Consider the following 72089-nt stretch of genomic DNA (forward strand, 5'->3'; position numbering starts at 1 on the left):
TACCCAGCACATCCAACAGATGTCACGTAGTGGTAACGGCAGTCGAAGCAGCGATGAAGACGGACAAAAGGTTCTTTTAAAGGAAAACTGTTTATTGGGCTGACTTGCACCCAAAATGGACTGAATCACTCGGCGGCGGTGAAGCGACAAGCGTGATCGGTGGTCGTCGAACAGAATGCCCGCCGCGGTCGGCCGTGCTCAATTTAAAGCTGATAGCGAACTTTCGAAATAAAGCGTGCAAAGTTACTAGAACATTCCGAAACAACGTAGAATCAACTCTGCCTGGCTGCGATCAATCCAGATAAATCTAGTCGTGCCTTGTGTCGCAAACAAAGCGATAAAGTGGTTTGGCAGCCGATTTGAAAAACGGACAAACAATGCAAATATTCGCGGCTATATTAAGCTTTGCATTTCAAGAATAAAAAAAAATTTTAAAAGCGCGTGAATTCCCATTAATTTCCGCTATTTGACCTCTCATCTTTTGCCGGGGGCATTTGGTTTAGTGATCACTGATATTGTCTTTACACTCCTGCAATGACATGTGCGCAATTCCCCCTTGAACCCTTCAATGTTTGAGGAGGAAGACGAAGACACCGAGCTGTGTGGACGTATTCTACATGGGCTCTCGCTTCACAGCCAACTTTTGGCGGAAATACTGCATTCTCTGAGCTGCAGTTTTTGGAAATCTTCGGAGCATTGCCCCGTATCCACGAACAGCAGTTCTGGCAAGTCAACGCCCTTTTCTGTGTGCCTCACGTAATTCTCTACACGCTGCCGTGCCCTCAGGGCCCTGGGCCCTGCGCTCGCTTGTTCGAGCCAGCCGGCCACTCACACGACCTCAACTATGAACTACACCGTCGTGAGGGATGACATTTCGCCCGCGGAGCTGGCGTCCGGCGAATGGGAAACCGTTCTTCGCCTACAAGACCGCGCCCGGCGCCTGCAGCAAGACGCCGCCAACGATGACTCCGGCGTTCCTGCCAAGAAGAAACGGAAGCCGCCCGCTATCAAAAGGCGAGTGCCGCTACCGCAACTCCCAAAGAGCGACTACAAAATAGTCAGCCGTCCGCGAGGCTGGAACTTAAACGACTTTCCGCCACGCCAACTCGCAATCGCCATGTGCGCGGCAGCCAAGGTTCCTCTTCAGGCCGCACTAACTGAAGACACCATGCGTGTTAATTCTAATAACAACACGCTCACTCTAAGCACCCCGGCACGCCAGCGAGCTCCAGTGTACTCCGAAGTCAAAGCGTTCCAGCTTGGAGATCACACCTATGAAGTGGCGACGTATGTAGCAGCGCCAGACGACTCAGTCAGAGGTGTCATTTATCAGGCCTACGACGGAAGCTCGCCGGAGGAAGTCCGACAAGGCTTCATTACTCGCAACCCGGGTGTCGTGATCCTCGACGCTCGTCAGCTGGGTCATTCAAAAACGATCCAGATAACATTCCAAGGGAACAAAGTTCCGAGCCAGATCTACTATTGGGGATCCGTATTCCATGTGTACCCTTACCGGGAACCAGTCGAAACCTGCTACAACTGCAGGAGAGTCGGACATAGAGCCGACGTCTGCTACAGACCCAAAGCCAACCTGTGCCACCGATGTGGCGAGAACCATCCTGCACCTCCTGATGGGGAGCCACTCACATGTAATCCCGACTGCATCGTGTGCCATGGGGCATACCACACCGGGAGCCGGAATTGCAAGCACGGCCTCGTGGTCCGGAGACCACAGCCCGATAGGCTTAACGAGGGTGCGGCCCAGCATCACGTGGAAGGTGCGGCCAAACATCACGTGGAGCATCACCCGAGATAAGGCACCGATCTTCGAGCCGGGCGAGGAACCAAACATGGAACCAGGGCAGAGATAGATCCAGTTCCTTCCCGCCGCTAAGTGGGGCGGCTGATGGAGAGAAGAGCACAAGTCCAGACCGAGGCAGAAGCAGCAGACGAACCAACAAAAAGGTGAGCTGGCCAAATCCGACCTCCCAACAGATGAGCGCTCGGGAGAAGGAACTTATAGAACAATTCCACAAAGAGCTTAAGGCGCGTGACGAGTAAAACGCCAGACTAAGAAAGAAATGGCGGAGCTTCGTCGACTTGTCATGGCCTCGAGAGAGCAAAGAGCACAGTCACAGCAAACACCTGTGCAAGCCCCTCTTAAAGCACCCATTCCCGCATGCGAGGCTCTGGAAACAGACAAACGCACCGCAGTTAAAAGACCCCCTCCCCCCGCGGAGAATACCCAAAACAAACGAGCTGCCGAAGCCTCTGCAGGCGATGTACCGCAGCCGGCTACGCCCGCTCCATTAAGAGCTGACCCTAATGCAATCACTACAAGAGTGGAGAGCATTTAGAACAAGGTAGGCAGCCTAGAGGTTAGAGTAGGACACTTAGAGGCTAAAGTAGATGCCTTAGCAGTGGAATTCAGACCGTTCCAATCTAAGTAATGCCTATGTTCCAACAAGTGATGGAGAAGCTGACCGCATTGGAGAACAGCTTAACATCATTACAGCAAAGAGTGGATCACCAATATGGCCCCGTCGCAACAATTTGAGGTATGGCAGTGGAATTGCAGAGGCTTCCGGCGCAAACGGGGGAATCTGCAGTTTCACATTCAAGCACAACAACGTCCACCAGACATTATTGCTCTACAAGAAGCTAGTGGCGCGGTCAAAATACCGGGCTATAAGGCGTTTCTTCCGCCAGGATATGATGCCGGCTCAATTACGGGCGTGTCCACCGCCGTATTATTGCAACGCAATATTACTGCTATACAGCACTCCATAGTAAGTTCAAAGGAAGACTGCGTCCTCCTTGAGATTTTACCCAAGAAACGAGGAGATACAAATTTGTTTCTGCTTAATGTATATAGCCCACCCAAAGATAAGGGTACCGGTATACCGGAATTACTTATCAAGACTCTGAAATTAGCGACTAAAGCCCAGCTATTAATAGTAGGGGACTTTAACGCACCACACCCGGAATGGGGATACACTAGAGCCGGTCCCAAAGGCAACAGCGTATGGCAAGTGGTCCAAAATCTAGACCTAACTGTCCTGAACAACCCCCAAGAAATCACGAGACTAGGCAACAGTATATGTAAAGACACGTCGCCAGACCTAACCCTGGCAAAGAACATACAAAACCGAAAATGGACTAACACAGGACACACGCTAGGCAGTGACCATTACATTATATCTACCACCTTTGAGACAGCAAAGCATAAATCAGTCTTCAACAAAGTAAAAATTACGGACTGGGATAAGTTCAGGGTAATAAGAGAACAAAGACAAAAAGATGAAAGCACAGACCCAGTAATTGAACATGTCGGGGACTGGGTGGAATCACTAAAAATGGACATTAAGGCTACGACAGCCGAAATCGGCTTGGAAGAAGGACAAATCACTGACTCTACGTTATTGCATATGTGGGAAGCACATTTCAGCTTGCAAAACTGCTGGAACAGGAACAAACACAACAAAAATCTTAAAAAGAGAATAACACAGTTGCAGAGACGACTTGAAAAATATACTCTAGAGCTTCAACACAAACAATGGGAGCAAATTTGCGACCGCATGAATAGCAAGCTCGAGTGCATGAAAACTTGGCATCTGCTAAGGCACCTTCTTGACCCCACAGAGGCTAAATCAACTAAACGAGGTCAACTTATGAGATTAGTGCATCAGTATCAAGGCACCACAGAGGAGTTCTTAACGGAACTACGAGATCGATACTTAAACACAACCCCAGATGGACCGCTGCCAAACTATCAGGGAACATCAAACGAGGACTTGGACGCTGAGATTACGGAGTCGGAAGTGTGGCTTGCCATGGGGCAACTACGCACCACGTCTGCAGCCGGGCCTGACGGTGTTACTAACAAAGCACTTAGAAACTTGGACGCAGGGTCAGTGAAAGCACTCACTGATCTCATGAACAAATACTGGACAGACGGAAACATTCCACAAGAATGGAAACCTGCAAAGATTACATTCATTTCAAAGCCAGGCAAGAAATTGTGTATAGAGAATCTACGCCCAATCTCTTTAACATCCTGCTTAGGAAAGTTAATGGAACATATATTTCTCAATCGGCTACAAGAATACACTGAGGACAATAACACTCCCTAACTCCATGCTAGGCTTCAGGGCTAATCTTTCTATCCAAGATGTTATGCTTGGATATGGAACGCAGACATGGAACGCAGCAGAGGAACTAAAGCCACATTAGGCTTGGATTTGAACAAGGCGTTTGATAATGTCACGCACGATGCTATCTTAAGGAATCTCTCGGACATCAACCCAGGGGAAAGAACTTTGCAGTACATCAAGTCATTTCTCAGTAACAGAACAGTAGAGATAGCAGTGGGAGAGAATAAATCAGACTCTATCTCACTTGGAGGTAAAGGAACGCCACAGGGCTCAGTCCTGTCACCCTTCCTTTTTAATCTCTCACTAAAAAAAATTCCTTCTAAATTAGCAGCCATCCCGGGGCTGCAACACACATTCTACGCAGATGATATCACTTTATGGACCACAACTGGCAGCGATGGTCAGATAGAGGATACCCTGCAACTAGCTGTAGACATAATACAAGACCTGGCGGGTAAAGCAGGGCTAACCTGCTCGCCCTCCAAGTCCGAATTATTTCTAATCAGATACAAACCAAGGGGCCCTCGAGCAAAAAATTACAAACCTCCGCCTCCACCAAAAATCTGGGTGGAAGGGCTCCCTGTAAAGGAAGTTCAAACTATAAGAATCCTAGGACTCTTCCTTCAGTCGAACAGAAAGAACAAAAAAACACTAGAAAAACTCAAGACAACCGTCAATATGACGGTAAGACTAATTATACGAATTGCAAGCAAAAGGAAGGGAGTGAAGGAGACAGAACTTTGCAAAATAGTACAAGCATTTGTAATAAGCAGGTTTGTCTACACACTCCCATACTTAAAATTAGACAGTAGTGAAAAAGCCAAACTAGAGTCTATGATTAGAACAGCATACAAAGTAGCATTAGGGCTACCGAACTGTACCTCCACCGAAAGGTTTCTGGGCTTGGGAGTACACAACACCTTAGACGAGCTTACAGAAGTACACTTAACAATGCACTTAACAATGCTTTCCCGCACCAAAGCAGGAAGAACCATGCTTGATCGTTTAGGACTAGGCATACAGTTGCCACCCCAAGATACCAAAACACAGATACCTAAACGCATCGCTCAGGTAATAAGAGTTAAGCCACTAGATAAGAATATGCATCCTGCTCACCACGAGGGGAGAAGAAGGGCTAGGGAAAAAGCTCTATACAACATATACAACCAAGATGAACATGCAGTATATGTAAATGCCGCAGAATATCCCCAGACACAAGCGTTCGCACTAACGGCGGTGGATACGCTAGGTAGACTGATAGTCTCCGGCACTACCATAACAAAATCCTCGGAAACGGCAGAAGAGGCGACAATCGCCCTTGCTATCATTAACACAGAAGCTACTACCATACTCAGTGACTCTAAATTTGCCATACGCAATTATGCGAGGGGCAGATTTTCTCAGGCAGCAATGAGCATATTGGGTCAAACCAAAGACTTAGACAGAATTATTGAATAGATATGGGTCCCGGCTCACTCGGGGAACCCTGGTAACGAAGGGGCACACATAACAGCTCGAGGATTCGTCAGCCGAGCAGGGGACGCTGTCGTTGATGAGAGTTTTTCGAAGGACGGCCTATCATCTTTTCACGATATTACTAATCATTTTAAACTTGAAAGGAGGATATTCCCTCCTCCAGACAAAGCTTTTAATAAGGAGCAGGAGACCACTTGGAGGCGACTCCAGACGCGATCCTTCATGACGCCTTACCTGTTGTCAATATTCTACCCCGGTGAATACGACCCTGCATGTACATTATGTGGTGATTTAGCCACTTATGATCACCTATTGTGGAATTGTAAAGAGGAGCCGCCCCCGAAATCTCTAATACAGGTTCCTACTCTCGAGCAGTGGGAGGCCGTGTTGGTCAGCTCAGACTTGGGAGTTCAAACCCGGGTCATTGAATGGGCTACCCAGGTCGCTGTCAGCCGTGGACTGATAGCCACCTAGCACGGATCGTCTGCATTCTGCCTTTTCTGACGAATTAAATGTTTTCCAATCCAATTCAATGTTCGAATTTCGGCAATCCTCCCAGAGCCCAAGAACCCTTCGCTTATTAAAATTGTTGCTGATGGTACCTTCCGCAGCAAGGCAAAACTGCTGCCCTAATGCAAGGTAAAAATTTTACTGCTAGATAACCAGATAACATTACCCTCTGATGCTCTAATTTCGGCAGGCGCCTCGGTGTGCCATTTTTTTTTACCCTTTCCCTTAACTGGTCGCACTCAACCGCATGTTCGACCACCACACATTCATTTAGTATGGTTAGCATGTGTGTCTGGGTTCAGAGGACATCATTTAATGGAAGTTCCAGAGTCCATGTTTGCCTTAACGAACAAGTCTGTCCACTCGTACCAACAGGCGCGCATATGCCATGGTACACAGTGCAATGCTAAAGGCAATATGTCCAGCACCACTCACTTTCGTTACTGACTATAAGCATTTACTGCTTCCCTGCAGTAGTAAATATTGTAGGTGCGCAATCTTGAACTTTATAGAAAATATGAACTCAGGACCTCACTCGGGTGTGGACTGCAACAGGGACTAAGACCTACCCACAATTGAAAACACTTAGACATAGTGGTGTCGATGGCTACTTAAGGATTCTTTTCAGTGATACTATGCGTCCACTACGGTATTAGTTATTGTATTTCATCGAATATGGGTCGACATTTATTTTAAGAACACGAGATATGAAACACTTACGCAGGCTTATATTTCAAGATTTTCTCGTTTTATTTATAAAAAACGACAAGAACGCATAAAAAGGAAAATAAGTAGCAAACAGATGGCGCCCCCACGAAATGAAAAACAGAAGGTGGCACTGTAGGCGTTACATTATCCATAGCCGACGCAAGTACACACGAGCATTGGCTGCCTATCTGACAACGTTTGTAATCGTGTGGAAGCATTCACACGTTCGTCGGCAGTGCAAGTTTTTCGTGCGTAGTTTTGCACACGTGGTTTTTCACATGTGGTTTTTTACCGACAACATGGCACCAAGCAAAAGGTGTCAATATAGCGACGACTTCAATCGCAAAGTTTTGCTCGCTGCAGAGCAGTCATCAAACCTGCAGTCTGGTCGGCACTGTGGCCTGGACGAAAAGAATGTTCGCCGTTAGAGGGGGCAGCTTGGTGATTGTTTTGCATGCATCGCAAAAATAAGGCCATCATGGGCCCGCAGAAAGGCCCCCATCTTGGAGTGGAACCAGCACTGGGAGTGTTCATGAAATCCAGGAGGTAAGCGGCCTTTCCAATGACCACAGAAGTGCTAGACGCCAAAGCGAGAGAGCTGGCAAGAAAGCGAGGCATTTCACGGGGCCAGTGAATCTTGTGAGCGATCTCCAGAACGGCGTACCATGTGCGCGTCCTTTGTAATTCTAGCTAGCTTCATCGGTGCAGCCTGGGGAGACATCTTCGCAAAGCTTTGCTGCGCGTTCGTTCCGAAAATGTACTTGATGACACAGAAGAGTGTGCACTGTACAAAGAGAACGGTGATAAAGAGGTAAGCGATGATGAGGACGAATCAGCAGGAGTAGTCCGTTGAAATAACAGCTGTTTGACCGCTGTCCCTGCTGTCGTTCTCTGTAGTTTTTGCGGCCGGCTTGCTTTCGAAGAAAGCGTTTTTTTTTAATTAGCCCTTTAACATTCGGAATTCGGCTTATAATCGAGGCCGGCCTGGATTCGAGTAAATACTATCGAAGTGAGGCTAACGAAATTGCTTGCCTGTATTTACAATAGATGCATTAGGTGGCTGCGTTGGTGCTCCGTGAATATTCTTGGTAATTACTTTTAGGCTTATTAGGACGCAGCTGACAGGAAGGTTCCTTATTTTAGTTTATATGAATTAATGTGTTGTAGAACACAGTATCAGACAAGCTTGACCGATTTAGATAATTGGAAGGAATAATGGCAAATATATTCCAGATAAATTTGCTTTGCTTAAGACTTGCATAATGTTTACATTTAAATACGCTGTGGTCACAATTCGGAAGTATTCCGTAGATGATACAACTTCTGAAGCAACGTTATTCAAATGATAGCATAAAAAATGGCAGGTCATGTTTGGAGGAATAAAATTTTTCATTTTATTTTTATTCGTTTGCGCGTCGGAGAGACGGCATCACGTTCTAATCGTTCAGTGGCTGCACAGGAATCTCTTGACAATAATGCCACGAATATGTTTAGTGTTGTTCACACTCAAAGCTGCCGTCACGTGGATTATCATTTTGTTTGTGACGTGAGACGCGACAACCTTTACGAAATGTGGCCGTGGCGACGCACAGCCGCTTCCACATTTTTCCAGATTGTTGTAGTTGCTTTTGGTTCCTTATGCCGAAGGTTCCTTGCCAGCTCAATTCAAGCTCAGTTTGGCAGCCCAATTTGGCTGCGCTCAATTTCTCAGCACAACAAAGAACGGCAGGCATTCTATTTAACGACCGCCGAGCACGTTTTTGCTCGCTGAGCGGAAAACATGTGTTGAATCCTACGGGCGCCCCGTTTTTCTGGTAATACTTGCTTTCAACCATTACCGAAGTGTGTTGCGTACAATTTAAGGCATTGCCGTTGTTTTATTTTATGTAACGCGTTTTCTTTTTCTGTACGTACTGTCCGAGTAGAACCGTTCAGAAGCTGATCTTTAGTGCGTGTCGGAACGTCTTGAGCACGTCGCTCTTACGTTATTGCACCTACTGGCACTAATTGACGCATCTCGCCTGCGTAAGCGCTGAAGGCTCTGGCGAATTCATCATCACCATCATCAGCCTGACTACACCCACTGCATGGCAAAGACCTCTCCCATGTCTCTCCAATTAACCGTATCCTTTGCCAACTGCATCCACCCTTTGCCTGCAAACTTCTTAATCTCATCCGCCCACCTAACCTTCTGCCGCCCCCTGCTACGCTTACTTTCTCTTGGAACCCACTCCGTTACCCTTAAGGACCAGCGGTTATCTTGCCTTCGCATTACATGCCCTGTCCAAGCCCATTTCTTTCTCTTGATTTCGACTAGGATGTCATTAACCCACGTTTGTTCCCTCACCCACTTTGCCCGCTTCCGGTCTCTTAACGTTACACCTATAATTTGTTTTTCCATGGTTCGCTGCGTTGTCCTTAACTTAAGCTGAACTCTTCGTTAGCCTCCACGTTTCTGCCCCGTAGGTGAGTACCGGTAAGATAAAGCTGTTGTACACTTTCCTCTTGAGGGAAATTGGTAAGGTGCCACTCATGATCAGTGAGAATTTGCCATTCCGCTCCACACCATTCTTATCCTTCTAGTTATCTCCCTCTGATGATCCGGATCAGCTGTCACTACCTGCCCTAAGTAGACGTATTCCGTCACAACTTCTAGGCTCTCGCTGACAATTGTGAACTCTTGTTTCCTTGCTAGGCTGTTGATCATTAACTTGGTTTTCTGCATGTTAATTTTTAGACCCTACGTTCTGTTCTGCCTGTCTAACTCATTGATCATGATTTGCAGTTCACCTCCTGAGTGACTCAGCAAGGCAATGTCATCAGCGAATCGCAGATTATTTAGGTATTCTCCATTTATTCTTATTCCCAACTGTTCCCAATTAGGCCTCGAAATACCTCCTGTAAACATGCGGTGAACAGCATTGGCGATATCGTGTCTCCTTGCCTGACGCCCTTCCTTATTGGAATTTTATTGCTGACTTTATGGAGGGGTTATAGTAGCTGTGCAGTTGCTATATATATCTTCCAGTATTTTGACGTAAGGCTCTTCTACCCACCTGATTACGCAATGCCTGTATGGCTGCTGAGGTTTCCACTGAGTCGAATGCTTTCTCGTAATCAATTAAAGCTATATATAGAGGTTGGTTATATTCTGCGCATTTTTCTATTACCTTATTGATAGTGTGCATATGATCTATTGTGGAATATCCTTTACAAAAGCCTGCCTGATCATTTCGTTGATTAAAGTCTAACGCTGCCCTGACTCTATTAGCGATTACCTTAGTAAATACTTTGAAGGCAACGGATAGTAAGCTGATCGGCCTGTAATCTTTCAAGTCCTTGGCGTCTCCCATTTTATGAATTAAGATAATGTTTGCATTCTTCCAAGCTTCTGGTACAGTCGAGGTCATAAGGCATTGCGTTTACAAGGTGGCTAGTTTTTCTAGCACGATGTCCCCTCCATCCTTAAAAAGATCTGCTGTTACCTGATCCTCCTCAGCTGCTTTTCCCCTTTTCATTGCTTCTAAGGCTTTCTTTACTTCATCTTTCGTTACTGGCGGGATGACGCATTGCTGTGCACTGCTGTCTTTCTCATTAACGCTCTGATCACATTGGCTACTGTACAGGTCTGTGTAGAACTCTTCGGCTACGTTAACTATCTGACCCATATTGCTAATGACATTGCCCTGCTTGTCTCTTAATGCATACATCTGGTTTTTACCTATGCCTAGTTTCCTCTTCACTGTTTTAGGCTACCTCCGTTCTTTATAGCGTGCTCGATTCTCTCCATAATAAACTTCCTTATGTCGGCTACCGTGCGCTTATTTATTAACTTTGATAACTCCGTTAGTTCTATTTTATCGGTAGGGTTTGATGCCCTCATGTTTTGGCGCTTCTTAATGAGATCTTTCGTAACATGAGATAGCTTCCCGGTATCCTGTCGAACTGTCCTACCGCCTACTTCTACTGCGCACTCCGTAATTATTGATGTCAGATTATCGTGCATTGTATGAACATCAAGATCGTCTTCCTCAGTTAAAGCCGAATGTCTGTTTTGCAGCGCTATCCTAAACTCCTGTGCTTTCCCTCTTACAGCTAACTCGTTAATGGTCTTCTTCACTAGTTTCTTCCGTTCCCTCTTCAAGTCTAAGCTAAGTCTAGACCTTACCATTCTGTGGTCGCTACAACGCACCTATCCGAGTACGGCCACAACCTGAATGATGCCAGGTTTAGCGCATAGTATGAAGTCTCTTTCATTTTTAGTTTCACCATTGGGGCTCTTCCAGGTCCACTTCCTGTTTTCTCGTTTGTAGTATCGATTTTGCGACCACACGTAGTAGGCGCAGATATCGTTGATGATCATTTGGTTTCAGGTGCTTATGGATAGAAGATACGATCTGTTGATACCAAGCGACATTTAATCATTGCACAAGGGCTACATCGTGCAGTTACCCACGCACGTGCCTAGAGGCCTGAAACGGCACTGTATACTGGGCATAAATTGTATTGGTTGCTCCTGAGAGCAGTAGATACAATTTTTTTTTTCAGACATTACGTGCAAGCCACGGTCGTACTGATGTGACTGCAAGATCCGATGTTGTTTCCAATCAGTCAAACTCGCAAATGACGCAAGCGTGCACAGCACTGCACCATTCGCCCGCTCTACAAACCTGCCGACGAAATATTGGAGAACGCCTAACGACGCGGAAGTCTCCACCCCTCGTAGCTTTGTGCTACTCCAGTTCTCTTGCTGGTTGTTCACGGAGTGGCATACAGCGCAGAGGAACATCAGTGAATTGAAACCATGTCGAAGTCATGTCTGCTGAAATAAGCGACCAAAAAAGAGACAACAACCAATAATAAAGTGTGAAGGGATTGTAGCTCAAGGACTAACCGCTGCATATAATTTAAGTGCTAGAATAAATGAGTGCATCACCGACACTAATTGGCCTTTCCTTACCGAAGAAAGCGGCCGCCTTGGAAGCAATTTTTCCCTTCGGTTGTGTGAAAGCGTTCGCGTTGAAGCTTCGCACCCCGTTTTGCGCACTCAGACCTGAGGAAAATTTTTTGATGCCGTGATTCGCACCTAAAGATGCCGGAAGGTGTCATGTTCGGTGAATATGACACAGTTGATCCCTTCGCGGAACTGAATGAGCCGTTACGGCTAGTGCTTGTGTGGGATCTGCTGCAGCTTTCTCCAGCTATTCTCAGCAATTGCAACAGTGTCCCTGAAATTTCTCCACTAAATTGAAAAATATACTTGTCATAAACTCCTTCCTAACAAGCTTTGCAAATGTAGATAATAGCCAAACGGCTCTCTCAAATACTCATTGTGGGTGGTACAGCGCCAACCAGATGACGGACAAAAGCATGACAAGAACACAGACGAGCGCTGACGCGTAACAAATTTTTAGTGATAAAATCAAACATTTACACATGAAAATCACATGACACGACACAGCATCGAGCGCTTTGAGAAGCAATATTAGGAAAGTACAACAATCGCCATTCCTCTGACGTGGAGAGAAGTCCAATCAAAAGCCTACCACTTCCTCCCCTCCCAGCCCACCTGATTACTCCAAGTCAAAAAGTCTTAGATTATCGAGAAATGAGACCTATTTATCGACAACAACAAGGAAGGCTGGCTTACACAATGTGATCGCTTCTTTGCTGATGAAATAAGCTTCCATCATTTCCCTGGTCACCTTATCTCGGTGGCCAAACAAAATATCCGTCAAGTTACCAAGGGGCGGCAGTTTTTCTTTTTCTTTACACCTTTCCTGCAATCGTGATCTTTTAGGTAAGAATATCTGGAATCTGAGAGCTAATTGAGGTGTTCGCGCAAGCGAACGGTAATCCATCGACTGGTCTGACCTATGTAGACCTTATTGCATGATAGTGGAACTTCATAAACTACTCAGCATTCGCTGTTCACCAACCTTGACGTGTGGGAAATCTGGCATTTAAATTTAAATAAACTAAATTTTATCACCTTTTCTTCGCTGTCCTTAATGGCACGGCAGAGCCCGCACAACTTATTTGGCGCCGAAAAAATCACGTCAACATTAAACCATCCCGCCAGATTTTCCAGATTATGTGCTACTTTGTGTATATATAGAATAACCACCATGTCTTACATGTCTTGTCACTTTTTGAATTTACGAAATCCGTCATTACCATCCGCAATCACGTTTCAGAAGTTGTCAAAATAACTGAATCTAGAAAACCTACAGTTTTTAGCCTGGGAGCCTGGAACAGTACATTGAATCTTGGACACAGTGATGACACGAGTTCTGCACGCTCGAGCGAATGCAAGACATAGCAATGACATTTTTTACAGTTTGTAAGTGTCCAGAAGAATAGTTTAATATCTGTTTCTGGGACCTTGGGGAGTAAAGCCAACATAAGCGGTCGTTCTTCAAAAATAACTTATTGCTTAAAAACTGGAGAGATTCATTCAAAGGAACTTAAAAGGTAAACGACAAGCCACTAGCACACTCTCCAAACAACTGCAATATGTCTACTGTCTACTATTCGACTGTTGAAGCTAACTTTTTGAATCAGCTCCAAGAAGTCACCAACAAATCTAAAGATCCTCAATGCCATTCCATCACTATGTGTGCTAAGTTTTCTGACGATTTGACCTCAGAAAATATTGCCCAGTACAGGCGCCGCCTTGAATCCGGTACACATTCACTTTTTTTGCACATAGACGTCACCCCGCCAACCTAAATGAGTTTATTTTAAATGAAAATACAAGAGTTCAAGAAAGGTGTCAACACGCACTCCGCACTTACCCATAAAGCCAACTTCATCATTCTCGTCAGTGATGCATCGTCCACAACTAGCACCGCAAGATGGCTTTGTAAAAAATCTAGACACAGCGTGGTGTCAAGTGCCAGCTGCCAATATGAAGGCTCTGAAAGGGGTAATAATTTTATGTGCCTTGCGAAGAAAAACGATTCTAATTTATTATCTTTTGCTTTCTGCACAGCCGTCGCCAACGGAACAAGATTAGAGTGGTTCTGTAACAAGACGGCCGGCTCCTTAACACTGACAATCTACACTAACACGTTTAAACCACTTTTTCACGACCAGCGAAGCTTTTCTGCAAAACTACCGTCCTGGATAACAACAATATCAGTTTCTTTATCTGACAGCACAAGCCGCAAATTGTTACCCTCGAAATAATTGACTAGGGAACGTAACTCCTTACGTCGTCGTGGTGGTGGTGGTGAAAACATTTATTAATGATAGAAAGAGGCGTCGGGGGTCGTGGCATGAAGGGTCACGTTCTTACAACCACTAGGTGGTATCCTAGTCAGAGACTCCACTGGCGGTTGCCGCAGCCCGGGCGCGCTGCGTTAAGGTCCTTTGGGCGTCGAGGGTTCAGCAGCCGGACAGGGTTGCCTCCCAGTCCTCTCGGGTGGGGTATGGGATAGGGGTAGGGATGGGTTGTGCTGGTAGGACCAGACCTTGTGGTAGGTATCAGACACCTCCTCACAGTGCGAGCACAGTCTGTCAAATTGAGGATCGAAATGCTTTAGAGTTGCCGAGCCCGCATCGTGTTAGTGAGCAGGCGCAGCTTGTTGGCTTTCTCCAGCCCTTTGAGCGTGATGGGAAGAGTTTAGTGCTTGGATTTGTAATAATCGCATATCTCTTCAAAAATTTAAACCGGATTGAAGTCGGAGTCCTGGTCGGCGTCGAGTCCCCTGGGAACTTTTCAGAGAGAGGGCATCCAATAACTTCTACTGCCAGAATAAGAGTAACGAGCTCTGCAAAGCAGATGGAAGTGTCACAGCCTTAATTTTTCTCTCTTTTAGTTCCAAAGCATATGTTTTGAAAACGAAGCTGCCCTAACAATTTAAATCCTGCCACGTTTACTGTAATTGCGTCTGCTTTGCCCACTGGAGCAGCTGTTCACGTAAGATGTGTGCTCGCAGCGTTCGGGTTGCTCTGAATTCATCAGACACTAGGTTTGATTAAATAGAGGTGATCCACTTAATGGAGTGTGTCGCAACATGTTTCAGGAAGTAAGTCGGACATTCATGTTTTTGCAGACTGCAGATTTGCTGCACGTTGCGTGCGAGAAGTTTCCTCTTTATTTTTCGTCTTTTAGGTTGTCACAGCAAGCTTCGGTCAGAATTGATAACAAGGAAAATCGCTCGGTTTGTGGCGCAGCCACCGTTTGCCCGAGGCATAGCTTCGCTCAGAAATATAAAGTCTAGGGGAGTTTTCTTTTAAGATGAGGAGTGGTACTCTTGTTGCATCCGTGCAAGTCCTAAGTTTGAAAGAAAGGACAACCGGAGTTCGTCTTTCTTACAAGAAATTTGGAACACAGCGGATGCATTATGACCCACGCAGAATGGCCTCGAAGAAACTCTCCCCTCCCGCTGGCCTCTGAACTTTCTCAAAGGGGCGCGCTTCATTGAATTTGACGTCGACAATGAAATGTAAGAGTGCGTTTTGAATGAATGCTATTATCTTTTACCAAACCACATGAGTGATAGTTTTTTCTCAGCATTGTCAAATCATCTTTTAAAAATATAAAATTTTAAGAATGCGATAATCATGGCTCATTGATTATTGGCTGACAGTGAATGGACTACGTTCACCCAATACCGCGCACTTTTTTCGCTCGAAAGACCAGCTAGGGGGACTGGAACCAACCGGGTCTTTGAATAGTCTTCGAAGCAGAGAGAGATAAGGAGGAAGATGCAAAACAGTGATGTTAAACCGCAAAGTGTTTTGGTTCACAGCCATACGCTGGTGAAGGAAAACAGTACCTTGAAGGCCTTGACAGCACTCAACTGCTGTGGCCACTGTTAGGGTGTGGTTTGCTTTGATAACGCAGTGTCCCTTCATGTGCTAGTTTTTGGCTGATGAACTGAACTGTAGGCCTTGGGCAGCCAGAACTATATGTAGCGTGTCCAGCCCTTGCAGCGGATTGTATGCTGCTGGTGTGCGTAAGCTAGAAAGCAGTGTGCGTGAGACATTCAAGAAGGACGTGAGCACTGCAATCACTTGCAGATCTTGGCCACGGTCTGCATCGTGGTTTTTGTTAGGATCAGCCGTAGGCGTTGCACATTGGGAGTGTGGGAACGTCCCTGGCCCAGTGGAAGTACAAGATATCGGTAGTGGTTGCTAAGTAGTAGCTTAGGCAGTAGGTCCAGCGTCGCCATAAACAGGGCTCTCTTGATATAGTGCGGATTTGTGTGGATTTAGTGTGCTGCAAAGGTGCTGGTTGCACGTTTGCCGCGGCCTCTCTCTGCGTAGAATAGTTTCGCACTCTTTGCTTTACTATCGTCTGCTCAGTATTCAGTCGGGGGCAGTTTTTCGAGGCAGAGTGATGAGGGCCACGGTAGTTGGAGCACTTCAAGACAGTAGCGCGGCAAATGTCGTCGCTGTCTTGCTCGGATCATCTAGGGCAGACAATGGAGATGTTGCAGACGCCGCACACGTCAACGATCCTCATGCACCTCCTGCACTGAAGCGGCTTAGGTACGAAAAACCAAACTCGGTGTCGAAGGTGCCCAACCTTCGACCTGACAGCAAGTAAATACTGTCACGTGGCATGAGTAGGAGGATTATGAAGCTGAATGACAAGGGGAATAATAAGCGATTTGGTTAGTATTCAACAAGGCTGTGAGGGAAGGATTTTTAGTTTCATTAGACCATTTTGATGACTGGAAACTTAAACGAGGCCAGAAAGTCAAATGAGGCAAGTTGGTATGTGACGGTTCCCTGGCTGAACGTCACATTCTCTGAGATCTTTAGCTGGGTGCCGAAACCAGATCAGTGTTACTAAGCGAGCGCAGTGCCATTATAGTTCTATAGTATTTAGGGGGTAGTAAATTATTTTTGTTCTTAAGCTCTAAATTTTTTAAAGCCGATAGATTTTAGAGATCTCTTGAAATCACACCAAATTCGTTATCTCAAGCAAAGAACCACGCATGTGTACACAGAGGTTTGTACGGCAATATTAGTGCAAAAGCACTATTGCTATGGGTAAACCGCGAGGAAAATGTTGCGCTGTTTGTGGGTTTGTGCAAAATAAAAGAAAAATAATCGGAACATAATGATCTGCGACAGGGATTCAAACCTGTGGAGGAAGAAACAACGTTTGCTGGCCACTCCGCGAGATCACTATGCTATCGCCGCAGTTTTTTCTTTATTGCATAGAAATTGTGCCGAAAAGAAAAATCTAAACATGCTTATGCCACAACACACCAGGCTACCATTCCCCAGCACGACCCCACCTTCCAAAACGCCAAAAGTCTGGGAGGCACACACATGCATCCAGATAGGGCAGCCAGCTAGGCAGCTCCTTTGGGGCAGCATATATATGAGACTAAGTAGTCCCAGCGACGTCAAGAGATCATATGGCACAAAACAGCTTTCCTTACAGGCAAAAAACAAATACCATAGGGTGCGATGTCATTGTCCTTCTTAATTCGCTTAAATATGTCCAAGAAGAACATAGCATCAATTCACCTAATAAAACAATGGTCAATTATCTAAGGTGTATTGCATAGGCGGCAAATCACCGTCCATGGCGCAATCATCTCCTTAGTATGAAGCCATGCCTTTACAGGCAGCATGGATGTGTGCAGTTCAAAGATTATTTTTGCACTAGAAGAAATGCACATTCGCCTAACACGGTTTAAAACACTGCTGTCAAGGAACTCCAGAAAAGGTTGCCGAAACAACGCTACAGGAAACATACTCTAAGCGCCTGAGTCATCTGCCTTCTCGAGAGCTATACAGGCAGCCTAACGAAAAGCGCACAGTGAGGAAATTGATGGTGTCAGCAACTTGCTTAAGAAATCCCCATATAGGCCCCTCACGAGTGTGTGCAGAAGGTGCGAATAAGAAAGGCAAATGAACACTGGGACGCCTGATAGGCAGAGCTAATAAAATTGGCGGTTTGTTGAATAGAAAAGGAAAAAAACGCGAAACAAGTTGACGCGCGAATAAGTGAACAATGCCTATTTCACCAGACTCTAGAGAAAGAAATAGGTTATCGCGACCTTTGCTATGTCACAGCCAAACACGCCTTGTGTTAAACTACAACACAATGTCACGCTGCACATTGCACATCGTCTTCTCCATCTAATAATGCTACTATCGAACTAATATTCATGTTTGGAGCTATGCGACGGTAGTGACAGAGAGATTTGTGCTGCATGCGCTGGTGTGGACAAGGTTCTGGCAGTAACGCGGCACAAGAGCAATACCCGCCGGCGTTGACAACGTTGTTGCAGAAACGCTACACTAGGCCGCAGATGTACTACTAGGGACAAAAGTTTCCGAGCGGGAGTTCCAGAAAAAACGTTTGTTGTAGCTCCGCCTCACTGCCCCTACGCCTGATATTTTAGGAATGCATTAAAGGCCCAAATGCTCCTCCCTCTCTTCACAATATCAGGCGAATGGGTAGTGGAGCTGAAATAAACGTTTTTCTTAGAAATTGCGTGCCAAGAACTTCTGTTCCTAGTAGTACATTTTAAAAATTAACAATGCCGAAAAAAGTTAAAGACACCCATAACTGGCTCTCTGGGTCACTGTACACCTCGATCGTTCTTTCAGGTACGTAGCGGTGGTGTCCATCTAGAAAAAACTGCGCTTCTGCACATTATTTCATGCTTAGCAACGCTAAACCTGCAGTGGTCGTTGGCGAGAGAAAACCGTGCTAACTATCATGGTAAGCATGGTATATTTGCATCCGGGTAATACCTTTCGTAACCAAATGCATGAAATCGAGCCACAGGCAAACCCACTACCTGTTGGTTAAACAAGCAGGGGTGAACTTTACGCTTCTAGTAGCTTTTGCTTTGTAATCAAGTACACTTGTCTCCGATATTAGTGATTATCTAACCGTCTCAAGGGAGCTCACATTTTTCATGCGGCTACCGAAAGTGATGTCAGACCAGTAGTGGGTCATTGCGCAGACAAAGTACCGTGCGCTCATCAATATCCTGAGTGCAAAAAAGTGTTCAGTCTATCTAAGTCTCCTGTCGAGTCAGCGCGCCTTAAGCTGAAGTGGACGCTGAACTTCGTACGCATAAGGTGTTGTGTGGACTGCGCATTCTCTCAAGCCAAGCATGTCCAGGTCAAGAAGGTAAACGCAGCTTTAGACACCCTGCCTTTGAATCCCAAGAGAACTTGTCGGACGCGTTAGCGCAATGTTGACGAGTATTCACATAAAGCATATGGGGATAACAGACTCTTGACTGGAGGTAAATAAATAATGACAAGCTTAATTGGTTTAAAGAGTGATTGTTCTAGGTAGATCTCTTGGAAGCTGACAAGCATAAAACGAGTAATACTGGGCATATGATCAAAAACAGGGTGAAGGAAGAGGGTTTTTCCTGTCGCAAACTTATAACAATTGCGCTATGGTCTCATTGTAAACGAGAAGAGACCTAGTCATAGACAGTGCAGTGCAAGCCAGCAAGCGCCTCTTACCCCAGGAAGCTCAAGAGAGGCCAATCAGATGGCGATGCTGGGGATAACACGTATAAGGATTACAGTCTTTGCTCTAGCTCAGACTCCAGAACGCGTCGCCTCTTCCAGCTGAGCGCACGATATGTGGAGACACCAGAAAAAATTGGCGCGGTTCTTTGTCGACGCAGTCTACAGAAATATGCTTTCACTGAACACACAACCAACTAACTGTATTACGAGGATATCCTGAAAAATGTGTCAGCGATAACCAAAAGCTGCCCAGAATGACAGATTCTGGCCTCCTCCGTTCTTCGCTTAACTAGAAGCGATTATAACCCTTATTTGCCCGACATTTTTTACTTAACGAAAACCCGAATGAATATGAGGAACAGTTGCGAATCGGTTCGGTACGGGGTTCAGCCCCATTGACTTCCTGAATTGCAGACATTGTTTAAGACAATCTGAGTTCTCAGTGCTCGAAATGGCTTCAGTAGCGGTTCTAGGAAGTGACAGAATGCCACCTAGTCCACAAAAGAACATGAAGTAGCGCAAAATGGCGTCTTGAAAAAAATTCTTTTCTTAAATAATCCGTATTCGGCAATTCAAAAATGGCCGTGAAGGAGTTAAGCGTTTAAAATAGTGGCCGAAATCAGAAGAAAGGGAAAGAAACTGCGCCGGAAAAATACAGCACCATGTGAACGAGGAACACAGGGGCGTTGTACTGCCTAATTTTGTACCATTTGTAGAGCTGCGCTATAGCGTTATGGCTTTTGAAGATTGCATCATTTAGTGCTAGTTGGTCGTGTCGCTACTGCTTGTGGCGCGGCTATAGTTATACCTGTCTCGTTTTCAAGGGTATATCATCTCATTTCCGTCGTTTTACGCGATAGTATGGAAACATCACCGCAGCAAAAACCCAGGGCCATCTTGCGTCGCTCAAATACTGATTGGCCGGATGGCAACAAAGTCATCACTGGTGTCACTTGCCCGGAAGTGACACCACCATAATGACGAACGGCCAGTGGCTGGAGGGCACTGACACAAAGCCAGAAGGCCAGCTTCGTCTGGTGAATTCTCCACCTTCCAACCGTGGCAAACGTTGTATGTGAAGGTCTCAGGAAGAGCGCCCTGACGTTCTTCGTCACACTCGCGGTATCACAGGAGATCTATGTCCACCGCTACGGTCGAGGGTGGCGTTGGTGAACACTCTCAAGGTTCGCATACACGCAAAACATAAATACCTACGAAAGCAGCAGATTGGACAGCCGTCACCATGGCTCAGTTGATAGAGCACCGGACGCGATATTCGGAGGTCGTGGGTTCATATCCCACCGGCGGCATGGTTCTTTTTCTGTTCTTTTATAAGTAATTTTCTTTTAAAATTAATTCAGTGGCACGAAACATTAAAAAACTGTTGGCTTCCTTCATATATATATATATATATATATATATATATATATATATATATATATATATATATATATATATATATATATATATATATATATATATATATATATATATATATATATAGTCTCGTCTTTCACATGATATAGAAACTTTAACCCTCTGCGTCGGCAAGATTATCCGCTGATGGCAGCTATAATTCCTATTCTGTCACACTAAATGCGGCGCTTAAGCGTCCTCCACATTTTTACTCGACGCTTAGGTACCACATGGCGCTCTTCGTTCCCTCCGTGCGTGTGGACGGTCGATTTTGTTTGGGCGTGAATGCTTGTTTAAACAAGCGTTTAACAAGTGTGCCTGTATATGTGTCAAAAAAAGCAGACGTAGCAATGGTTAGAAGAGAAAGCAAAGCGAAGGAATAGAAATGCAGTAGTAGCATGTATTTTTGAAGCCAGAGTAGACAGGGTTGCAGAATGGACACAATATATTATGATTGTAAGGCATCTGCCATAACTTCTCTTCTCGGTTACCGGAACCCTGCATTCTACAGGCGTGTCGGGTACCCGAAATAAACGTAAAGTAGAAAGACATCGCCTACGCGTATTTATCGTTTAGTGGCTGGTGCCAAGCGCTTGCGCGTGCCAGAAGGGGTGTTGGTCGAATAATTTCATGCAAACGAATGATGAAGCCTAGACTCAGTCTATGCCTCGATCCATCGAGCTGAATGCAGGAATTCTATCGCGGTCGATTCCTGCCGCAAGCCATGATAAATCATATGGGTGCTCTGCTAGCCATCTCGGGTTCCCCAAAGGATCCACATCTTTTGCTGTTAAAAAATTCATCACCATCATCATCATCATCAGCCTGACCACGCTCACTCAAGGGCAGAGGCCTCTTCCGTATCCTTCCTATTAATCTTTTCCTTTCCCAGCTTATGATTTCGTTAGTATTCCGTTCACGCAAGAGGTTGTAGCCTATGTGGACAAATAAAAATCTATTCTTTTCTGAAGAAGAGTCCGAAAGCTTACAAATGGAATGCAATAATTGATCAGTATATTGTGGACATTGGGTCAACGCTAATAAGCTCAAGTTCAATAGGTTGAAAAGTAAGCACCTAATGTTCCACGCAGGAAACAAACTAATTCAACGTAGTTTCTTCCTTAGCTTTGCACGGTATTCCTTGGAACGAAATGAATCACAAACACTTTTCATAGTCATTTTCCATCAGCGTCTCTGATGGAATGCAAACATAATTAATTTAAAAACAAGTCTCTCAAGGTCTCGGTACAAACAATTATAGAAAGATTCAATGCATAACAGTGCTTATTTCTTACAGAATTCGATTCTAGTATTGTTAGTCTGGTGCACCACGACAAAGCAGAATTTTCCCCCGTTGTTCATTGTGCAGAAAAGGTGTTTCGGACCATCTGTTATTTATGAACTCAACAACATACACTGCGTTACTTGCATAAGTCTTGAAGACAAAATTCTACTTCGCACTGCTGTGTTTGATCAGAAATAAATTAAAACAACACTGAGTTCTTTCAATGCGAAATTTAAAATAAGATGCACACTACCGCATAGAGAGGAGAAATGTCACTCCTCGAATTAGTATAAAAATTTTGGTGTGCAGATAACATTTTATTCCGGGTTTAACAGTTAAACTCTCTCAGATCTACATCTTACCTCTAGATTTCAAAACTGTTCTTTCTTCTGAAGAGGTTGTTATACTTCGCGCTCTCTAAATTGCTTGCCATTGATATTTCTTTAAATAATGTCCGATTACTGGATGCGTATGTTTCATATCCTTGGTGCTTGTTACCTACTACGCGATTCAAAGGAGGTAGTTTCATTCCATCAGAATCATTGGTTTCTGTTTGGTATTGCTGCATGTATCTTTTCGCAAGCAATTTCACAAAGTTATCCTGCACACGTGTTCCAATGCTTTCTGTTTTCGCTTGGTGCCTATGCAAGGAAATGTGCAAAAAGTACATAGAAGAAAAGAGCACATTTTCCTTGATTACAACCGACTCGCCCAAAAAAATGAACTCTTAAATCACATTGTCCATCAGGCACGTAAGGAAGACTTAGCTACCTTCAGCTCTGAGCTACAATATTCTTGAATGTGTTAAAATTAAAATTTTGATTTCCAATAACGAAATTATTTTTAACTACGATTAGAAAAATAAACCAAACGGTACATGGCATAGTCAGAAATGCACTCCCTTGCATACTGAAGGACAACATATATTTCAGCAGAAAATGGAGGCGTGCGCAATAATTGAAGCAGTGATGCACACTCTTAGGAGCCGCTAGAAGGTCGTATTGTCCTCGTTTGCAGAGGTACCGGAGGAGGCCCCCTCGGATGCCTCTTCTGTCAATTGGTCTTGTGTCGGTGCATTGGTATGGGATGCTCGAGCAGAGGGTAGAGGCTGCGCAGTGGTATCAAGCATCGTGTCCGTGATGGTCACAACGTGGACAGTCGTGTTATGTTCCACAGTGAGGTCGTAAGCCAGCCCCCGCGGTAACCTGTACGTGGCCATGATGATAATCACGCTGAGCACGAAGAGTCCAGCGATGAACACAGCTGTCGCGCTGAAGGAAGCCAGACCACCCGGAAGCGAGTGAGGCCCCTGGGTAACTTCGGATGAGTTGAGCGCGACAAGGCTGAGGTGCCATTTGTCCTCATCGGGCGAGTCTCCTAGTTGGCTTGGCGAGGATGTCGGTTTGATTGTTCTTTGCGGAGGGACACATGCGGCCGGCACTTGAGGTACCATTACGGTTTCGCTAACAGTTGTTGTTGTTGTTGTTGTTGACCTCACACAATGGCACATACCCACAAGGGGGATTGGCCATAACCAGGCGGTGGCTATTTAAATGACCAGTTGCATGTGGCAAGCATGGGATGACCTACCAAAATTTGGATCGCACAGTTTTCGTAGCCGAGGAGGTTGCAGGAGGTTAGGGGGGCATACAAACTAAAATTTAGGCAAAGAAGGGGTAGGGATTACTATAAGTGGTTGTAAAAACCGAAATACAGAAGCTGATAATGGGAGGGGCAGGACGAAAGATCATGAAGGTAGACGTTTTGATTCCAGTATATAATTTTGAACGGCAGAGCAAACATTCCCATTGGTATGGCCAAGCATAGAAGCGCCAAGAGACAGAACAACCACAGAAGACAGGCGCAAACTGAGATTCTGTATTGGAACTTCTAATAGTCGCCTCCTAATCAATGAGTTCTCGAAGCAACGTTGTCCTTCAGCATGGTTCTTCGTCTTCCTTCTCGTCATGCGAGGCAAAAACGGCATGGCATTTTTGCATGACTGTTATAAACTTCTTCGCTGCATTACGCAATACATGCATTACGCGGTCATTAGTGCTCTGGTGCGTCTTAGGTGAGGATGAATTTGTTCTTTGTTTCTTTAGCGTTGTGCGGGACAGACATCTCTTACCCGCGTTTTAGCTGCCTAATGGCCTGAGGTTTCCTACAGAGTGCGTCACCATGTGACATCCTTCCGGCCGACAGCTCCAAGGGGCGGCTAACACTCACAGCTACATTATCTTACTTTGAAATAGCAGTTGTAATGCCAAAGCGTTAAAGGCCCCGTACCCGGAAAATACGGCGTCGGCGTTGTGAGCGATAAATAGGGTGAGTTGGGTGGCCCACACAGCCCCCCCGGAGAAGCAACCGAGATGGGTAACCTAGGTCAAGTGACGTTGTGGGGTCATCCCAACGTACCTAACAAATTGTGATCAAATTAACCGCCCTGGTAAGCAGCAGTTAATTATTCATCAAAAGATGTTTCACAGAAGATGAAGTTGGGTCGAACAAGACTCACCGGTGGCAGCACCTGCCAACGCATGCCATTGGAGCATCCTTTAACCGTCGCACCATTCCGCAAAGAATGGTATGAGGACTCTCAGGGACATATGAATATAAAGTTGAGAATGACCACTTTTACATATATGGATAATATCTCATTAACTCTACGGCCTCATACCACTAATGCAGAGCTTAAGCGGGCCCTCCAATTAGTTTAGCTTGTATAGGACGATAGCGACTTTTGAGGTTGCATTCAAAGATAGTTTCATGTCTATATTTAAGATCGGTAATACAGTAAGTCGCGTAAGTATTCCGCACATCGTATTGAGAGTGCTAGCATGGACCGCACACGTCAGCACACGTCAGCCCACCACACACATCACCATATAATTGGCGGACTGCCCCCTTTTTTGCCCATGATAGGCTACATAGCAGTCCTCCTTCTTTAAGCGGTTTACTCCTTGAAATACTCTGGCCTTTGTGCCTGGCCTTCGTCTCTGCCGCACCGTAGAAGGGTGCCGCTGAAGTAATGACTAGTCGCGAGAAGATGCACTGGAGAGCAACCAGGGTCGCACAAGCCCCGCATGTGGCTGCACTTGCCATCGGAGAGCAGTGGCGCATGAGTTAACTGCTGTGCCACTGCGTCAGGAGTGGCATCAGGACTCCTAGGGACCAATATATGTTAAGTAAAAAACACTAATTCTACATATATCAGCATTAATACATTAAAACTATCACGTCACACACTTAACGCACAGAGTAAGTGCCCCTCCAAGTTTTTGACAAATCGAGGTGTCGAAACAAAGGCTTAACTCTTAAAGCTTTACTTGCCGCCATACATTAAGAGAGAGAGAGAAAGACAGAAAAGCAGGGAGGTTAACTAGGCAGCGCCCGGTATGCTACCCTACACGTGGGAAGGGGAACGGAGGGAGAGATAGGAAGGAGAGAGAACAAAAGGAGACGATCACTTTTCCACACGTCCTTTGGCCGTTACTTGAAGGTACACAGGGCACACACTGATAGTTCACAATCTCGCACTCAGTCCTGAGACCAAGAACTTGAAAAGTGCCTTCAAAGCTGTCCTCTGTGATGAAGGCATACTCCAAGGACCCAGAATCTTGTCTTCAGTAAGGGCCCGATGATCTAAACGGCGGAGTGTTGCAGCCAGGAGTGCACGCTCACGCTGAAACCGAGGGCAGTTACAAAAAAGATATTCTATAGTGTCGTCGCACCCACATATCTTCGACGCATGAAAGTCTGTCATTGCGATTAAGTGGGAGTAGCATTTGTGAACGCCACTCCCAACCACAGGCGACACAACAGCGTAGCATCGCAGCGGGAGAGGCCAGACGAAGGACTGAGTTGGAGGAAGGGGTCAAGGCGGTGCAGACGGCATGTCGAGTTGCTAGTAGAGGACCATGACGCTACAAGCTCTCTTCGGCTAAGCATTCGCAGATGTCTTGCTGCGTCGGCTCTTGTCAACGGTATCTGGACAATGTTGGCACTGCCGTGAGCCGCTCGAGCTGCAGCGTCAGCTTCGTCGTTTCCAACAATGCCAGAGTGTCCCGGTATCCACTGTAAGGCGTTATGACTCTCTTCCTGCGCCTGGTGTTGGAGATGTCTTAATTCAGCTACAAGTTGATCGTGATCGCCATTGCGTAAAGCAGAATTAAGACACTGTAAGGCTGCTTTTGAGTCACCGAACACAGCCCGATGTACACCGATGTACTGCACAGCTGCACGAAGAGCGGCCAATTCTGACCCGGTGGAGGTTGTCCGATGCGAAGTTTGCTGGATAATACTGGTCTGTCTCGCAGGAATGACCACGTCATAGGTTGAACTTTTACCTGAGACCGAACCATCTCTTTACACATGAGTGCGGTCACTATATGCGGCGTAGTGTAGGGAGAGTGTCAACTGATTAATGGCTGGTGTCGATAAGTTAATTTTTTCGTTATGCCCGGAATTGTAAGGCGCACGCTTGACTCCCGCAGACACCACAGCGCAGAGGAAGACCGGGCAGCCGGGGTGAACTGTGATGGGATGGACGACTGGTGGGCTGCTATAACCTTTGAAAACGTTGCGTGTGGTCTTTGATTCACTACTGACACAAGCTGGTGCTGGGGAATCCTTGTTAGATGCCGTATGTGGATCCGCAGGGTGTCAATGGTTATACACGTAGAGAGTGGGTGGTCCTGGGCGATTGCCATGGTAGCAACTGTTGATGCGCTGCGAGGGAGACCCATGCATGTGCAAAGTTCCTGACCTTGTATAGCTTGCAGGGCACGCAAATTCGTCTTGCATGTGCTTGAAAGCATTGGTGCACTATACCACAAATATCCCAAAAAAAGCGCTCTGTAGAGTTGCAGCTTTGATAGAATCGACAATCCCCATGATTTTCCGCCAAGAAATCTGAGCATGTGTGTGATAAAGATTACTTTTTCTTTACAATGCAGCAATGCGGGCTCCATGACAAATTTCGATCTAAAGGAATTCCTAAAAAACGATGAGATGCACGATAGGCAATGACATGGCCTTCAATAGTTAGCGGATAACGAGTCATACTTTTGAGCGTGAATGCCACGATAGCGCACTTCTCGGCTGACACACTCAGACCTTGCCCTCGGAGATAGGAGGAAGTTACGGTTGCTGCCCACTGAAGTTTTGCTCGCACCTGGAGACGCGTCACAGAGGAAGCCCAGATGCAGATGTCATCGGCATACATAGAGATATGGACGGTATTAGGTAGGTACTCCTGGAGTCTTATAAGTGTTAGATTAAACAAAGTATGACTGAGCACTCCGCCCTGGGGCACGCCCTGTAGGTGTAATGCACGGGCGTGGAGCCAACTTCACACATGATAAAAAGTGTCCTTTTGGTCAGATCGCTTTGGATCCACCTATACACCCGTTCACCGATTCCAACAGCCTCTAGCGCATCAAGGATGGCCTCATGTGTCACGTTATTGCATGCACCTTTGATATCAAGAAAAAGCGCCGTGCACATGCGCTTGTGGCGTTTCTGTTCCTGTACTGTGGACACGAGATCAATGACTTTTTCTATAGAGGAGCGACCCCGTCGGAAACCCGCCATGGCGTTAGAAATCACGTTATTGCTCTCAAAATACCACTCAAGACGCGCTAGAAGTATTCTTTCCATGACTTTTCCCACACAAATGGCCAAAGATATTGGCCTGTATGATGACAGGTCGAGCGGGAATTTCTCTGGTTTTAGTAATAGTATCATGCGACTGGATTTCCACTAGTGGCTGTAAAGGCTGAGTAGCTCTCTACGCGCGTCGTCGCCAAGGTGGTACAGCGCAGCATATGTAATGCCGTCTGGACCTGGTGCAGACGAACGCTTATATTCTGCAAGGGAAGCATCAAGTACCTCACGAGTAAAGGCAACATCTATCGCTGAATCCCGTGATGCAGGAGGAACACGCTGGGAACCCGAGGTAGTCACTGCACCCACGATCATCCTGCAGAAGTCAGTTGCAACATCAATCTGATGACGGTTTTGATGTAGAGCCAATGCATAGAAAGGCTGTCTTTGCTGTGGAAGCGTTCGAAGCCCGCGCACTGTCCGCCAAATGAGGGACAAGGGCTTTCCAGGATGAAGAGGTTGACCCAAAGACTTCTAGCGCTGTTCTGCCAGCGTGTCCATTCGTCGCTTGATTTTCCTCTGCATACGACGCGCTTCTCTCAGGTCCTTTACGCATTTGGTCCGTCTGTAACCTATTTCTGCACGCCGACGAAAGGCTCGTAGGTGGTCTAATTCGACATCAAATTCGGTGCGCATTCTAGTTGACGTGAGGAAGCCTCTAGCAGCCTTCATTGCTGTTGCTATATTGTCCTCCAAACTGGAAGTGAGGGCTTCTTTGCACACCTCTTTCATTCGAGTTTTAAATGCCGTCCAATCGATGTGCGCGTGTTTCGCTCGGCCGGACGCCCCAAGACCTGGAATCTTGAGGTAGGTGGGTATGTGATCAATGCCGTGGGTCTCCATATCACAAAACCACTGGACACGCCAGCGCAGAGACCGCGAAACAAACATCAGGTCTAGGCAACTGCTGTATGAACTGCCTCGCAGGCATGTCAGGCTGCCGTCATTCATTACGTAAAGTTCGTTTTCTGAAGCAAATAAGGCCAGAGTCCTCCCTCTGGTGTTGACTGTAGGACTTCCCCAAAGTTGGCGGTCGGCGTTAAAATCTCCGCTAATAATGCAAGGAGCCCGCGTTGACTGCATATATGTCTTCAAGCTCTCGCAGTCCAATTGAGAGGAGGGGCAGACATACGCCGCTATCAGTGTGAACTCTATGGATCATTTTTTGACTATGAAACACACGTACTGACTGTCGTTGTGGGGTTGAACTGGGCAGCAAACGTACGTTATGTCGGTGCGGGTGTAGACCAGAACTTTGCTGCGCTCCCCGCATGTCGGAGCAAAGAAGGGCTCTTACCCGGAAAGCCTGATTGCTTGGGATAAGTAAGTTTCACAGATGACTGATATCGGGAAGTGGCTGCTGAAAACATATTGCCGAAAACTTAAGATTCGTGGCTTTAGGCCTCTTACGTTCCACTGGAAGACCCCAGCGCCCCTGACTTCCTCACCAAACGTAGGAAGCTGGCCAGCAATTCTTTTTAAAGATCTTGTAGTGCTGGAACCAGATAGTAAAGCACCAGTAAGATGCTTCGAGCGGTTGACGATTGCAGGGCCTGCGTCAGAGGGCGAATGGCGTTTACCACCGTTCTGAGGATCACGAGGGCTTCTCGATCTTGCTCTGGGAGCCTTTCTCTAACGACAGGTGAGCTCGGCAATGAGAGCTTGCGCTGAGGAGGCCTGACGCGTAGGACGTAACGGTGGAAGCGCTGGCCAAGCACCAGCACACGAAGAGGTCTGATTATCCTTGGCGGTATTTCGCGGACTGGACACACATGTACGTTGCGGCACGGGAGGAGGTTGAGACGGAGGTGCCGCGGGCGCGTCGATGTGGTTGCTTTTTGCAATAGATTTTCTCGAGTTCTTCTTGCGGCACGAACGCCTTTTCCGATCAGTCGCGGTAGCTTCACGGTGCGTAGAATTGTCACGAATCCTTTTCTTTAGAACGGCACGCTCGTTTTTGAAGCGCGCACAATTCATAGATGAGGCGTCATGAGGCCCGTTGCAGTTGGAACACTTAAGCACTTGTGCATTACAGGACTCAGCGCTATGAGCTCTGGCACGGGGGCACACTCTCGTGTTGTCGCAGACCCCGCTCACATGACCTAGCTTCAAACATTTGGGGCACTGCCGGGGTTTCGGAATAAAAGGCCGCACGGCATGACGTAAATGGTCCACCTTCACGTGTGATGGAAGGCTGTCGCCTTGGAACAAAATCTTCACACAACGAGAATTGCCCAGACGTGATACCCGTAGAATTACGGTGCCATCATTTGCCGGCTTCCCGAGTATGGGCAAATCATCTCGCGTGATAGCCTCGTCGACATCATAAATTACGCCGGAAGAGGACCCGTTCCCGCCGAGGGGGATAACAGTACGTACTGATAACCCGCCCAGCTGAGTTATGGTCCGCAGTGGTTCCAGCGCAGCCGCATGGTGGGCATCAACGGCTACAATGTTCTTCCGCGCATTCACTCGAATATTTTTGATTTCGTTAGGCACGAGCGCCTCGAGTTCTACAGAGACGACTTGCCTGTTAAGACACCTCGTGTTGTCGGCTGGCTGCACAGGAAGGACGAGGATGGTGTGTGTGGTGTGTGCCGGTGTGTTGCCACTTGTTTTTACAGTGGACTCACTGGATGACGATCCGGCTCTTAGTAGTCTTCTCTTGGTCCTCCGGCTGAGGTAAGTCTCAAAGCAGTCCTCACTACTGACCTCGCTGAGGTACTCGATGGTGTCATCGCTGTAGGGGTCGCTCGGACGGCTGCATCGCTTCCTCGAGGAGCTCGAGGAGGAGGCCGCCAGGCCATTCAGATGCTCCGGAGGGTTCAGATCCATCGCTGTAAAATGGGGGACGGCGTCCCCGCAGTATACACACAAAAACACAGAAAAAAGTTGGAGACCGCCTGAAAACGTTCCACAAGGATGCACTTCGTCGTCTTCCTCGCCATACATTAAAAAAAAATCCCGTGCAATACACGAATTAGAACAAGGTCATTTCGAGTACAGCGTTTATATTCAGTGGGTTCCAATAAATTGCTGGTGCTGCTGGGAAAAGATTATACGCAACAAATCCAAAGAAGTGCAAGCGAACACCACCGATTGGACTTTCAAGGTAGACACTTTATGGATGCCACCTGGGGCGACAGTTGCTTCATTACGACAAAAAAGGCTTACTAAAGTTTATTCCTCCTTCTGCAGCATAGCGACCTCAAACAGTTGTTTAACTGTTCTGCTCTTGCGATAATTGCAGTCGGCTGTGCGCATCTGCATCTGCAGCTGTTGAGTAGGTCTGTGTTACACTTCATAATCACATGCAGTCATTATCAACGACCATCGCGGCATTCTTGAGGAAAAGGCTTTGGGCACGCAAGTTTTGTATGGTGCAGAAATCCCAAACGGCTTTTCGTCAGTCACTATCCAGAAGTGGAGTCTATAAATGAACTTGTGGTGCATCATAATAGTGAAAATTATGGCCAAATCATTCTGGTCATTTTGTGAAGATTTTGCTGGGTTGCTGTCATTGTTCGAAAACAGTTTGCTGTCCGCAGTGCCTAAATTCCTTCAATGCGACTTAAAGATACCCTCAGACCACGTGGGGAAGCATCACAGGCCAATACTAGTTGTTTCTCGGTACTGTAGTGAGTGACAATTTGAGATCATTCCATTAGCTGCTTGGCTTGTCTGAATGCGTTAGCTTCCTTGCTGTACATTTCCAACCACGACCACATTGCAGCAGCCTGTAGAGATTCAAAGTTGTGTGCTGCTCATTGCAAGAACAAATTGCCGAAGTTGAGGGCGGAAAGAAATGTTTGCAGGTTATTTCACTTTGGTTCTGGTGCTTCCTCAATAGCCTTGACTTTCTACTCTCTGCTCTATTTTTGACCTGCTGACCTTTTACAGCAAAACTATACCTTCATTCACACCAAACAGGCACTTGTCTTGGTTTTGCCGAACACCATCCTTGTGGATTCTTCAAAGGATCACGGGCGTTGTGATCTTGTTCATCTTTTTTGCCTATCACGATGTCATCGAGGTAAACGTGAACGTCATCACGGCCTTGGAGCAGCTCATTCATTCAGCGCTGGAAAATCGGAACTGCTACTGCAGGTCCAAATGGAAGGTGTGTGACATCAAGACCATCATATTTGCTGATGGTCAGAGGGTCAGCTGTTTCCTTATCTACTATCAGTTGTTGGTCTGCGTGATCAAGATCAAGCTTGTAAAACTTAAACATCCTGACAGTTTTGAAAATATTTTTGCGGGTGTCGGCACCAGGAAAGCGCCATTGGACAAAAGAATTTACCGTGCTTTCATGACCAGCACAGATCCTCACTCTGCCGCTCTTTTTGAAAACCGGAACAATCTGTGTCTCCCATGCGAAATGCCGTACTGGCTGCAAAACTCCTTGCCTGACAAGTTACTCCAGTGCTTCCTGAACTCTCGGCTGAAGAGCAAATGGAACTGGAGGAGGCTTGAAAAACTTTGGCCGGGCAGTGGCTTCCAATTTCACCTAAATAGAAGGTCCATGGCCTCCGCCAAACCCTGGTTGGAAAATTTTGGCTTATTTGTGCAGCGGCGTTGCGATTGATGAGTGCCGGACGCTGGCCGTCGCCCTCGGCTCATGGATCTTGACTTGAGTCCCAATAGCCTTGAACTAGTCTCTGCCAAGCAAGCTAACTTCAGTTTCCGTGATAACGACTAGACGCAGTCGATCTTGTCTACCCTTGGATTTGAACTGGACAGTCATGGAGCAGGGTACCCGCAGCTCTTGTGGACTGTACGCGCGAAGTCTCAACTCACACGGCTGTAACCCGCTTTTTGACAGACGTAGGCGTCGCATAGTCCTCTCGGTAATCAGGGAGACGACTACTCACGAGTACACTTCTTTCTCAGTTGGCTGTCCGTTGATTTCCACCGACACTCGAACTTCCGGCTCTTCAGACGTTACTTGGAACATTACATAAACGTCAGTTGTTCCGTCGCCGTGATCAAGGTGGTGAACTTTTTAATGCTCAAAAATTGTGTATGGGAGTCAGAAGTCTTCGCTATGTGGTTGGTATTCTTAGTCCAGGACTCCGCGGCCGCTTTACCAGAGTCCTTTGGGACACTAATATGGAGCAGTTAAGGAGCGCAGTCTTGATTCCTTTCGGGTAGGGGAAGAGGGAAGGTGAGGGTTCTCAGTACATGCCCACACAATGCGAAAGATATCGAACATCTCTCCACATTGCAGGCAACGCCCATCTATGTTTGGAATCAATGTGTTTGTCTGCGGCAAGATACAGAAGGGTTCCTATCTGCAGGCGCCAGAGAGTTCGCTCCTCTGCCTTACCCAGCCCCAGGTAGGCTGGCTCTTCGGCCCATCATTTTTGCATCGGGGACGCCTGCTTCACTTTAGGTTTAGTTTAGCAAGTCTTCACAATGCGACGGCGCTGCTTACAGTAATGGCATTGCCCATGCCAGAACGGGCATTCGTGAGCCTCGTAAACCCCTGTGCAGTGAAAGAGTTTGGTGCTTGTCTGTGTTCCACTCTCGCCTTGTGCGTACGTTCCGCTAGCCTTATCAGCTGGTGCCCGAATTCCTGAACACGACAAACTTCGTTCGGTAGCGTCCCACCAATTTTCTTGGTCTCACGATGTGAATAGTCCACTGCTGTAGGTCTGTACCTTGCCATCATGAAGGCTTGTTTGGGCTCGGTAAGTAGCTGCCGCTGCGGAGATTCATTGTGGAGAACACAGACCAAACTGTCTCGGAGAATGTCGTCCAGCGTTTACACAAAATAGCAGTGCTCAGACAGTCGGCGACGTTCGACATCGCTGTCAGCAATGCTCTCCCGCCGATTGGATTGGATTGTAAAACATTTATTGCGTGTTTAGAGCAGGTTGCAGGGGACACATACTAGATGACCGCTAGCCCATAGCTTGCGGCGACCTCATTGGCCCGCTCGATGTCCCGTACTTGAATCTTAGGGTCCGAGCAGACCAGCACGGCCTCCCACTGCTCGGGAGAAGGGAGCTGTATCAACTCCGCCGGAGGTGGATCATTTGCGCTATTCCACAGAATGCGGTCGTATGTGGCCCTTTCATTACATTTATGGCAGTTTGGGTCGTACGGACCCGGGTACATGAGGCCAAGCACTGCCGGATTCAGAAGGAGGCGTGTTTGCAGTCCGCGCCAGGTAACTTCCTGCGCTTTTGTTAACGATTTGTGGGGAGGGGGATATGCGCGCCTCTCCAGCCTGAAATGATGGGTGATATCATGAAATGAGATCAACCCGTCCCTCGTGAAATCCGGGTTTGAGGGCGCGCTCACTGCCCGGTCGATGAAACCTCGGGCTTGCGCGTGAGCCGCCTCGTTCCCTGGATTACACGAGCGGGCCGGGGCCTAAATCATTTCAACTTATCTAATCGGAATGAGTGTGTTTTGAAGAATGCGGAATGAGGTAGATGCAATACGGCCCGTTGCGAAATTGCGAATGGCTGTTTTCGAGTTGCTGAATATAATATCAGCACGTGTGTTCGCTACAGACAAGGCTACGGCCGCTTCCGCCGCCGTCTCGGAGGAGGTGGTTTCTATCGATGTGGACGCCATATGGTACCGTTCCTGTTCACCGCGACCAGTGCAAATGCTTTTCTCGAAGTTTGTCGGTATTCCGCTGCGTCCACGTACGAAACATTGTCGTTTCGGTCGTATTTGGTGTGTAGGACGTGAGCTCTCGTTGTGCGTCGGCCTTCGTTCTTGTGTAGGGGTTCAATCAAACAAGCTTTCCAGATGTGCGTGGGTAACTGCGTTTTCGCGTCCCTCCCTTGTAGCTGCTTGCACAAATTCAGTCTGTACAGGATGGCCCTTCCCGCACTCGTACGATCGAGTCGTCCGAGCTGGGAAACGAGGTGCGCCTCGCACAGCTCCGACGGTGTGTTGTGAACTCCCACGGCCAGCAACCATTCAGTGGACGTACTGTGCGCGACTTCAAGGGCCGCCTTGTAGGCCTCCCGGATTGTAGCTTCGACCTTGTTCCTATCCGCTAGATGCAGTTGCAGGTAAGGGAGGGAGTAGACGACCATGCTAGCTAAGCACGAAAGCCCCGAAAAATTCAAAACTGGTTTTGGGGAAAGGAAATGGCACGGTAGCTGTATAACTTATCTCGGTGGACACCTGACGCTGGTCACGTTCCCCGAACTGAAACCGTTTAACGATGACGGCTTGCTTCGGGTTGGAGTGCGTCTTCAATTTGGACGCGACGTCGTCGTAGCGCGTCTCTAAAGGCAGCCTCGGTGAAAATGAGAATGAAAATTTGTTTTGGGGGGACACTGAATGGCACAGTATCTGACTCTCATATTGGCGGTCACCTGAACCGCGCCGTAAGAGAAGGGATAAAGCAGGGACCAAGAGACGAAAGGAAGAAATAGCTGCGGTAGTGGAGGGCTCCTGAATAATGTTGACCACCTGGGGATCTTTGACGGGCACTGAGAGCGCACAGCAGACGGCCGCCTTAGAGTTTCACCTCCATCGAAACGCAGCCGCCACGGTACGGTTCGAACCAGGCAACTTCGGATCATTACCCGAGCGCCCTAACCAATGAGCCACCGCGGCGGGTCGACTGCGAGCTAAAGAACGAATTACGGCATAGGTTGCGCCTCCACACAACGTGCAGAACATGACACGCGTCTGCACACTTGATGTGATGCCAACAGCAAATAAAAAAAAACTCCAGGATTTCCAGTCACAAAGGCCACACATCAACGGTACTGTGGCCGAATGCTTCAAAAGTTCCAAGTGTGGCTACCGACGCCAGCTGCAAAGGTTTGTCATCCTTCTGCTGGGTCATCTTGCCTCGCGTTGCCTTTGCCGGTAAGACCTAGTCGCCGCTACATTATGTCTTTATTGAACATCTGTATTACTGTTAGACGCGTACGTATTCCGCACGTCGTACTGAGAGAACTGGTCCACATCACATACGACCGTACACCACACGCCACCAGGGCACTGGCGCACTGCTCCCTGCTTGCGGCTATGGTAGCCTACATTACAGATAGCATACCCGTGTTTCGCTAAACTATAATTTCTTCCGCAATTCGCGTCAAAATTAACCGCATTCTAACCTTCTTGCAAAATTTTATTACAAGTATATATTGGTATAATACACTCCTTTGCTGTATAGACCTTGTATAGGTCTGATATGGCTTTTAATTAGACTAGGTGAAAGTCACATGTCGGTTGTGAAATATTATCACCAACCTTTATTACTTCAGCGATTACTGCGATTCAGTTAGGAGATCATCAGAGGAGGCAAACCTGCTCAGCTTTAAGTTGAATACCAGCTGATCCTGAACGGAAGGCAGCCACCGTCTGCGTAATCGACAGCGCGCTACGTATGGCTGCTGCAGCACCCACACCAACCACCAACACCTTGGAAACATAGTAAGCAGATATACCGCTAGCCATTGTCTCCGTTCCGCCGACTCACACCTTACTTGAGCTCAATGCCCTAATTGCAGCAATGAGCTCGTGTCCCTGCATGGTGCCAGAAAACTCTGATGCTATGTCATCTGCTCCTCTAAGGTTGTACTAGTATGGAACTACTAGCATGTACTAGAATGGTCATGAGTCGCTGCCTGGCAACTAGCGTACGCATGCTGTCACCCGTGAAAGTGCCGCAGTCATCGAGCAGAGTCCCTCACTGGAGAAAGTGCTAAACCAGTATCCAAGTCTGCGCCAGCATGAACGCCTGGGCAGGCAAAGATATTCAACACCGCAAAAACGACTCATGGGAGACGAGGCCGTCGTCTGGCGACAGCTGCAAACCAATGCATATACTCGCTTGAGCATCCGACATACTACAACCCCCCCCCCCACTTTATCAAAGATGTGCATTCATTGCATTTAATAGTCCTCCCTATTCCATACCACTGGCCTTTCCAACTCAACCCGATGCTCCCCCCTATCACCGAACCCAACCCCTTCCATTTGGAAAACGTGATGTCCAGCTCAGAGCTCAACGATCAGCATATTTTGATAAACCGGGCCAGGTTAACGGCAGCCGCTGCAGGTGCCCTGCACTGAGGGCCCCTCTCGGGCGTTATAAGCTTCTTTTTAGAGAAGAGAAATGTTTTATATGGTCATTGTTGACATCAACTCCTATTAATTACTTTGACTGGTCTGGTGCTTTCGAGACGGCAAACTGGGGGTACTGCCTGGCTTCTGATCAATATCACCGGTGGTAAGGGCGGAAATATTTTTATGAAGGGCCACAAGGAAACAACAAAAATTAACCTTTTCGGAAATAAAGCTTGGCTGAGAAGGCATTATAAGAGAAGTGAGGTAATTCAAGGTCTATTCTTATGCTCGTGTTTACAGGCCTACATGGCCGAGTCTTACTATGATCCGTTCAGCGACTGACCCCTGGAAGCTGTCACCGATTCCCTGAACCGGCATAAGTGCATGCACCCTCCAGCGTTGTGGGAGCAGTCAATATTGTAGAGCAGTGCACTGCTGAATAATTGCGTTTGATCTGTCTGCTCTCTTTCTGCACGGCCTCTGATTAATCACGGTGATTATTTTATTGCAGCAGAAAAAGTTTGTGAGCGGATTATGCTTTTATTTCGGAAAGAGGACTTCAAAACGGCTGCACTTTTCAGATTGTTTTTTACAAAGGACAGCAAGGACGCCGTAGATGTTATCCACCCTTTGTCACAGGTGAAAACTACAGCCACTCGAGCAGTTATTTGTATCCACCGAAGTATCGAAGTTCAAATGCAGGCCAAGGATCCGAAATCAAGAGTACCAATGCAGCGGCTGTTTGTATTCTTTAATGGAGCGTCGCAGCAGCGTGCAAGGCATCCACGTGCCTCCTAGAAAAGGGTTATCGAAAGAAGTGCGAAAGGAAGTAATCATGCGCTACATGTAACAATGCATGTGTGGCTAACGCAAACGACACCCGCCGTACTAGTTAAAAATGCTTCCAAAAGCTTTCGACATGTATAGCACCAAAATATACTTTAGTGACGCATTTCAGGCATCGCTATCCAGAACATGTCTTGATGCTCGGAACAGGGGCGTCTTTGCATGTGTATGTGTGCTGATGTCGTGTATCATTCCATCCATAAAACAGTTGAGAGTATCCTCTATCCTCGCCGTACAGTTCTCTTTATCTTCCTTAAAATATACATATGACAATAAATGATGAAATGCCCGGAAGCGCTGTTGCTGACCGCACGCCGAGATAAAAAGTGCAAAAAAATTCACAGAGTAATCACTTCACAAGGTAATTCGAAATTTTATTGGAGATATGATCTTATTTTGATTTCGCGATATATGGAGGTAAACAGTTTAATAGAGAAGTGTATATATGTGCAGTTCCGGATCATTCATCTCTAGTCCACCGCTTAGTCCCTTCTCGGACGGTACGTTTAGTAGTTGCTGCCGCAGACGGAGCCCCCCACATTCTTCAGCACTCGCCATAGCCACCCTAGAAACAATCACCCGCTCCTTCTCTTTCGCAGTCGCAACGACAGCGACTTCCTCCTTGACACTCACTGCGGTTAACATGGTAAAAAATCTCCTGCGTTCCCTCTGTTGGTTACGCCGACAACACCGGCGCTCAACGCAACTAACGGGGTTTAGCAGCTGCGCCGTGAAAGGATAGAGCGAGAAACGAAAAACTCTACGAAGCGAGAGTAGGCGCAGTCTTCGTCGCAGTTCATCGCATGAGCTGTGCGACGTCCAAGGACACACTACCATTAGGTGAGGGGGGGGGGGGCTATATTGATATTGATAGCATACGAAAAGATAATATTACAGGAAAAATCTGATTCAACAGCAAATTACTGTGAACACACTCAGCGTTAAAGAGAAGTGCACAAAGACTGCTCTGATGCACTCAAAACGATGCAATCACGGTGCAATCAAAGCGAATATTCAGCAGAAGGCCGAACTACCCTAATAAAGACAGACATCCATTCTTTCCGCCTGTTTGTAGAATATACAGATGACACCGATGGCTTCTTACCCAGAAGGCAGTATTCTTGAACGGTTCTGGTATTTTTATTGTTTTCGGGATATGTGTCCGACATTTATCTCTTTTGGTAAGTGTTTGTTCTTGGTCCTTGCTATCCGACCACGGTAGCCACCCGTGGCGAATGTACACTACAGAGACCAATGTCCCGGTATAATATTTTTTGCCGGCGCTTGTGCTTCTACCTCTTCTGTGGATGCGCGAGCAGGAAGAGCGCTCAGCTGACGAAGAAGAAGAAAGATCAACGCCCTTCAGTGGAGCCAGTGGAGTGCCATATACCTGGGGTGAAGAAGCGACTCGCGCCTATCGCTGTTCCTAGGCTGCTTCGTTCTGGTCGCTGTTCTGTTGACGTGGCTCAGCTACCCAGGCTGCGGGGCAGTGGCTAAGTACCTGGCGGTGTTGCTCTAGCTTACTAAATTTCTCCTTTTTGTCTGTGCCTGTTTGCTCCTGTTCTTGGGTGATTGGGTGCGGGACGAAAGCTTAATGTCTACTTCTTCTCCTGGCCAGGGGTTTTCCCCTTGGTCGGCATCTCTTCCTAAAGACCAGCTCACAATCGATCTCTTTTTCCGCAGCGGTGTTTCAAGCATTCCAGTCGCATTAGTGCCTTCCGATGGAGGCGCTATCCGACTGAACAACCCGGAGGCCGTGCAGGCGGCCCTTAGGTCAACATCGCAGCATTTCATGCACATTACCGACGTCCGGCAGTTCGGCAGGGGTGGCATTTTGTGCAGGTCGCCGGATAAAGCCTGTATTGAAGACCTGCTGAAGTGTACGTCATTCGCCAACCACCCGGTGAGCGCATTCATTCCGCCTCATCTAGCATGTTCCAAGGGCTTGGTCCGAGGGGTCGACTCTCGATTGAGCCCTGCGGAAACGCTTGAGAACCCCTCGCCTGCGGGAGTGTTTGCTGCAGGATGGTTGACGGAGAAAAAATTCCTACGGAGTCCGTAATTGCCACATTTGCAGGAATATTTTGCCCGTCAGAGATTAAGGTGTGACCATTGGTTTTCCGAGTAGATGCCTTTAACTCTCGGCCCCTTCAGTGTCAAAACTGCTGGCGATTTGGCCACAGCGGCAAAGCCTGCAAATCGGCCTTACGCTGCTGTGCCTGTGGGGAACGTCATTGCAGAGAGGAATGTCCTGAACAGCAAGAGAAATGTTGTTTGTGTAGTGGTGCTCACTCTGCTGATTCGCCTGACTGTCCTGCACGAGCACAAGAAGTTCAGGTGCTCGAGCTTATAGACAAGCGCAGATGCACGCGGAGAGAGGCTTTTGCCGCAGTCAAGGAGAGAACCTCAGCCTACTCTAGTGTGGCCGCCAAATGTCCAGCCATAATGGATTCTAGTTGGTCCCAGGCTATTACAGCGGCAGTTGAGAAAGCTGTGGCAAATGCAATGGATCGCATTATGGAAACCGTGTCCACGTGCATTTCGCAGGTCATAGCTGCTCAGATGACCAATCTTCTGCAGGCGTCCACCGCTCCGCTCTTGTCTTCTTTGGCTTCGGAAGCTACCCCTCCTTCTGTAATTATCGATTCCGCTCCACAGGGCCAAAAACAATGTGAGCAACAAAAGACCTCTCAGGCCTCTTCTTCGCATAGCGTTATGGACGCATCCTCTATGGATTGTATAGATATGGAGTCTGATCTCCGCGCCCAGAAACGAAGTGGGTCTCCTCTGAATATTGCAGGTCCATCTTGCCCCCAGTCAAAGACAAAGAAAAGTAACGCAAGTCAAAAGGCTAAGACCAGTATTCTAGAAAAGGCAGTCGCGGCTGCGGCACTCCCGCCAAGATAGGGTTCCTAAGTGTACTCCAGTGGAATTGTCGATCTATATTCTCCGCTTCAACAGATTTAAATTGCCTATGCAATCAACTTCTACTAGATTTAGTTGCTTTACAGGAAAAATGGCTAACTACAAATTTCAATTATAATCTCAAAGTATTACCGTCCGTTTCGGCTTGACCGGTAATCACGAGGGGGAGGGTTGTTAGTGCTCATGTCTACAAAGTTTTTCCACAGGGCATGCATTTCTTTTCAATATGCCGACAATGAATGTGAAATCTTTGCCGTTGACCTCAGTGTCCCAGGTCAGCAGCCCTTTACCGTATCTAATGGATATTTCCCGTATGGTGTGCGTGACACTCGGCCCCTTGACTCACTCATGTCTAGTAGCCGATCTCAGGTTCTATTGCTTGGAGACTTCAATTCGCACCATGTGATATGGTGGTTTAAAACAAACAGCTTTGGTTCTAGACATTTTGATTGGGCTTCTGACAACAACTTGATCTGCAACAATTCCGGATTACCGACGTTTGTTCGGAGTCAATGCCACTCTGCCTTGGATTTAACTTTTTCCTCCCCAGGAGTCTCTGTTATTTCTTGGGCGCCTGTTGACTCTGCAACAAATAGTGATCATCTACCAATTAGTTTCAAGTTTGCGTGTAAATTAACTCTTCCTGAGCGACATCAGCGCACGTTAATAAATTACAATTGCTTTAAAGACACGCTAAAATAAGCCCTCCAAATCACTTCAGAAACTCGCGCTCAGAGAAGTGCCGAAAGCAAGGCTGCACATCTATGCTCGGTACTGGACCATGCAAGGCAAAAGTCTGAATTTTTGCTTAAGAGCACAAAGGGTGCAATCGCGAACAATTGGTGGAATGCTGAGTGCACGCGTGAATATAGACGACGAAAAGCAGCTTGGAAGAAACTTCTCATCAATCAATGCCCAAAAAATTGGCTGGATTATAAGTATGTTGCAGCAACATTTAAGCGCACTGTCGCCCGTGCAAAGGAGGAGTATAATACAAATCATTATGATTTCCTTTCCCAATCAGGAAATAAACGAGCTTTACTTAACTTCCTGAGGCGCAACAAGGTGATTCTTCCGGCTGCCAACATTGAATCCCTTGTTCAGTCCCCTGCTGACATCGCAAAGGCCTTAGAGGATATTGCGTGTGGCCTAGAGCTTCGCTTTACATCTGCTTTACCTTCTCCTACTATATTCACATGCACCTCAAGTGATTTCACTGAGGTCTCTATGCCTGAGCTGTCGCAAATTGTTCTGCGCTTATCCCCAGCGGCTCCTGGCCCCGATAGGGTCACTTCATCTATGATCAAAATATTGTTCAATGAATCTCCTTCAGACCTGTTGGCTCTAATTAACCATTCTATTAAAGGTCCTTGGATACCGCATGAGTGGCGTCTTGCTGAAATAGTTCCATTGCTTAAAAAGCAAGGGGAGGGCTTAACTTTAGACAATATACGCCCTATTTCGTTAACATCGAACCTTGTGAAATTGGTGGAAAGGGCCCTTCTCTGCCGTGTCATGTCATTCATTTCAGAAAATGCTGTATTGAATCCATGCCAAATTGGTTTCAGGCCGGGTTGTTCAATTTAGTGTGCTCACACTGACCTTGAGAGTCGTATTAAATTAGCTCGCAATAGAAAAAGGTTTGCTGCGCTTGTCACCTTGGATGTCAGTAAAGCATACGACAGCGTGGAGCACTCGACTCTATTACTAAGATTACAGGAACTCAACTTCCCAAGCTATGTTGTAGCCTGGATATCTGTTTTTTTTGGAAAATAGAGAATTTTACTGCTGCCAAAATGGTGTTTCCTCAAGGAGATTTCCACAGACCAGAGGTGTTCCGCAAGGATCAGTTCTCTCACCTGTTCTTTTTAACATTTTTCTAAGCTCTATTCCATGCATTCAAAATGTGAAAACTTATGTGTACGCCGACGATATTGCATTTTTTGCATCAGCAAGTGACATTCACACTCTTTATCAAACCCTACAAAATTACCTCAATGTTCTTGACAACTGGCTAGGAAGAATTCATCTGTCCCTTAATGTGAAGAAATGCGCATTGTTAGTATTTCCAGTTTCTGTTCCAGTAAATATCTTCCTGGTCTATAGAAATAACATAATACCTCAAGTTCAGACGGTGAAGTATCTCGGTGTAATATACGGCTCTACTCTCTCCTGGCGGCCCCACATTGAGCAAGTTTCTGCAAAAGGAGTTCGGGCCATTGGCATCCTGCGCAGGCTTTGTAGTGCTAGGTCAGGCATGAGAAGGAATACGCTTCTGATGATTTATAAAATGTACGTCCGCCCAATTTTGGAGTTCGGGTGTGTTTTATTCTCAGGAGCTCCTGCCTATAAACTTCGCCCTCTTGTGCTTTTGGAGCGTGAGGCGTTGTGCCTTTGTCTGGGGCTTCCAAAATATGTCGCCAATGCTGTTCTGCACCTTGAGGCGCGAATGCCTTCGTTATCAGCTAGGTTTCGCCTTTTAACAGTTCAAACATTTTTAAAATTGTGTGACTCACCTCGTCACGTTTCCAGTATAATATTTCTTAGTCAGCCTTCCGCCTTTTTTAGTGCTGCCTGGTCTCGATTTCATACCCCGCAGATATGTTACGTGCAGTCCCTCCTTGATCGCATAAATATTCATTTCACAGATGTCCGCCAAATATTTAACAACTCCTCATCTGTCCAGATTGAATTCGATGATATTTTCCCATCGAATGCAAAGCTGCAGCCCTTCCCACTTCTTCAGGGTCTATTGCAGGACCACCTAAGGTCCTTTCCCTCTCATGTTCTTATTGCTACTGATGCCTCGCCGGATCGCGAAAAGGCAGGTGTGGGAATTTTTTCGCCTTCACTGGATTGGTCTTTTTCTCTCCGTCTTCCTGACTTCACTCCAATTTTTCTGGCTGAATTATTAACAGTAATCTTAGCCTTACGAAAATTAGAATCTACAGTTTCCCAGGTCGTGGTTATGACAGACTCTCTGTCCATTTGCTCTTCCTTATCCTCACCCACTGACTCTCGGCCGTTACGCCTCTTTAAGTTCCTGATTCCGCTCCATCTAAATTCGGTAAGGTTGCTTTGGTACCCGGTCACATGGGCTTTCACTTAAATGAGGTTGCAGACTCCTTAGCAAGAGCCTCTCTCAGCGGCCCAATTGTTGCTGTCCTGCCATCAAGTGCATATACAGCTGCGGTGAGGTTTCGCAGCTACACAATATTTCAGAAATTTACTGCCTCGGCTCTTACATCATCTCCCGAATATCAGCATCTTCTGCATCCTTGGAGTAGCAAAGATTGGCGCTCACGCAGACTAGAGGTCTCTTTCACGCGCTTGCGTTGCCGGGTTCCCCTTCTAAATTTCTACCTTCACAGATCTGGCCTGACAGCTTCCCCACTGTGCCCTTTTTGTGCCGAACTTGAGACAATAGATCACTTCCTGCTGTTCTGCCGCCGCTTTTCTCATTTGAGGAAGAGTATTTTGCAGATTCCATTTCATCAACTGGGCTTGCCTGTGTCTTCCGCGGTTGTTCTTTCCATTGGCGCTTCTTTGCTTGGACGAAGCGACAGGACTGTGCGCTCTGCTGTGCAAAATTTTCTTCAAGAAACGCAGCGACTCCCATTCTAATTTAATTTTCCCGCCCTCAATCAGTACGATATTGCAACATTACAGGCATTGTGTACTATTATGCACATTAAGCAATTGTCCCGTCTTTGATCTCCAAGTTAACTGGACCCCTTTCCTTCCCTTTTCCAATCTCTCAGACTACATACTATTACCACTCCTTTTCCCGTCAAAACTTTCCTGTATCCAGTAATTAACCGCCTGTGTCTTGGCCACTCCCCCGTAGTGGATATGTGCCACCAACGCCTGAGGCCTTCCTTCTTTCCTTCCTTCCAGTGGAGCCCAGCATCCCAGCAATGAATTTCGGTCGGCAGTGGATTCGCACGGAGCGCAAGGGGTCAAGGAGCGACAGGTGGGCACTGTTCAAGGTCTTGTTTTACGCTGGTTTTTAACGCACTAGGAAAAAAATGGCACTTCGCGTCCAAATGAAGACGATACCTTCAATGGAGACATCTTGATTTGTATCGAGGATTGGTTTGGATTGCATTTTTTCGGGAAAGGGAATGCCGCAGTGTCTGTCTCACATATCGGCGGACACATGAACAGCGCCGTAAGGGAAGGGATACAGGAGGGAGTGAAAGAAGAAAGGAAGAAAGTGGTGTTGTGTTGGAGGGCTCTGGAATAATTACGACCACCTGGGGATCTTTAGCGTGCACTGACATCGCACAGAACACGGGCGCCTTAGCGTTTTGCATCCTTAAAAACGCAGCCACCGCGGTCGAGTTCGAACTCGGGAACTCTGGATCAGTAGCCGAGCGCCGTAACGACTGAGCCACCGTGGCGGGTCCTTTTTGTATGGAGGTAGCGATGTTTTCAGCGCCTAATGGCCTGAGTGGTATAAGGCAAGACACAGAGATTATCTTGCCCTCGGCGGAAAACTCAATGCGCCATACGGAAGGCAGGTAATTCACGAACGTATGTTGACCCGGTAGTTGGTTCTGCGTGTTAGCTGTTAAACAAGGAACTACTTGGCGCTTGTGCTCGTCGTACTCTCTTTTTGTGGGTGTTCATGTAGCGTCTTGTTCAAAAGCTAGTGAACGAAAGAAAGACGATACATAGAGGCGTCGCAGTGGAGGACTGAGGAATAATTTCGATCACTTTGAGTTTCTCAACATGCACTAAAACCGCACAGCTCACGGGCGTCTTTTGAACATTACCTTCATTGAAACTCGAATTTCGTTGTCGGTTTTTGCTACATCACCAAAAACTGTGATTCTGCATCGTTTTGCGGGCGTTTTATCAGGCATTTCGTTTGTTTTATGTATTCAACGAGATAAGCCATCTTTCAGGGTAGCTGAAGACATTGCCGCAGCTGGTGTTTGAGCGTCTAACAGTTCTACACTACCTGCAGAGTAGGGAGCGGCTGAAGTTTAAAAAGCGTCTACCGCTATCAACATATCTCCAGTTCTAGGACTGCTATATGCGCCAACTGGTACAAGTTCTATTTAACTACAGGCAAATGTACAATTCTTCTTGGGAATATTTTGCAAGCCTTTTTGGCGGAAACGGAAACGAACTGTTTGCGTCCGGATTGACCGCGCAAAGAATCCGGTGCGTTCGCCCTCTCGCAGCCCCGTGTACGTGCTGAGATTCGACAGTCCACCAAGGCGCTCGGAAGACGATGGATACCAAGACATCCACTTCGCCCTCTGGAAGCAGCGGTTCGAGGGGAAAAACGCCATCGCATTCTCCATCGTGCTCGCACTGCTCATAGGAGCCGCCGCGTGCTTCGCCTTTGGAACCAATTCCGTAAGTCACTTTCTTGCGCGCTACACTAGGTAGCTGACAGAATATGCACACGAAGCCATAACATCCAGGGACAATGACCCCTTGCCGAGCCCGAAGCTTCCGCCGCACGTAGCCGACGATTTAAAAGGTGCATCACGCATTAGTATTGAGGGATTTACTTAAATTTTTACTGGAGATCGGAGTACTTTTTCGAACACAGTGGGCGATTTTAGCACACCTCTATTAGTTTGACAACGCATACCTTGTTCTTTATTGACAGCAACTCCAGAAAGATATATATTGTTACGTTGCGGCCAGCCGAAGAAAGAGATACGATGATCGATGGCAATGAGGTGATATAATGGCTGCTGGTCTAGCGCGAGCGCTCCTGCCCGCCACTGCACAGTTCGTCGAAATCTTCGTCACACTACCAGGGGCCACCGAGCGATCGTCCCGATCGGTGACAAAGAGAAGCGCGAAATGGTTACGGGCTTATGAGGATGGTTGGTCAGGAACGAGAAAGGGGTGAGGTGCTGGCCGCCACGATGAATGAGATGGCTGGATGATTCCTGGTCTTGAAGCTTCCCGGCCGCAGGTCGCCAAGAGCCGAAGGTCGAGGCCCCAGGGCGCGCCGAACAGCCTGGGCAGGGGAACGGTGTCTTCAGATGTAAGCGCGTCTCCAGTCGGTGGAATCGATAGGTCAGGTCCTTGCGTCGGGTTCAGTTCGCCGTGTTGAGTGGTCCGGGCGGGGGACGGGGCGGGGGGAACAACGGCGAGGTCGGTTCGATTCTGAAAGGCTGGGGCACGGCCGAGCGGCGCACGCCAAGAACTCATAGCTGAAGACCACGGCTGACGCAGGACGCCGAAGCTCCCCGGACCAGGATGTCCATAATACCCCGCAAACTGTAGCAAATGTTGCGTGGCGGCCGGCTGAAGAAAGAGACACGATGATCAATGGCAATGAGATGATTTAATGGCTGCTGGCCTAGCGTGAGCACTCCTGCCTGAGCGACTGCACAGTTGGTCGTCTTTTTCGTCACAATATAGATATATGTGGAAGCAATCAGGGTTGCTCAACGGGCCAGTGAAAACTTGCACAGTGAAAAGGTCACAACTGGTTCGATTATCTAGGTTCATTCACCAACGGTTTCAGACGGTGGACCGTCCTTCATCAGGTTTAAGGACGGTCCACCGTCTGAAAACCAGTTGTGACCTTTCGCTATATATATATATATATATATATATATATATATATATATATATATATATATATATATATATATATATATATATATATATATATATATATATATATATGTACATATATATATGTACATACAGCAGACAGCAACCTTGTAGACAGAGAGTGGCTGAGAATGTTAACTGCCGGTAAAGGGATTTTTTCAGCCCCCACAAATGTATGCCCTAACGGTTGTCCCAGAAAAGCGTGTGCTCGTCGCGGGAGCATGCACTTCCTACCTACCCCTATTCGCACCAAGCGATCGCCACACCTCCTTCCTACGCAATTTGATTTTCATGCGGGAACTAGGTGATTCCAGTACCCGACATTCAGGCCGCTCACTGCCCTCGACAACAGGACACGTCGCCCATGACGCAACCGAGGGCGGTCTTACCGATACCTTTTCTCCAAAACGCTGACGTGCGGCTTGTAAAAAATGACTCACTCACTCAATCACTCCATCACTCTATCACTCTATCACTCACTCACTCACTCACTCACTCACTGACTCACTCTAGCACGCCGATTTTAGACGTGACGCAGGATATTCCAAGTGACGAAGGTGCATAATAGGTTGCGTTACACGCCCGTGCTCTTCTTTCAAAAGCAAGATGCACGCTTTGAGCAATATATGCTTTCTTAATGATAAGTGTGCCCACTGCCGAATCAGGTGAAGGGTGAGTCATATCCAACACCAGCGAAGTGTTCTCTCAGTCGTACTCGATGACGTTTGCGCCGAAGCCGAGTGGAAGAGGTTAAAAAGCCTACCATAAAGTAATGTCGCTTCAGTTTGGTTTTTGATGGCTTCCTGTTATGAGAAAGCTGTCACTATTTGCCTGTCAAAAATTGTAATGAATGTTCCGGCAAAATTTCTACAATAGCTCTTGCCTCAGGGAAGGAAAATTATTCTGGCAGCAGAACTGATCCCGTGGCCGATCACCGTTGCCGGCGACTTTCTTGTCGTAAAATGAACCGCAGCAGCAGATTGAGATCTCGCCTGCATAAGAAAGCCAAACTATGAATGCTTAGAAACACTTTGTGCAACCGAAACAACAAATATTAGGACCTTGCTCCATCTAACATTATGCAAGAAAGGATTCCAAGGTAGTCACCGCAGTGTGTCGTCACTATAATGCTTTAGATTACATTGATGAATAACATAACTGTGATTCCGCATCGATAATATCAAATTGTAATCATGCTGAAGTCTTCAATGGAAACATCAAAAGATAGGAGCAAGCAGCTGAGCTGTGGAAATTGTCCGTGTCTGTTGTAATCTGAAGGGCGGAGGTGAGGTGCCGGATGCGGTGGAGAGCTCGCAGACAGTTAAGTTCTTGCAAAGAGATTTAGAATATACAACGTAGATAGAATAGAGTCGCTTAGCCATTGTCTAAACAGTTCAAAGATTTGTTATAAGCACCGGTGTCAAGCGGGTTAGCCCGTGAATTTCCTTCATAGGAAACAGGCTACATTCATGCAATTAATAGGATGAGCTTACCGCCAACCTTGAGTATGATGTCTTTTGTTCATTCCTGTTACGTAGAGCCATACAGCTACCATATTGTCATGTTCCATTTTTTAAGTTAGCTGCAAAAAAATGCTAATGTTTCGATTTAGCACCAGCTAACATTTTGCTGTAATTATTTACAACCTGGTACAAAAGAGATCAAACGCAAAATTTTGATTGTTATCTGGCGCTGCGTGCAGAAGGCCAAGGAATCCGCGGTGCGCCACCAGCCCTTGACGGATTTCGACGATTCTAAAACAGTAATGACGGCGAACAAGCGGGTAGGTATCCACATGAAAAAAATGAAATTAGCTTCCAGGAAAGAGATCGACACACTTTCCTCAAATCTCAGTGGACACCCGAATCGCGGTTTAAGGGAAGGAATAAAGGAGAGAGTGAAAGAAGAAATATATAAGGAGGTGCGAGAGCGGATGGCTCCGGAATAATTTCGACCTCCTGGGGCTATTTAGCATGCTCTTACAACGCACAGCACAAGTGACATCGAATTTTGCTTTTCGCCCCCATCGAAACGCGGCCGCCGCGGTCGGGTTCGAACCCGGGAACTCCGACTCAGTTGCCGAGCGCTTTAACCCCTGAGCCACTGCGGCAGGTGTATCCACATTTGCAGCATACCTTTTCTGCAAGGGTGTTTTAACAATAAGATGAGAACAAAAACTGCTAAGACTTGATGGGGTGATGACAAGGATAATATCGAACTAATTTTTCGGTTCACTCGCTGTGAGAGAACAATATTACTCGCTAAATGACATTATCATTTCTCGCGGAAAAGCGATCGTGCTCTCAGCTGCATTGAATGTATCGCGTATATTGGCGCATGACGAACGTTGCCGTAGAATATACATATCACGAAGGGGTTTTGAGTGAAGTAATGATAAAGAGCGCAAGCAATAGACTGTAGGCTGTGATTTATGCTCAAGGGCGGACACACGTGAAAGGGCGTTTTTTCTGGTGCACTATTGGCAAGCAGAAAACAGTAACATTTTCTATAGGATCAAAGCAAAGACACCAGCGATACCTGACGTACTTTAAGGTATCTGCACGATCTTACCTATACTGTGGTGAGCAAACTTAAGAGACTCCTGTCAGCGTGTGCTGAACCGTGCCAAACTGTATGCGAGCACCGCCTGACCAGGCACTCCTGCTGCCGATACCGGCGCTGCCGGGCGCTGCTCGAGATCAGCGCGCGCCTGTGCGCGGGGATCGGCAGCAGGAGTGCTTGGTCAGGCGGTGCTCGCATGCAGTTTGGCACGGTTCGGCACGCGCTGACTGGAGTGTCTTAAGTTTGCTCACCACAGTACGTAATCATATAGACACTATGCGTGTGTTCTCAGTATCGCTTGTACAAATCTACGTACCGTTGTCTCCGTATTGGCCTCATTTGGCGAAAAAGCAGTGAATGTTTCTCTTACGCTGCTATTTTAGCACGCTAGACTGAACCGGAGAATCATTAGGCACTTTAATAGGCACGTGGAGGTTTCGATGTGCAGCCTTTTTTTGGCAAGAACCTTAACGCATTATATGTCATCGTCTTCGTCAGTCTGGTTAGCTCCATTGAAGAAAAAAAAGCTCCCTCCCAGCTATCCCAAGCCCTATTCTCTGATTGGCAGACAGGTGACAAGACGTCGTGACGTCATCACAATTTGCCCGCCGTGGCAGGTGGCAACCACCAACCGGATTGTGAGCGAACTGGCTACCTTGCCATGAAGCAGTTAAAGATTGGTCTACAGAGAGTCACGTTACCTTGCGACAGCATCCCAAGCTGATCACCATGGCGCATAAAAACCAGCCCACCTGGTCGCGAGCTACCTTCCCTATGTGGTATTTGGCAATGAAATTATTTAAAATAAATGCAATCAAATGCCACGTGGGCACCGTAGTGCTGGACGTGAATCTTACGGGAGCTCAGAAGAGTAACCGGCTTCTAACAATTCCCCGGAGGTTATGCTTGAACCTGCCGGGGCAGTGGCGCACCGCTTAAGCGCTACACCACTGCGCCAGTAGTGGCATGGTGACTCCCACAACCTAAGAATGCAATTTAGAGGGCCGTGAGGTCATTAACAACACGTGAACGCGGGTGGAGGAATCATTGGGAACCGCAAATTTAAAAATCTGTCGGCACCTGAAATTTGGAAGTTAGGCCAGACTAAAACTTCCTAAGACTCCCTACAATTTGGAAGTTGACCCACTCCAGAGAATAAATCAAAGTGGTTAGGTGGAGTTTAATCATTGAATTAAGGTGGATTAGTCTGCCCATTAGTCTAATATATTATGGTAATGCAACAGAAGATAGCTGAACGTTCCAGAAGGTGATTACTCTTGGGTACCATATAAAGGGAATGGAACCTGCTCCAACCAAATTTTTGAAAGCGTAACTACAAAAAGGTATATGAATCACTGTAGACTCCATAGCCGGCAACCAAAATGCCATCGCATTTTATTCTTTAGGAACGTGGATAAAAAGCCCTCAAGTTTGTGCCAGTCAGGAATCTTTATTCAACCTTTAACTATATTTTCATCGTGAGTAGATCTGGATTGTTCTATCTGTGGCAGCCTCATTTTATACGATTTATTAACACCAGTGACTATATTAATGGCACCCTCTCGTTAATGATGAAAGTGCGATCTGCTACAGAAATAATTTGCCAAAGACTTTCGGAGCAACATGGATTCCCAACATTACGGTACCGCCGCCTCCACACGCGCTTCGTTTGGCCCATACGAAGGGCATGACCACACAGGTTTCAGTCTGGAGCATATTCGTTGTCCGCTAGGGCTCAGCCGTATATTCGGTCAGCACCACTCTCCTCAGCGAAAGACGCTTATGCTGTTGTGGATAAAAATTTTAGACACACCATGTGAAAAACCGGCTGCCACTAGCAGGATCAATGCAGTGGTGGTCCTTAAAGCGGCAGGAAGCGCGACTACATTGAAAAATTAAGTAGCATAAAAAGGGCACAATTAAGACTGCATGGAATTCTATAGCGCAGTCATACAGTTATAGAATAGTGCCTGCGCGCCGCCAGTGGGCACGCGCTGATTGGTCCCGACGCGGCAGGCTTGCGCGCTGCTGTCCCGGTACATAGCGCCATCTGGCGCCCTCAAGGCGATCTGCTCATGCGCGGTGATGCCCCGTAGAAACGAATCACGGTAGCGGATCGCGGCACGCACTATGCTATAACTCTCATTGGCCTTCCCTCCCACGGTGCAGGAGTCGCAACCCAGTGGAAAGGACACGGTGACAGCCGACGCACGTTCCACGCCTGTATCGGAAGCTGGCAGGCACCGTGGTCGAAACCAGGCCCGACAGATAGAATTCGCAGCTGACGAAACCACAAGCCGACCTCAAGGTGGATCCGACGGCCTCTCGTCGCCAAAGCAGAACACTTCGTCGACAACGGTGGCTCAGCAAGGGCTGCGCTGACAACACTTTCGGATTATAGTTTTCGCCGGCGTTTTGAAGCCAGGTACAGAGCTGTTGCTTTTGTATTTTCGCTGGTTACAGGACCGCTGGCTGGCGAGAGAAAGCTGCGCAGTGTGTTGGTAGTGGGTCTAATTCAGTAGCGAATGCAACACTACTCTGGCAGGTTATCTTATCGTCATACAAAGGCTTAATCTCTAAGTGAGGAAGACGATCTTACTGTTCAGACGATGAACGGTAATCTCACAGCTGTCCTTACGGAGTGCGCGGTAAACGTACGCGGTAGGCTGGTTCGACAGGATATCGACAAGCTATTTCAGGAGATAAAAATATCATTAAGATGTACCATAGCATGAAATCGTCTTAAGGAGATAAAAATATCATTAAGATGTACCATAGCATGAAATCGTCTTACTCTACGAACAGAAGAAAAATGGCAGAGCTTTCGAAGTTATCAAATAACCCCAAGGCAGCCGACATAAAGATGTTTAGCATGGAGAAAATCAAGCGTGCTCTGAAGAACGGGGGTAGCCTAGAAGCAGTGAAGATACATCTAGGCATAAGTAAAAACCAGGTGTATAAGGTAAAAGACAGAGGGAATTGTCATTATCAATAAACATAAGGTAGTTAAAGCAACCGCACAGTTCTACACAAATCTATAGAGTAGCCAATGTAATCATAATGTTAATGAGAGAAGCAGTAGAGCACAGAAATGGGGCATCCCGCCAGTAAGGAAAGAGGAAATGAAATCTTAGGAGCAGTGCATAGGGGGAAAGCAGCTAGTGAGGATTCGGTTATGGCACAACTCTTGAAAAACGGAGGGGAGATTGCGCTAGAAAAACTAGCCACTCTGAATGCAAAATGCATTATGAAGTCGAACGTACCAGAACTTTTGAAGAATGCAAAGGTTATCTTAATTCATAAGAAAGGAGACGTCAAGGACTTTCAAATTGCAGCCCGATCAGCGTACTGTATGTTGCCTACAACTTATTTACTACCGCAACTGGAAATAGCATCAGGACAACCTTAGACTTAGTCAACCAAATGATCAAGCAGGCTTTCATAAAGGATATTCCACAATAAACCATATTCACACTATCAAAAAGGTGATAGAGAAATGCGCAGAATATAACCAATCCTTATATATAGCATTCTTTCATTACGAGAAACATTTAACTAAGCGGACACCATAGCACTCATGCAGGCTTTGCGGAATCAAGGTGTAGAACAGGCTTACGTGAAAATACTGGAAGCTATCTATAACAGCCGGAAAGCTAAAATGGTCCGTCATCAAGCCAGCAGTAAATATCGAATAAGGAAGCGTGCGAGGCAGCGAGGCGCGATCTCACCAATGCTATTGATTGCCTGTTTACAGGAGATCTTCCGAGGCCTGAATTGGGAACAGTTGGGGATAAGTGAATACCTACATATCTGCTATTAGCTGATGACACTGCCTTGGTGAGTTACTCAGGAGGTGAACTGCAAATCATGATCAATGAGTTAGACAGAAACAGCCTAACGGCGACTCTAAAATTAACATTCAGAGAACAAAAGTAATGTTAAAAAGTCTACCAATTGGCAGCGAGGTCCCGGAAGTGGCTAAGCAATACGTCTACTTAAGGCAGGTGGTGACAGCGGATCCGGATCTTTAGAGGGAAATAGCAAGAAGGATAAGAATAATGTGGAGCATATATGGCACGTTCTCTAAGATCATGAATGGTAGTTTACCGATATCCCTCAGGAGAAAAGTGTACAACGGCTGTATCTTACCGGTACTCTACTACGGGGCAGAAACGTGGAGGCTAACGAAAAGGGTTCAGCTTAAGTTAAGGACCACGCAGCGAGTCATGGAATAAGCAATGATGGGTTATAACGTTAAGAGACCGCAAATGAGCAGAGTGGGAGAGGGAACAAACTCATGTTAAGGATATCTTAATCAAATCAAGAGAAAGAAATGGACTTGGGCAGGGCATGAAACGCGAAGGCAACCGCTGGTCCTTAAGTGTAACGGAGTGGATTCCAAGAGAAGGCAAGCTTCTGGGGGGGGGGGGGGGGCGGGGGGGGGGCAGAAAGTTAGGTGGGATACAGTGGCCGCTGCCGGCAAAGGACAGGGGTTGATCGGAAAGACTGGCGAAAGGCGTTTCCCTTGCAGTGGGCGTAGTGAGGCTGATGATGGTGATGACATATGCTAGAATTGTAGGTCAGAGATATAAAATATTGGAAGTAAGCATATTTAAGAGCCCCGCAAGTTAATTTCTAGTGCCATACCCCGTCAATAAATGTTTGAGTAGTCTTCATAAAGAGTACAACATGACATACCCTACAATTCCGGGCAAAAGCATTATAGTGCGGGAAAAGTATATAAGCGCAATTTTTTGTTATATTGAATTCTTTCACTACAACAATAAATATATCCGCAGACCTTTTGTTGGAAGGCTTCCACTTTATTGCGTTTTCCGTGTTCAAAAGCATTTCCCAATGAATTTCTAAGGCAGTTCTAACCACTTGATGCGAGCGATGAAAACACTTTAAAAGGAATATTTCGCTGCAGATCGAAAGAATGGACCTTTACCTTCAATATTTTATATTAGTTTCTTACAGGCGCAGAATTTGCAAAATGTTTGTTCACAAATGTTGCACGCAAATACGTCGAACTACACTGTAAGAATTTTTGTTGAAAAAAAAACATTTTCTTGCCGCTCGCCTGCCCGAAAATTTCTGTTGTGCTATGTTTTCTGTTCTTACATTTTTATCTCATTTCGCAGGTTTTTCTGTTTGTAACTAGCAGAGAAGTTTCTTGTAGTAGACAAATTTTCTGTTATGCTGTCTTCCGTTCTTACTTTTTCTGTAATTTCACAGGTTTTTCTGTTTGCAGCTAACAGAGAATTTATGCGAAGTTGACAGAATTTTTCAGTTTTGCCAAGTTTTCTGTTTTTATTTTTTTCTGTCATTTGGAAAGTTTGTCCTGTCGGCAGCTAACTGAAAATTTCTGTGAAGTTTAGTTTTTGTTTTGATGTTTTCTGTTCTTTTGCAGGGTTTTTTTCTGGCTGCCATTCTGTTACCAAATTTTCTGTCATTGAACAGCAATTTTCATGACTCAAATTTTCTGTGAAGCTCCATCTTCTCTCACTTCACACTCCTTATTTCTTCCACACCATCTTTTAATTGTCGTTGTAAAAGCATATACAGCAGATTCAATGTTGCCGCATATCAACAAAATACTAACTAGCACTGACAAATTAGTGCTCAAGACTAGAAAATATCAATATAAAACAATATCCCCATGACTAGTATTTTACTATGCGTTACCATTCAGCACCACATTTAATTAAGGTAAACTTTAGGTGGGTTACCGAAGACAAAAAATAAAATTTCCCTACCTGCACTGCCTATAGCAGACAAGCTAAATAAGGTATAAGTAAAAGCACGCACAATTCACAACAGAAACGTGTACCGCTCTATTCAACGTGATTGCAAGTTGACTCAATAAGATGTGTTGCTACTGCAGTTATAAAAATTAAAATAATCAGACAATACTGAAAGTAGTACTACAATGAATCAACCAACTGCGATGGCAAGAATACACAAATTGCTCATTGCTTGACACCAGTACGGCAAGTAAGCATGATACAGCAACAGTACATAAAACATATCACACGCGGTTCACATTATAAAAGTGTAAACATAAAGCACTGGTTTAAACAGTTTCGAAGTTTTAGAATGATTAAAAATTGGTCTTGGAAAAATGCGATGAGGGAAGAAGCTATGCTGGATACAACAAGTCAACTGAAACAGCAAGCAAACGCAAATTGTGCCTGGTTTGTCAGCGGTACTGCATGAAGCAGTGTGATACAAGCAACATCACATAGGGCGTAACAACAGCTATTGGCATTATCACTGTGTAAACATCAAGCATTCATCTAAACAGATCTGAAGTTTCATAACCGTTAAAATAGAAGTCTTGCAACGACGTGATGAGGGAAGCAACCCTTGGAGAGAGGCCGTGCTGCTGCTTCTTTCTGCGTTCTGCCTTTGTCCCTCTGCCAGGATTCACACCTGCAATGGTTCTGAAGCAAAGGTAGAACAGAGTTACTCGTAACAGAGCAAAAGTGTCACAGCAACAAGACCAAATTGGGCTGTCACCCTGTCTGTACCGGTCGGCTACTTGTGTGCTTTTACGTGCTGTGCTTAGCTTTGCGGCCATAGTGTTATCTTTTCACGCTGTCTGAAGATCCCAAGGTCGCCACAAGATCTCGGCACGGACCTTCCAACACGGCCTTCACGATGCCGACGTTTGTGCCGTGAGGCGCGCAGGCCTGCCTCAATCTGCCCAGTGGACGTGAGCAGTAATTATGACATGAAAAGATCACATGCTGCTATCAATGCGTCTGCCATTTCACCTACTCTTCAACCTTAAGGATGTCTCTTCACCACCTCCTCTCCTCCTGCACCCGGTATTTCATCGCTGCTCAAGTCACCGTCTTCACTTGCAGGGGACGAACCATCGTTAACCCTTACAGCCTTGCCTATTCCTGTGCCTATCCCTATACCACTCCTGTCCACTCCTGTTTTCGTTGTGTTTCTGATGACAGCACTGAACCGGCTTCCAAAAAGGTAAAGGCCACTTTAACCGATCTTACCCCTTCAAAGACGACACCGCCAAAATATTCACTCCCGGAATGTGATCGCTCCTTCCGAGTGCACATTAAGCCTACCTCACAATACGACATAACGTAAGTTCCTTTAATATCGGTGCAGCAACTCCTTGAACATGCACTGGCCATCTCAAGCTATCGTGGATTTATTTACCACCATCCCTCCAATTCCATCACTGTCCAAGTAGCGTCACTTGCCGATGCTGAAAAGATCTTTGGCATTGACAAATTATATATCAGCGAGTCACAGTATGTAGCTATGCAGGCCTATCTAGCATATGGACCCGGTTTGCAAAGATGTGTCATTTATGACGTCGAACCTAATGCGCCTCCGAAGGAAGTGATGACGGATCTCTATTCCGACACCCACTCAGTGCTTAATGCCCGCCGACAAGGCAACCGAGGCACATTTCTTCTCCTGCTGTGGCGCCATTAGAACTTCCTACCCGATTCTTCTACAATTAACGAATCGTTCACCCGAAGCCTTTCCGTCCTGCACCGGTCTTCTGCTATAGGTGCCTGCGACAAGGTCACATCAAAAAGTTGCACCCTGCATCCCAAGACAAACTGCCCAAACCAGCAGCAGACTGTCTTCCTCATTCAGGTGCCCATTCTGTAAGATAAATGGCCACGACATCACTTATTCTACATGCCCTCGAAAGAAACGTCGTCAGGTGGCTGCGCCTACTCAGGCTGGAGTCAAGATCTTCAACCGTTTTGCCGCTCTCTCGACAGACACAGATAAGGATGATACTGAAAAACCGCCAGCATCATTGCGTTCACCTTCTAGTAACCGCCATTCCTATGCCTCTGTTTTAAATACACGTTACCGTACCCAGCGGCAAAAAGAAGAATTTCCTCCAATAACATCCTCCATGCCTTATGAGATCTCTGCCGTCGATGGGGCGATCGCCAACGTTCGCCAACAACTTGATCAGCTTTGCCGACGTCGCTCTTTCTTACTACAACGTCCGCATCTACCGCGCGTTCAGCCTGTTTGCCAAGTGCCTCAATTATCCAATGTACACAATCGTTCAGACTCAAAATATGAACAATCCGAGAAATCTGTTACAACATCCTCAATATCATCCCTCATTATCCTATTGCAACAATTCCCTCGGATGATTGCACCTGTTTTGAAACCGAATGACCACTAACGCTACTTCCCATGTCGTACAATCGAACTGTCGGGGTCTTAGTAATAAGCTCCTTGAACTGAAGCTGCGCATTCACGAAGGCAAACTCTCTGCCTGGGCTTTCCTTCTCCAGGAGCATATTGCCATCCTTCCTCTCTCTGGTTATTCTGCATATCACAATCCATCAATACCCGACCGCCGCAGTGGTCTTGCGCCTGGTAAAGCAGCTATATATGTTCATTGTTCGACACCACATTCTCCCTTCGACCTGTCTCGTTGGTGCAATATCCGACAAGAAGTAATTGCCATTATCACTAAGCCGTAACGCACTCTAGTATTATTGATCTCTTTTTATGGTTGGCCCCAAACCTCTGTAATAAACTTTCGATGTCTTACACATCTGCGCACCTCTTACCCAGGTGTACCCATACTAGTTGGAGATTTTAATGGGCCACATACAGCCTGGGGATACACCCATAGCTCTAAACGTGCAGATCAGATTTACGACATGTTTTTGACCAGTCGTTTACACTTCTAAACAATTCGTCTAAATATACCCGCCCGCGCGCTCCTCTATAAACTCTAGACCTTACGTTGTGGCTGGTCCCGGCAGTCCCCACTGGTCTTGCGAAGCAGACACCTGGGGCAGTGATCACTCCCCCATCCAAATTGACTTTGCCTCCAGTACATTACGTAAAATGTGTCGGAATATCCATGTCACTTCATGGGACAGTCTTCGCACAGATGGTCGCCTCGTCTCAATAACTCGTGCCTCAGCCCTTTCTACATTCATGCTTGTCTTAACTCAGAACACAATTTCTTCCATTGTCAACGAAGACCAACCAAATCGTGACTTTCACCTCCTTAAGCTCTGGGCAAGGCGCAAGCAGCTGGGCGTATACGTCGCTCAGCAGCCTTCAGATCAGAATGCACGAAAGGAACTTCATAGAGTCTCCGCTAAAGCCCGTCGGTATTCTAAACGCCTTCTGCACAAGCGCTGGACAGAGTGGTGTACTAAACTCAGCGCTCCTGTTGGCAATTGCCACTTGTGGCGTGTATTTCATTCCATGGGACGCAAGCCATGCCTCAAGGACTATGCCAAGAGTATTCGCCTTGCCCTTCGTCTTTCTCCACATGAATTCGCTTCGCAAGCTGCTCTTCATTTTTTCCGAATTATGACTGCTTGCCTGCTCCTGTTCCGGTCAGTTACAAACATGAGACAGAGGATAAGATCAGATGCCCGTTCACTGTGGCTGAGCTTATAGCTGCAATTGAAGATATCAGCCCTTACACTGCACCTGGTCATGTAGGTGTACCTTATGCGCTATTCCGAAATCTAGACTGTGAAGCATTGACTTTACTTCTCAGAATTTGTAACGAAATCTGGGCATCAAGTGAGATGCCACCAGATTGGAAACATTCAGTGGTAGTTCCAATACCAAAGCCCGGAAAATCACCCACAACTCTTGGGGCCCTACGACCGATTTCTCTTACCCCAGCTATTTGTAAGCTGTATGAAAAACTGCTTGCCACTCGATTCTCCTGGTGGCTCGACCATCATCAGAAATAATCGTCTTCCCAAATTGGTTTCCGACCAGGATACGGAGCTGAGGATGGTATTCATCGCTTTGCCACGTGATACGTCACTCACCTTACAGCCGTCTCGTTCGCACAGTCCTGGCAACAGATATCTCGAAGGCCTACGACAACAATCTCCACGAAGCCATTCTCTGCACTATGTCGTCACTTGGCCTGCCCTTGCAGATACGTCGAGCAATTCATGCTTTTCTCTCACAAAGGTCATTTGCTATCCGCGTTAATGGTAAACCCACCGGCCACTTCATTTCTAATCGTGGAGTACCGCAGGGCTCAGTTTTAGCCGCAACACTATTTTACATCGCATTCTTTCCTCTGATACACAGTCTTTCCCCCCTTCGTAATGTTCAAGTTCTAGCATATGCTGACGACATAACTCTCTCGTCCGCAAACCGCTCAGCTCAGGTGCAGCAAGAATCCCTCCAAAATGCCCTCAATCATCTACACAACTTGCAAACACTGGCCTCTCCCTCAACCTTCCAAATCCTCTTATGTTCATGTGGGCAATAAAGTTGGCCGCCGTATTTTAAAAAGCAACTTCGTTTGTGATCGCTGTTGACAATGCACCACTTCCTGAAGTGGAACATACCAATGTTTTGGGCCTGCACATTCATGCTTCAGGCAAAGAAACGGCTTGGTTGTCAGCTATGCGCAAGAGTGCTATAAACACACTTGGCCTCATCCGGAGAATAGCCAATCGCTCTGGAGGTGCCCGCCCAGATACAGCTCGTCGACGTGTTCGGGCTGTCTTTCAACCTCGGCTCCTATACCAGGCTCAGTTTCAACACCTTACGAAACCACAGTGGTCTACACTTGAAGCACTCAACGACGAAGCCATGCGAGTCATTAGTGGCCTACCCCGAGCAATTCCTATTTGTCTGCTGCAGGAGTTTGCGCAGCTGAACACACTGGAAGATTTAATTACCCAGCGACAAACCAATCGAGCCCGGAAAGTTTCTCTCCGTCCTATGTTCGAGCCTCAACCACCTCCATGGGACTACTGTCACATTACATCAAACAAGCCAGCTCGTCATAATAAGTCGAACTTCTATTCTCCGCCGTCACCATCAGCTTTTTCTGCGCAACATGATGCAAATTCTCGCAGATCATGAGTGGCAGTTTACCAATTTCCCTCAAGAGGAAAGTGTACAACAGCATAATCTTACCGGTACTCACCTACGGGGCAGAAACGGGGAGGCTAACGAAAAGAGTTCAGCTTAAGTTAAGGACAACGCAGCGAGCCATGGAAAGAAAAATGATAGGTGTAACGTTAAGAGATCGGAAGCGGGCAGAGTGGGTGAGGGAACAAACACGGGTTAATGACATCCTAGTCGAAATCAAGAGAAAGAAATGGGCTTGGGCAGGGCATGTAATGCGAAGGCAGGATAACTGCTGGTCTTTAAGGGTAACGGAGTGGGTTCCAAGAGAAAGTAAGCGTAGCAGGGGGCGGCAGAAGGTTAGGTGGGCGGATGAGATTAAGAAGTTTGCAGGCAAAGGGTGGATGCAGCTGACAAAGGATAGGGTTAATTGGAGAGACATGGGAACGGCCTTTGCCCTGCAGTGGGTGTAGTAAGGCTGATGATGATGATGATGATGATGATGGCTGCATCCTTTACACAGATGTCGCCATAACCGCAACGGGGGATCAACTGCTTTTATAAGCTCAACACACCCTCAACTCTATAGCTGCCTGACCCACTGTACTGACCAATCATGATCTCTTCCCTTGGAGCTGCAAGCGATTTTAAATGCCATAGCGGCTTTACCTGACGACCCTCTTTATAACCAGTTGCACCTATTTACTCATTCCCAAGTAGCTCTGAAGCACCTAAAGAAAATCCGTGGTACCATTCGGGTTTCCCAGGCATACATGCTGCTTGCAACTCTTACCCGGTCCCTATACTCATACACTGAATTCAAGCACGCACAGATGTCGATAGCATCGCATCTGACATAATATCTCGTTTAACGGACGTTCCACAAACTCCCCCTGCCTCTTTGCAACCAGATTCACTTCTGACACATTTAACGTCTTCAGCCTCCATTAGGCGGCGTACTCGTGCTCTTATTCCCCCGTGTACCCACCCCCTTCCTCCCAACCTATCACGGATAGAAGAGGTCTCTCCGAGGTGGCTGCGCGTCGGAGTGGCCCTTGCGCCCGCAGGTCGGCACCAGTGGTAAAGTGAGAAGATTCCTGCGCCGGAAAAATGCCCCCTCTGCGACACACCCGCTTCTGACACCACTGTCCACCGCCTACTGTGTACATGCCCAGGAACTTCGCTGGTGCGCGCTGGCATTCTTCAAGAGGCAAGCCTGTCCTCAAACAATGACTTCGATTTCCACTTCTGGGTAACGAAAAACATTTACGCCCGGAGATTATGTGACTCTTTTTACATAACCAGACTTCCTGCCTTTCTGTAACTTCTTAACGTATTAATGTTCGTTAATGACATCACGTTTTATGTCGTGCGGCACATTTAGCGTCAAAAATAAATAAATAAAATGTGTAGCGAATTGCCTTCAAAAACATAATTACAAACTGCAAGATGATCGCTCTCTTTTCAAAACAATAAATGCAAACCACATTTCACTCTTATTAAATGCACAGCAATGAATATAATCACTAGCTCTCTCTTCAAAAAACAATAAGTTCCTCTGCAACCCACATTCTAGTTTCAATATGTACAGCAATGAATATATTCAGTACTCTTTAGAGTTCAGTACAAAATGAAAGACTTCAAGCCAACTAAACCTTTCCTGAATGATCAGTTTGATAGGGTTGTAACAAGCCTAGTGTTTTGTTGCTTGCATTAAAGCTGCTCATTGAACACTATTATTGGGTGCTAAAGATATACTCAAAGCAACTTCATGCAGTTTGTTGTTTTGATTAAAAATCAATTTTCTGGAACTTTCCCAATTTGTTGATGTTTATGTGGTTGCATCCATTGCTGAGAAATATTGATTCGAAAATTTGCTTGTCACTCAAATCGAATTTATAATGTGCGCCCCGAAAAGGACTTTATGAGCAACATTTTGATCTTACTTGCAGGGTAGCTTAATACCTCTATGATTAAGATCGATGAATGCGTCAATGCACTGTAGTATGCCTCCAAATGGCCAGTGAAGACGTGTTTTGTTTCTTGCTATTTTCTTGCTTATAAAACCACCATTTCAGTCTCTCTGCAAGCAGAACCCAGTAATATATCAATATAAGTTCTTGCACTCAACGGCCTTCCAAAGAGCTGCTTGACACCACAGGGGAAACCCTGTGTATTGAATGAAAATGTGGGTTGAATCATCAGTATGCACATTTTGTGTTGCACAAAAGTCAATAAAATATTGTTCTACGCCGTAATAAGTTTGCAGGAGATATTTAAGTGCTTGGTCCTTACAAACAAACATTCATAGTTTGGTCACAGACAAATTTTGAGTTCAGTAAAGCAGGAATTATTCAGCAAAGGCTTTCATGTATTAGTGATACTCTACAGGTAAAACACAAATTTAAAATAACCTCCTGTGCTGCAGACAAGGCTGTTGTATGAATGTGACATTATCCTGCCTCACCAGCTGCTACTTACATGTTGGGTGTTTCACCTAAGATGTTATACAATTTTTAAAACTAGGCTTTTTCAGTTAGAACAGCCGTTTTCGGCAAAGCATTGTCAGTGGTGTAGCACATCTGAATACAGCAACGACGTCCTAAATGGAAGGCTGGTTAACAAATATTGAGAGGTTAACTTTTAAGTGTTATTCTTATACCCGTGCCACACACGCACACTAAGTGGCAGTAAATGTTTAAAGCCTTAAGTTTGTTAATGCCATAATTTCCAAAGTTGGTGCTACATGTTCACATTTAATGTCATAATATGAAAGTCGAAATGACGATAATGCTTGCAAGGCGGTGAAATATTTCACCTAAATACAAACGGTGCTAATCAGCACAGTATCACAGGAATGTTAATAAATTGCAATATAAAAACTAGTTAGCAGAAAATACCGCTTCTCTTTCTTGACAACGCGAAAAAGTTGCCCCAAATGCAAGTGTCGGCAGAACCCAGCACAAAAGCCAAGAGAATCTCACAAAAGTGCTAGTAAAAATGGCGCCCTTCACATAAAAAATGCGGTAGGGATAATTTAACTGACTGACTTGTATGACCTAATCATTTACTACTGGTCAGGAAGTTGTTACTAACAAAGTTGCGTGCTGTTCTGCGTGCGGAATGGCAATGGGAGTACGCATTGCCCGGGCAAATGAGCTGTGGCAAACACAGTAGGTTGCGAATGGTAGTAAGGCTAATTTCAATAAAGTTATGCGTATGACACCGCACGAATGCCATTTAAGGTTAAGGCAGTAACCAATTATTTGCATTAAATTTGCCCGTGCGGCACAGGTATTAGTCTCCCTAATTACTGAGGGGCACGTAGCCGACCTTAAGTTATACTCATTAGTTTTTAGAAATTTGAAAACGCAGTTACCTTTGTTGCTGCGGTCAAATTTTTGCTATATCAAGCCAAATTACATGCACTTTACAGAAGCCTGCAGGTAGCAGAGCCCTTCCAACGCACGTATCTCATCAAAATAAACACCAAAATATGCTGAGCCACAGGGCTGACGGCAACAGCGTTTTAGAAATTTTGGTACCTGCTATGGATATTACAGTGGGCAGCTTCACAATAAATAAGGAGGCTGACCGTAATAGTTCAATATAGTAAAGCAGCCTACTAGTCTGTATGTATTAGCTGCATTCTGATGCTCTACATCGCTAACTATGCTATGCCGAAAAGAGCACTCTTCTAGATCAAAAAGCCTATCTTTAAGAACTGCAGAGCATCTTAGGCGAGACATTTGGCGTGTACCTAGTTCCACTGTTCCTAAGTCCAAAGTGCCCACTATCCTGTGGGAAGAGCTTTTAATGCGACAGAAATTCCGTAGTCATCGGTGTTGTGAGCAAAAAAATCTACCGAAAAACAACCTTGGGCAGCTTCCTAGGTGACGTGACCTTGTGGCCTCATCATAACTTACCCACCGGTTTGTGAGCAGTCTTGCCGCCATGGCAGTTGGCAGTTAAATTGATGACTGGTCCCGAGAGGCTGCTCGGAAAGAGCAACCTTGGCTGCACAAGTCCCATCGCAGGGCAGTGGCATATCGCTTAACTGCTGCACCAGGACTCCCAGGAATCCGTGAATGTACAATCGAGAATGACCAGTACCCCATATATGGGAATTAAGCCAATAATACTCTCGCGTCATACGCTTAAGGTGGATTTGAAGTGTTCCTTCCAATTTGTTGTTTAGCTCTGGGCTCAACTAAAGAGTTTCGAGACACTCCCTAAATGCAGAAACAACAGCAGTGGTGGAAGTTGACCAGTCATTGTCATATTATAGTGAAACCATGTAATCATCTTTATTCGTTAACGTGAGAAGTTGGAATAGGTGGTACGTAATCATGATTAACGAGCGCAAAACACACGAAGACACAGAGAAGACGACGCAAGACTAAAGCGCTCACTCGCAACTCAACATTTGCTGAAAAAAACACCAATATCCACACAAAAAGGCGAAAAATCAAAGAAACAAGAGACTAAAATGCAATGACGCCCCGCCAGGAATCGTAATCAAGAACGGATTGCACGCGCATCAACAAGACATCTAAAGCAACGCAGTGAACATCGGCACGAAAGAAAAAATACACGACACAAAATCAAGTGTCATCAAGGAACGCTATTTCATAGCATGTTAGGATGACTAAACGGGTGTTGATACACGTGTCGATTGATTTTGTGTTGTGATACGCTTCCTTTAGCTCACATGTGAATTGATTATGGTGTGAAAAAAGCAGTGGTGTCCTCAAATTTTAGCGCGTATTGCTTGCGTTTTCCTAGTTGGTCACATTCCCGGCAGTGGTCAGCCAGGTTAGAGCGGTCTTGGTTAAAAAAGTCTTTAGGCTCCATAAGGTGTATGAAATACCTTTCCTTGATGACGCTTATTTTTGTCTTGTGTATTTATTATTTTCAATGTTTACTGCATTGCTTTAGATATCTTGTTGATGCACGTGCAATTCATTCCTGATTAAGATTCCTAGTGCGGCGTCGTTGAATTTTTCTCTTGTTGCTTTGTTTTTGCCACTTTGTGTATATATTGCTATTTTTTCTCAATAAACGTTCAGTTGCGAGCGGGCGCTTGTGTCGTACTGTATTCTTCTCTGCGCCTGTCTCTTTTGCGCTAGTTACCCATGAATCATTTATATATCTTATTCTTTTTATGGCACCTAATTGTGCTAGGCAGGTGGAAAATTTTCTGTTGCAAAACTAAAACTTTACCCGTTGACAATCCGATATGATCAGTATTTCTAACCAACTCATCACCCCTAAGAATGGCTTTCATCGTTAATCACTGGACGTTAAAGATCTGCGGGTTGATATTTTTTAACCTGTTCACATTTTTATTTTTTTAAAAAATGTATCAGTACTCTGTTAAACGGAATTTTTCAGCAGGACTAACTATGTACCCCACATCTATAATTAATTAGACGATGTAATAACTTTAATAAAGAAATAAACTTTCTATTTTTTTATTATAGAGGGTAAGGCCATCAACATCGAACGTAAGCCAGCTGGCTTTAAAAATTTTGAATAGGCAATATATGGCTAGAAATATAGAACGTCAAAAATAAGAATTTCCAGTATTCCCGCAATACATATTTATTAAATGGTCATTCCCACTTATTGAGCATAAAATAGAGGCACAGTTTCTATATTTATTGATGCAGCACAAGTTAATCTCATTTTGACAATAACACAACACGCAGCGACGCCATTTTAAGTAGGTAATGCAGGGAACTGAACGCAACTAGTTTTCAAACGCGTTCATTTGACTTTTAATATATTAAGCAACATTGTCTACTAAAAAAAAATAAAACTGCGTCCGCACCTACCATGTTGACAACCACTAATTAAGCAATATAACCTTGCCCTTAATATCAAAAAATAGATTTGCTCAGTTAATTCAATTTATTTATCATCTAATTATTGATTCATAAGAAGTACATAGTCTCCACCTTGCTGTACAATCCAGCTCAATAGACACTATCGACGTCTTTTTCACACTTAAAATAAAAACCTGTAAAATTAAAAAAAAAATCGCCCTGTATGTTACTCTCTTCCCCACAAAGACTACTAGATTGTTTAGAGCATGTCATTGGCAACCACAGAGTTTTATGCTTTCAGAACGAAACAGGTAATATTGTTGAATTTTTTTTACTCTTGCCGATATACCTGTCAACCTACTCAGCATGAGAATGTTCAATTTTTACTAAAAAATGTTTTTGCAATACCTCGTACTTGCATGGATTTCGAGTTACGTATTTTTATCATTTTAGAACAGAAAACTGTGGAGGTGCCTAGCAGGATTAAGGGTCACAAAAATTGTAATATATGCAGATGAGTACATGGTTTTTCAGCCCAATAAAAATGATTGCCCGGCTCCCATCACGCTTGTTTCTGCATTTAGAGAGTGACATGAGTGATAAAATCTCAGGCGATTTTAACACATCACTCTTCAGCCCCAACCACATCATCACTCTGGGCTCATAACACCCGCACACGATAAGCTTCTCCTCCCCTGTAGCTCCGTTCATTCTTATTTAGTGAAAAGTAGTATCAGCATCTAGTGCTGACATGCAATCACTTTCAAAGCCACATTTTTAAAAACCAAGTCTCACGCCTTTAGCCACAGGTTACGACCCCCAATTTTAGTCATCAGTGGTCAGTAGCATGCTAATAAAGAAGCAAACAGATAATGGTTTTGGTCAAAAGAACGAAAACGATAAGAATACTGTCAGCTTTCCATACAAGTATAGTGTAAGGCGCAACCTGAAACACGTTGCCAGTAGAATCAGTGTAGAAGTTATCTCCGCATACATGAAGCTCTGGAGGTTTTAGGCGAGGGTAAATTCTGAAGATCTGCCACACCCTGGTTGCACCATAAAGCACCGTGAGCCCTTTTGTACCTCGTGCGGAAGGCGTCGTTTACCATATACGACAATCCTGCAGAAAAAATTACATCAGACAAACGAGTAGGAACATTAAAAGACGGCTGCTGAAACACCATGGCGAAAAGAAACAAACTGTTTAAGAAGGCTGTCTTTCTCTCCAGTGGAGGGAGTGCAAAACTCCGTTCTTTCCCCGTTTTCAGCGCTACATTCGTGTGATTAGAAAGCACAAGAAAAAATATACCGGGTATATAACTGAAGTTTTTGCAATAAAAAAAGCAAATGAAATTCATGTTAGTACCTCCTTGGTATTAGTGACGACACAAGAACTTGCATATCTGACCGAGCATGCGCCATGGCAATGACAACGGATCATTACCAAGGCAAGTGCGTTCTTTTGCTGTTGACTGACATCCTCTTTCTTAGCACTTTGCTGTACTAGCGAAGATTGTTCAATAAAACCTCAGTAGTATTACCCATGTGTCTATGTACATTTATTTCTTAGTTCTGTGTGTGTCTCGTGTGCTTTGTTTTAAACTGCCCATGAACCGACTAGCCCATCAGTCTAATTTCTGGACAGTTTTACAGACTGAATATTAGTAAGAGGGCAGCCAGGTCGGGCACATACATTCGTGGCGAGAACAATACGGCTGAAACGCAGTGTTATCCTTTCCTTTGTCATGAGTCATCTGCTTTGTCTTTGTCATCATCTTCTTTAGAGAACGCTAAGTAGAGCACCACAACATTGTCCGAGTGGCTTGAGAATTTGCGTCATATGCAGGATCTGTGATGTTTGATCACCATTACTACACACCCACTGGATTTTAATGGGCAGAAGCTCTGCTAATCGCCTCTTACGCAATTTTCTGTTTATTTCATAGGTTTAAGGTCCTTATTGCTCTTGTTATATGTTTTTACAAAGGCAGTAGACAGCGACAAACAAACACCACACAATTATTTTTCCTTGCCTGCTGGCACAGTGAACATTATGATCCAATACCAACTTCCCAAACCACAGCCTTAGATTACTGTTAGATGTGGGCTCCCTCCACTTGTTTTCTTTTAGGGGTCCTAAATTTATATAGAAATGTTAGGTAAAACTGCTCTCACACCTCAAACCAAGCAGATCGAATATCTTAGCTATGGCACTGAATGGGCACGGTGCCATTATGGCTTGAATAAAAAAGAATTACTATGATCAATATTCAAGGAAACAATTTTTTCAAAACTACAAATCAGGAGTTTCATAGAACCCGCCCTGTCAGCATGGTGCCGCTTTTCTCAAAATATTAGAGCCGAAGGGTTTGCTTGTGAGCTACACCGTGTGTAGCTCACAAGTAAAATTTCCAGAAGGGAAGATATTTGGCACCGCCCCCTTCAATGGGCAGGACTTTCAAATATTCTACAGGAGCCCCACTATGTGGCTCAGACGCAAACTCAGTGGGCTATAAACATTCGAAAAAGGCTGTAAATAATGACAAATAACATTGCTGCAACCAGAAGACAAGTGAAATGACGTTTCGGCTGCCAGAAAGCAGACTCATGATGGGGGCAAAGTGCAGTTAAATTGTTTTAAGTACAGCCATAGTCATACAATGCTCTTTCTGGTCACGAAATTCAAGTCAAAGTTTTGTATAAGGATAGCGTGCGCCCCTAGTGGCGCAGCTGTCGGAAAGGGGGCAAAAATGGCTGTGCGAGCCCTGTTCGCAGCCGCTCTTTTTCGGCCAAAAGGCTCACGTTCGCTTGGTATCAGTGGTCTGTGGTGATCGATATTTGGACTTAGCATAGACGCTACTTTACTCGTTAATACCTGAGAGCTTGGCTGCAACATCAAACCACTAAAAGCCTGCATGATCGACAGCGGCCGCTAGTAGATCTAGTCAGTGGCGGTTTTCTGACTAACAACACACTTACTTCCTCTCACCTTTGGTACAAAACTACGATTTGTGTACGCCGGTCCCGCTGCATGTGCATTCATTTTCACCGTAACTTTCCTCCAATGTCACTCTGGAAGCTCTCGTGTAGCGGTCAGTAATATATTGATACGTGTCTGGGTTGTAGCTGTCTCGGCAGAGCCCTTGCTTTCATCGAAGTGCATAAGAATGCGGCCGGCGCTTACCTTGTGAGAAATACTGCAATCTCACTAATTATTTCAAGGCATTATGGCGACAATTCAAGAACTGACATGACGAATGCACCGGATGTTTGATGCTATCTCAGTTTTTTTTTTGCTGACACTTTCAGAAGTGGCGAAGCCAGCTGCTGAAGACACTTGTTACAAAATCCATTTATTTACACTTTGTCACACTGTGACTTCAGAGACGCTGCCCAGTAAAGGAAATTTCGAATTTTTTTTTCAGTGCTCATGTGCTGGCTTGGACCTACAAAAATATGATGCAAGCTGTGAGCGGCCATGCAATGAACAAAAAATTGGCAATCATAGAAAGCATAGGGCAAAATTTACAAAATAAAAAGTGGCAGGGGTTTAAGGTTGTTAAACCGAGTAGACGTACGAAAACATATGGGTTTAGCCTGGTTGGCTGATGATTTTGCTTTGGGCTAGGCCGTCGGGACGTCTAGTGACGATATTAGACTCAGTTTAAGCTCTTATCGAGGCTAAGCCGATCTGACCTGTTCGTTCCACAGATGGAAGTGGATGAAAATGACGATGTGCAATGCGCAGAGCGAGTGTGTTTCAGTTTGACACGATGTGTTATCGGCTGCGGCGTTAGCGTAGTGCCCTCGTGCAGTGGCCAGCGAAACAGATCTGTTCGAAACCCACTCGCTGCAACAAATTTTATATGTGCACCCTCAAATTCACTGACGCCACTCCTCAGTCCGAATTAATTCCGTGGAGCCAAATGCCTCGTGAAGACACGGACATGCTTCGAGTAGAGGTTAATCCACCGCTTTCCTCTCGGGACATCGCCCGGTTATATATTTTACGCTGATCAGCGTCGCTCGGTAGACAGATCAGCGAGGCCTTTTCCTGCGCACTTCCGTAGCCGGAGCGGCAACCCGTCGCACAGCAAGTATTCCGCATCGTAGGCTTGCGCGTTACGTATATAGTACTTGTTTGCTAACGAAAGAAATCAGAAAAGGAAATAGCTGCTGCCACATCGCCGCCATCCAATTCCGCCTGTATTCTCTCGGCCATACAGACGCTCGCTTGCTCGCGTCATTGCCTCCACAGGACTCTTAGCGCCACCTCGTGGAAGTTGTGGTAAACGATATGATCACGATATGGCCTATAATATGGATATCAGCGCTCACGATATGGCCCAGGAACTTCAGCAGTTGGAACGCAAAGTGGCATTTCTCTTTTGAGCGAGAGGCCGACCGATCGTATGGCCTCCAGTACTGCACTCAAGCGCTCGAGATTCTCGTCGTAGATGGCAGAAAAAACGACTTCATCTAGGTAGACGAGGCACAACTTCCATTTGAGGCCAACGAGGACAGTGTCCATCATTCTTTGAAAGGTAGCAGGAGCGGAACACAAGCCGAAGGGGAGCACCTTTAACTCGCACAACCCGTCAGGAGTAACGAACGCTGCCTTCTCGCTGTCCCGTTCATCTACCTCAATCTACCAATACCCACTGCAGAGGTCAAGAGAAGAAAAGTAGCGGGCATGACGCAGCCGGTCGAAAGAGTCATCGATTCGAGGTAACGGGTAAACGTCCTTTTTGGTAATTTTGTTAAGTCTGCGATAGTCGGCACAAAATCTCAGTGTCCCGTCCTTCTTGGCGACCAGCACAACGGGCAAAACCCATGGGTTTGTAGACGACTGTATGACATCATCCCTGAGCATTTCGTCTACCAACAGTCGTGTCGCCTCACGTTCTCTCGCCGACACTCGATAGGGCTGTTGACGAATAGGCCGCTCACTGTCATCAACTATGATGCGATGCTTCGTTATGGACGTCTTCCTAACCTTAGAGGTGGTCGCAAAGCAGTCATGAAAAGAGTCAAGGATGTTTTGCAAGCGGCGATGCTGATCAGTGCTCAATGCAGGGTTCACGTCAGCCTTAACTGTTCGACTAGGTCCTCCTGGAAGGGTGTCGCTGGACGTTGACAAGGCGCAGTGGGGGCTCGCTAATTTCATCGAAATAGGTCATGGCTATATTTTTCGCCAAGTGGTGGTATTCGGTGCTAAAGTTCGTAACCAGAAGCTCAGTCCGCTGGTTCCGCAAGGCAACGACACCCCGTGCGATGCAGACATGTTGGCTCACCAGTAAAGACAAGTTTGCTCCTGCGATGCCGTTGGACGCGCGGGGGTTTTCGCAGTCGACCGTAACAAATAAGCTGGCACGCGGCGGTAGAGACACGTGGTCGCTGGGCACGCGAAAAACGGGTCTTCCTGGTGCACTGTCGTCAGCTACGGTGCATGGGGCGGAGAATGCCACCATGAGTTCACGGTTGTCGATGACCGCCCCATTTTCGCGAAGAAAATCGAGACCGAGGATCAGGTCATTTGAGCACTTAGCCAGCAAAGCGAAGCAACCAATGAAGATGATACCCCGAATCTCAAACCTTGCAATGCAGACGCCGAGCGGCATCACCACGTGACCACCAGTGGTTCGAATTTGTGTTCCGTGCCCACGGTGTCAGCACTTTTCGCATGAGGGTAGCAAGACCACGACTCATAACTGAGAAATCTGCGCC

The 72089-nt window shown here is 46.2% G+C and overlaps 1 protein-coding gene across 1 annotated transcript; it reads left to right on the forward strand.

Annotated features, from left to right (window-relative positions):
• Nucleotides 1-44417: 44417 nt before the first annotated feature.
• Nucleotides 44418-52057, forward strand: LOC144119229 (uncharacterized). Its single transcript, XM_077651900.1, has 4 exons — nt 44418-44488; nt 45708-45885; nt 48812-48892; nt 51841-52057. The coding sequence occupies exons 1-4, from the start codon at nt 44433-44435 to the stop codon at nt 52051-52053; spliced, it is 528 nt and encodes a 175-aa protein (XP_077508026.1). The 5' UTR covers nt 44418-44432; the 3' UTR covers nt 52054-52057.
• The last annotated feature ends 20032 nt before the right edge of the window (nt 52058-72089 follow it).

Source organism: Amblyomma americanum, chromosome 2 (assembly GCF_052857255.1).
Source record: "Amblyomma americanum isolate KBUSLIRL-KWMA chromosome 2, ASM5285725v1, whole genome shotgun sequence".
In the NCBI taxonomy this organism is placed as follows: Eukaryota; Metazoa; Arthropoda; class Arachnida; order Ixodida; family Ixodidae; genus Amblyomma; species Amblyomma americanum.

Coding starts and splice junctions, on each gene's coding strand:
- LOC144119229 (XM_077651900.1), top strand. CDS start 44,433: ATGAATTTCGGTCGGCAGTGGATTCGCACGGAGCGCAAGGGGTCAAGG. Junction 44,489..45,707: donor AAGGGGTCAAGGAGCGACAG/GTGGGCACTGTT, acceptor GCCCTCTCGCAG/CCCCGTGTACGTGCTGAGAT. Junction 48,893..51,840: donor TAATGACGGCGAACAAGCGG/GTAGGTATCCAC, acceptor CCCACGGTGCAG/GAGTCGCAACCCAGTGGAAA.